This window comes from Cardiocondyla obscurior, unplaced genomic scaffold (genome assembly GCF_019399895.1).
Source record: "Cardiocondyla obscurior isolate alpha-2009 unplaced genomic scaffold, Cobs3.1 scaffold52_0_228554, whole genome shotgun sequence".
NCBI classification, from domain to species: domain Eukaryota; kingdom Metazoa; phylum Arthropoda; class Insecta; order Hymenoptera; family Formicidae; genus Cardiocondyla; species Cardiocondyla obscurior.
In genome coordinates, this window is record NW_027228799.1 from 91,622 (window position 1) to 163,710 (window position 72,089).

Sequence of the window (72,089 nt, forward strand, 5' to 3'; positions counted from 1 at the left end):
ATCTGTATAAAAGGATTTATTAATATAAAAAAAAAATATGCTATAAAAAATGAACGCCGTTGGGATAGGGAGTATAATAGATATATTTGGATGGGCCTCCATGAAGGTGGTGATGTTTTCGGGCTGCGCCGCTTATTTGATATGGAGGAGGACATCACCTTTGCGCCGGAAAGTTGGAATTAGGTAAAAATAAATAAATATGTATATTTTTAAATATATTATAATTGTATTTTTTAATTTATAATTATATATATTTTTCAGCCCCCAAAAACCTGATTTAAATTAAGATTAAGATTAAGATTAAGATTAAGATTACGATTAAAATTAAAAATATATGTTTTTAAGTATTTTATATATATATATATATATATATATATATATATATATATATATATATATATATATGTTTTAAATATTTTATATATTTTATATATTTTATATATATTTGTTAAAATAAAAAAAACATAATTTTACATAAAAAATAATTTTTATTTTAATCTTTATAACTCCTCATGACACAACCACTAATTAAATATTTTAAGGTGCTACACTTCATCACCATCCGCTAACATAAATTTTTTTTATTAAAATTTTTTATTAAAACTTTTTACAACTTTTGATGCTCCAGTTAAATATTTTTAAATACATTTTGTAAAGCGCAATGCGTAAGATGATTATTAATAGGATCTAAAATATTTTGTAAGATTCGGCATCTTCATTATCTGCGTCTAAGGTTTCAATGATGTGGTCTTCTCTAACATCGCCGTCGAGCATATCAGCCATGTACGTTTTTCGTATCCTTTGATATAAGATGCTACACTTCATCGCCATCCTCGTTAACATAAATTTTTTAATCTTTATAATTCCTTTTGACGCTGCGACCACCAGTTAAATATTTTAAATACATTCTGTAAAGCGCAATGCGTAAGATGATTTCCGCATCGCACGGTATTAATAGTATCTAAAATATTTAAAGATTCAATATCTTCATAATCAGCGTCTAAGGTTTCAATGGTGTAATCTTTTCTAACATCATCGTCGAGCATATCAGCCAACCATGCACATTTCTCATATCCTTTGACGTATATAAGACGTGACACTTCATCACCGTCTACACCTGTTACAGCTGTTGTAATTAATTGTTTTGCCATGTTGTATGGCACAGTTCCTTCTTCCCATGACAATGTATGATGATATTTTATTGTCCAAGAAATGCATGATTTTTCAGATTGTGCCAAAAAATTCCATGGCACTGGATTTTTAAAGATGTAATGAGTTAGAACAGTACCCTTTCTTAGCACTGCAACTTCTTTTACAATAAATCGCCGCCCAATATTAAAACCTTGAAGATCAACAAACGTTGGCGCAATCATGATGAACGCGTGTTTGAAACAATAATGATGTGTAGATAAAATTGTTTCTTTATATATGATAAAAACTGCTGATATAGCAATTTTTATAAGACCTTGCGCACAACGTTAGACAGTGGACTATATTCAACTATGCGATCGTGTAAAATAAGACAATATGCGGTTGTATTTGCAGGAACATTTTCCTTGCAATCAAATTCTAATCGCACGTCTACAGTGGCGCTTTTGATTGACTCGTTCTGTCGAGAGCAATCGATAACAACAAATGGTCCATATGATAGAAATGCTGCTACATTGCAAAAAGCCTCATAAGAACTGTTGCCATAATAAGCTTTACGAAAACGTATATACATATCATAAAGAATGGCGTATCTTTTTTTGTCAAAATCTAAATTCAGATCATCATATGGATAATATTCAGAGTTGAGAAAAAGTTTCACATTCGTTAATTTACAATCATCAAAAATGGTTGATTTTTTAGACATAACGTTTTTGCGATCGGTTTGCAGAGCAAAGATAACGTATCGAGGTTTTCCAAGTTGCGTTGCAGCCTTGACGGCCCAAGAATGTTTTGTAGTACTCTGCAAAAGAGGATATTCATACAAATCCCATGAGCGAAAAGTCATGCTTAAATATCGCCCACTATCCAAAGTTCGCAGCATGGATAATTTATTGACCTCATTTAATATGACATGAGACATTCGCCACTGTATTTTATGCAATTCAATTTCTGGCTCTAATTTCGAATCTCCTATAATGGAATTATTATCATTGCGAGCGCGTATTAAAATTAATTCATGGCGAGCGTTGACAACCACTCGTTTATAATCTTCACAGAAACCTAACAATATACTGAGGGGTACACAAAAATTAAAGAATCCTTCTGACGTAGTTGATGTTTCACTCCATCCAGCATTTTGCAGCATCACAGCATTATCAGATGTTAGCGATATATAATTTTTAAGAGTGCTAGTTATTCCAACGTTTCTGTTGCGATCAATTTCTACACCATTGAGTTCATAACGGATTTCATCGAACATAAATGCTACACAATTATTTCCTAGCGCAGCTGTTAACTTATCGTCAGGTTTTTTATTTTTATTTTTCCCTCAATATAGAGAAAACTGTCACATGGCAACGTATACAAATCCTGTTGTTGTATTGGTATCCGTATTTCATCACTATATCCAAACGTTGTGTTAGCATATGGGTTGTACGTATGAGTTTCAATTTTAACAATACTATTGTCAAAGATCGGCTTATCATCAATAATCAATATATCAGCCATTTTTAGATGTTGCACACACAATGAAACCCAATGATTTTAAAAATTCTACGTTTGATGTAGTAAGTTTTTTCTTCAATAATTGAACCCCTTTGGTGGAAGCTGTGTATTTAGTTTGTCTCACGTTCGACGTTTTATTCAAAACGAGCATCTCACACTAAAGTCGTCTCCGCACATGCAGTCTCACGGTAATTTCTTCGCCACGAAAATCAAGCAATCGTCCGTTCTGATCTACAATGCGAATCGTCAAATCAGTAACGCTTCGTACGACGACTGGAAGGTAAATGATCTGTGTTGGAGTTTCAGATATCTTATATCCAGGTGGAACCTTAGGTGAAAATTCATGTATTGTATGTACACGTTTTCCATTACTGTATGCACCCCCCGTTACACTGCATTCAATGCGAATAACATTTACATTGATAATTTGTATCGGTGCGTCCGATTCATGCCAACGTAACGGCTCGAGTATGCGATCTGATGAAAATCCTAACAACGATCCAATGTTGCATGGTTTGGTGAAATTTATTTGATAAATACACTTAATCTCGCTTTTCATCGTATTGTTATTAGCTTTAATCGTTAAAGGATAATCTTTTTCATCATTACCATATGAAATCATGTTCTTTGCAACATCATTGATATGAAGCTCGTCGAGCGTACGTTTTAGATATTCGGCAATATCGCACAGTTCATACGAGCCGTCGGGAATGGTAATACTTTCTCCATCATTATCATCATCAGCATTATCGAAATAGAATGTATTATTTGATGAGTTTACATTAGGAATTGTAAAATACGTTTCAAAATCAGCCAGCCCGAGTTCATATTCTCCATCGCTTAAATCTATAGCGGAAAGTAGCTCACCGCGAGGATACTACTTTTGCCCGATAACGTGAGCGTCAGCGACATGTTTGATACTGAGTTTACAGCGCATAATGTTTGTTCTTAAATTGTGTATCAATCGTCTGTAGAAACTGTAGACACAATTGCCCACAGTTGTTTTGATTATATCGTTGATATGGTAAGCGATTATATTCAATTTGTGTTGCATCATTCCCCAGATATCGAGCAAGTTCTTGTGGCGGTCGAAGATTACCAAAACTATCAAAATACATAGCGCGATTTCCTCTTTTCGCATATGCCACCCAGTGGGTACCTAATCCTTCAACTTTATCTAAATTCACAATACCGCTCTCGTTTTGATGTATTCCCCCAATCGGTAAAGTGTCACGCATAAAAACGCCTCTAAAATATGGAATGCGCATGTGTTTCGCTAATTGTCGCAACTGTATATCGGTAGTAGCACCTTTGGGAAGTTTCAACGTCTCATCGGCGTTTTTTTTTTCCTTTCTTATTTCCATTATTTTTTCGAACTCCACCACCACGTTTGTATGGAGCGAGATAAACACCGCGACCTTCCATGGCGTAATTGTGACGTTTCATTTCTTCAAGTTGGCGTTGTGAGGCTTTTTTATCATTTACAGCTTTTGCGATTCCTGCGGCTCCACCAGCGAGCGAACCGATAGCACCCAGTAAGGGCAGAAGCGGTATAACGCCACCACGTTTTGCTATCGGAAGTGTTCGTTTCTTCACCGTTTTCTTCTTCAGCGTATTCTTCCTCGCTACACATAAGCCCATACCAAGTTTCGTTTTTGCTTTCATAGCTGCCCATACGGTCGTGGCTGCGGCCTTTTCACCAAAACTTGAATCTTCTGCGTTAATACGTTGCAGCGCTTTATTGGCAAGAATATTGTCAGCCACGTGGCGCTCTGCGAGATTGTTGCTACGTAAGTAGGCTATATCGTGATCGCGACAAGCCGCATCCAACGGATTAATTCCACGATCTCCTCTGGCAAATCGTTCGTTTAATCGAGTTCCTGGGCCACAAAACTGGTACCCTGGTATGTGCAATTCAAACGGAAGTGCGTTAATCGCTCTGTTTAACAAGCCTCGCCCATTTTTCTCAGACATTCAATACAGTTTTTTATTAATGGCGCAGGACCGTCAACATGCGTTTCATAACTCAATAAATTATAATGTTTTAAACATCGACGGTATTGTTGAACATCTAAATCAGCCTTTAAGTGTTCAGGAAGCTTATTCCACAAATAGTCAATATGTTGCGAAAATCGTTGTAATAAGAATATTTTTGGAATATGTTGTAGTTGTTCAGCGGTTAAATCACAGATATTACAATCGTCCGACAGCAACAAAAACATAGTGAATACTGAGCGTTTAATTTTTATGCACACAACTATAAATATATCAGCATGGATGATATTGATCTCATTTAGAAGGTAGAATGCGGTTCATACAGCAAGCGCCACCAATCAAGGTGGTGAATTTCGATGACAAGTTATTATCCGAGTGTGTGTTACATAGACATGGAAACATGTTACCGAGTTCTATTCGCGCTATCATTTGTGGTCCATCAAATTGCGGCAAAACTAATGTATTAATAAGTCTGTTGGAAAGTCCGCATGGTATACGATTTGAAAACGTTTATGTATACTCGAAATCGTTGCAACAACCAAAATATCAGTATTTGAAAAAGATATTGGCACCAATAGAAGAAATTAATTATTTCACATTTTCAAATAATATTGATGTTGTTCCACCGAGCGAAGCACTTCCGAATTCTATATTTATTTTTGATGACATAGCATGTGATAAGCAGGATGCGGTAAGAGAATACTTTGCAATGGGGCGACACGCGAACGTTGACAGTTTTTATCTTTGTCAAACGTATGCGAAAATACCGAAGCATCTTATACGTGACAATACGAATTTTTTAATTCTATTTAAACAGGATGTTACAAATATGAAACATATATATAATGATCATGTTAACACTGATATGTCATTCGAAGATTTTGATAAATTGTGTCGAATATGTTGGCAACAAAAGTATGGATTTGTGGTGATTGATAAGGACAGTGCTATTTCAAACGGTCGCTATAGAAAGGGATTTAACGACTTCGTGGTATCATAATGTGATCAGTCGTTGTCGATACACCGATTGATAACTGTCAAGCTCAATATGAATAACAACAGTGAACTTAAAAATCGAGAGATAATTGCGAAGAAAATTGCTCAAACGAGCGATTCGATTCGCAAAAAGTATCATGCCATGAAGACGGGAAAAATGGAAGAAGATATCGCGTTGGAGCGACATTTTAAACCCATCGTTGAGCCTCTTAAACAGATTGTAGAAAACACCGTTGGAAACAACGAAGTTGAATCAGCCATATCAAAGAACGAATCGTATTTTCCGGAAAAAAAAGATGTGTTAACACCAAAACAAAAACGATTAATTACGGCATCTCCAATATCATTACCTGAAGAAAAAGAAGAAAGTAGATCGACACCAAAACGGAATCGATTAATAAATACATCGCTGATATCTTTATTGGGAGAAGAAGATGAAAGTAGATTGACACCAAAACAAAAACGATCAAATGCAACGTTACCGATAACAGCATCGACTCCAATTAAATCAGCGTTAAAACGATCACACACCATACCGTCCACATTAAACGAGACGCCTAAGTTCGCGCAACAACGAAATTTTTCATCAAGGGAACGTTCACACTCACATTCCATTGAAGACGTTTTCGATATCGCAGACAAACCGTTGGTAACATCTATTCGACAAAAGTTGCAAACATCAGAAGGTTGGAAGACTCTTCAAACTCATTATGGACCGTTGGGGCAAAAGTATCTAGGCGCTGTTTTGAGTGGAAAAAAATCTATTAACATCGATAGCGTTTACGGAGTTTATTTCAACGACAATGGAACGATGATTGGCAACAAGCGTGTTGATTTAGATAAAAATGATAATATATTGATAGATGGTAAAAAGTATCCTGGAACAGTGGGACTTTACGAATTGATTTTTATGAGATTTCCCGATGAGAGCAGTTATACTGATACCGATAAAGAAAATTATAAAAGTATACTCATGGCAACGAATGCACATAAACGTGACTACAATTCTCAAAATCAAGTAAAGAGTAACAAAGGTCACAAATATAAGAATATAATCGCTCCTGTGCTGAGTAAAAAAATTGGACAAGGTATACCATACGCTGTAACATTAAACAATAATAAAATCGATTATGTTCATTGGGATGATCCAAACGAGCTCGTAGATCGTCTTCGATTGCTCGAAGCCTCACGCTATGCAGGTCATAACGCTCACGACAATGAGATTTTATCAATTATTGAGGAACTTCGCGAAGTGGGGCTTATTATAAATTGAAGTATGCATACACAATTTAATCATTTGATATCGAAATGCCGATTAACAAGTTTGGAACATTGCTTAAAGATGGTGGAGGAAGTAATACTAATCAACATTATCGATATAATGCGTTAGTTAGAAATTACGTGCGTGATAACGCTCTTTGTGTAACATCCACCGATTACGACGCGCGATCACACAAAATTAAGCATGTAGCTGAACCTTTGGACGATGATGATGCTGTCAACAAACAATATGTTCAACAAAATTTACAGATTTTAAAGAATGAAATTGTGGAACTTAATAATAATGTTCAACAGAATGTGCTGAATTTAAAAGATCAACTAAATGAATTGAATAAGAAAATGGAAATACTACAGAGTAGTCTACAGGTTGTGGTAAACACGCTTCGCAATAAATTTATTCGCGGTGAACAGAATTAAACAGCTGCCGTTGCCGTTTGCTGTTCCCGTTGCCGTTGCCGTTGCCGTTGCCATTGCCGTTGCCGTTACCGTTTTCTATTGTTAATACCGTTTTCGGTGTTGCTATTGTTCATATTTATGAAAAAATTTTTTAATAGTGCGGTAAATCTCATAGCTTTAAAAATGTCAAAGAAAATAAGCTCAGAAAAACTACAATTGGTAAACGAATTGCATACACCGGCGAGAAGAAATTTTTCTCGAAGGCGTGTCATAGTGCGCGGGTATGATGACTTGTGGCAAGCTGATGTAGTCGAGATGCGCCCATACACACGTGTCAACCAAGGTTACCACTACATATTCACCGTTATCGATGTGCTGAGCAAGCATGCATGGGCTGTACCATTAAAGACAAAAAGCGGTATCGAAGTTGCAACAGCGATTGCAAAGATCTTTCGCAATAATAAAAGATGTCCGAATAATCTTCAAACTGATAAAGGAAAAGAATTTTACAACGCAAACGTACAAAAACTCTTAAAAAAACATAATATTAACCATTATTCTACATACACTGTAATGAAAGCGTCAGTTGTCGAACGATTTAATCGAACGCTTAAAAACGCTATGTGGAAAATGTTTACACTCAATGGAAATTATAAATGGCTTGATTCACTGCAGCAGCTCGTTTTGGATTATAATATGCGAAAACATCGAACTATTGGTATGCGACCTGTCGATGTTACCCCTGCAAACGCAGGCAAACTCTTGGCAACGGTCTACAGCCGCATAAAGATTGCTGCTCCAGCACGGTTTAAAACTGGTGATTCAGTACGTGTTAGCAAATTCAAAACAATATTTGAAAAAGGCTATACACCAAATTGGACTACGGAAGTATTTACAATCGTCAAAGTGCAAAAAACTAATCCTGTGACGTACTTGTTGGAGGATTCTTGTGGAAAACCTATCGCTGGAGGATTCTATGAACAGTAATTGCTTCACGTAAATAATCCTGATGTATATCTTGTTGAAAAAGTGTTACGAAAACAAGGAAATAATGTTTATGTAAAGTGGCTGGGATTTAATAATTCACATAACTCATGGATATGCAAGAATAACGTTTTATAAGAATTTTATATAATTAAAAAAATTGTTTATTTACAATATAATGTATAATGTATAATGTATAATATATAAAAAATTTTTTTACAACGGTATTTTATAATGCCCCCATGGTAATGTTTCAATAGAATCCTGTATAATATATCGTTTATCATCATATGGACTTAAAGCAGTTTTTTCTTCACGTATAGTATACACTTCGTGCAGCTTAGATCTTATACATGTTTGCTGACGCGTCATTTCTATTTCCTCCTTCAAGCATCGTGTGTAATCATCAAACGTTATCTTCTTGGCGACAACATTACTCTTAACACCTTTAATCTTTTTGTATCTTTTTACCATCTACTCGTAATGCATACATTTTTGCTCAAAGTCCAATGAATTCAGTCATGATCGCTCCATTGTTTTCATCTTTCATCAAACCTGGTACTTTTTTATTGACTTGTGGAATACCATACACATTGTCACAAGCGTAATCACTTGTATCAAATCTATTAATATCACGTTTCATAATCTCATAAACGTCTTCGCACTCTATATGATATATAAGACTGTCTGTGTCAGTATACATAATTTTACATTTATTTTGATAAAGAGGTTGCATGTACTCATGATGAAATTCATATAAACATGTTTTAGATATGTCCAGAATGCACATTCCAACATAGATCGGTTTATTAAATTTCACTTCAAGTTTACGCATTTCAATCGCTACCAGATTTTCGGCGAAAATGCTACAACTATGAAAATTCGGTTTCGAGATCAATGCCTCAGCATCAAATCTGCCCTCCCAATGTGTTACGAGCCTTACATCAACATGATTACGCACGTTCTCCATAGTTTTTCCAAATACTGCATTATTCATTAATTTATACAAGTTTTTTCAAAATCATTTTTGCAAGCGTTCTAAATTTGGTATTAAGTTCTATATAAACACGTAGCCATGGGGATTGTTTAAATTGTAATATGTGATGTATTTTTGTAAGATGCAGTCCATGATTAATACATTGCTGTAAATTGCGATAATGAATGATGTAACGCTTCTTATCATATAAGGTTGCGAGAAGCTTGTCCTGCCGCTTACCGGGTGGCTTATCGCGCGTTGGACAGAATGGCAGGTCGGCATGCGCATCATGTAAACGTTGTGAATATTCTAAATCAACCTCGAAAATATAACCATTGGGTGAGTCTAGTGGCACACTCATCACATCGAAATTAGAAACATTGTCAACCCATTGAAAATCGGCATATGGTAGCGGTTGACACATCGCCCATCCATACAAATTATTAACATTAAAATACATTAAATATGTTGATGATTTTGATGAATCATATGACTGCATATATTTATTATTGGCACATGCATATCTGCTTGAGCATTGACTTAAACCGCCGCGTATACCACGTTCAATAAACATAACCATATCAATGTCAGTAAGAAGTTTAAATTTTACACCCGTGTGTTTTAACATCGCGTCCCACGTAAAACCTGGTAAGGTGTAATAATATGCGGGATCAAGTTTGTAACTCACTATACAGCTGTCTCTAAAGTTTTCAAATATGTCAGCTAATAACAAGACATCAGTTTTTAAATACAGATCACTGTATTCTCCGAGCGTTTGAATTGAGAATCGTTGCCAGATATCTATAGCGTGTGCATAATCATTTTCGAAAACTATATCATCAGTCAATGAGCTGTAAAATGATTCACGTGGAGGCAAACATACATCTTCCAATTTTTCAATACTGTCAACATATTTATATGGAAAGACTCCTTTACGTGTTAATAAATCAAAATTTTCATTAGTTAGATTAGAAAATTCATATCGCGACACTCGCAATTTATCTTTACTTAGAAATGATGCTAACTTCTCAAAACTTGTATTTAGAAATTTAAATGAATCAATAAACCTTAATTTTATACAATTATTTCTATTATCGGTGCTGCTTTTAACATTTTTTGTAAATGATATATATTTCTCTTTCGTTATGGGAAGCAGTTCTATAGTTCCTTCATAGGCAGTTGCAATTTCTTTGATAATAAAATGTGCATCGTAACCTGATAAATTATGAAAAACTATGGGAATACAATTCGAATCCATATAATTTATATTACTGTTCGCGCCTTTTTTCACATAATGAATTTATTCGGTTTATGTTATTAGACTCGTTTCGATTCTTTCCCTAGCAACGATTAATTATTGATTTTCTCGGTTTTTTATTTACAAGTTCGGTTTTGTTTGTTAGTTGAATAGCAGATGTTGACGGAGACACATGTTTGTGAAATTAGAGTATTTGTTATTAAAGCAGAGAAATAAATTCTAAAGTTTTTAAGAGTGTCACTTTTAAAGTTGTCAATGTATTACGGGCTGTTCCCGGGAAATTAAGTGATAATACGGGCTGCTCCCGGAAAATTATTTATCAGTTATTAACAACGGAAACAGGCTGCTCCTGTAAATTGTTTGGGCTGCTCCCATTTGTGAAACAGGCTGCTCCTGTAATTTGCTCGGGCTGCTCCCGAAAAGGAATTGGGCTGCTCCCATTTGAGGAAGCAGGCTGTTCCTGCCGACTCATAATTTCCACAAGGAAGGAACAAATTTATAATTTATTCGGATTGAAACAAAGAGGTTTTGGTATCGTTACTAAGATCCAAATTTAAGATATTTTCTCCAGATCTGTGAGTAACTCAATTAACGTTTTTCTTTGTAATTTCCGGTTATAAGCATGCATGCGTTTTGTTAAGAATTTGTGTGTCAAATGTAATTCTCAATTACGGCTTTTTCCCTCCTCCCATGCTGGGGGAGGGTTTTTTATGCCAATTAAATCCTCCTTTTTCTAATTTTCAAATTTGAGTTTATTATTTGTGTTAGTTTATTTTTTCTAAACTAACTTTTCTTCTATAAGAATTTTCAGCCACCTGGTTTAAGTCTTTTACAGTCCAATTCGATTATTTACATACATTTTTTGGTCCTTCGAGCCGGATACCAGGTGGCGACGTTTGTTTTCTTTAAAAAATAATAATGAGTAATATTTGCGAAGGAGTTTTGGAAAGTTTATTTCAGTTCATTGAATTCTTTTATTGAAATCATTTGAGTTTATTACATATTGATTTAACAGTGTTGTTATGTAAATTTCTTATATATTTGTTGCACAAATTACATTTTTCCTTTCAGGGATTTCATTGTGTTGATTTTGTTTTGAATGATAATTTGAATTGTTGTGAAATAATGAATTCACATTGATTAAGATTTATATTGAGAACAAAGAAATTTTTCAAAAAAAAAAAAAAAAAACTTTAAAATTGAATATAAAATAAATTAAAAATTAAATTCTAATACAGTTTTAAAGTAAATAATAGGAAAAAAGGAAAATTAATTAAAAAATTAAAATACAATAAATAATTTGATTTGGGATTTAAATTTAAATAAATCTTGCACATTTTTTCTTTAAAAAAAGTTAAACTAAAATTAAATAAATTAAAGTTCAAATTATTATTCAAATGATTCTTTTTTGGAAAACATTTCAGAAAATAAATTGTTGATTTAAAAATTCTTCGAAATGGCTCCGATTTCGATCAAGCGTCTAGTAGGACAGCAGAAGAGGAGAGCGGATGCTTTGCATCGTATTCTCCCTTCGTTACTTCAAACACCGCGTACTTCTTTGTCAACGATACAAGTTAAAAACGCTTTGGATGATCTTAAGGGTTATTGGACGGATATTTATAATACGGATCTTGAAATTAGCGTCAGTGAACGGGCTGAAGAGGACCCGTATATTGTGGAAAATTTTATTCAAGAAATAGAAATATCTTATCGTAATATTAGAGACGAATTATATAGTTTGTTAGCCGAAATAGAAAATGTCGCGCAACCGTCAACATCTTCGGTAGAATCGGTTGCTACAAATGTGGCAAATGGGGGAAGGGGAGAAACGAGTAAATTGCCAAAATTATCGGTGGTGAAATTTTCCGGGAAAACGGAAGATTGGGATACGTTTAGCTCATATTTTATTTCGACGATTCATGAAAGGGAAAATTTATCAGATTTAGAAAAATTTCGGTATTTACTTGCGAGTTTGACGGATGATGTTAAGAAGTCGATTGCCCATCTTCCTCTTAAGGGAGATAATTATAATATAGCATGGAAAGAACTCAAAGATACTTTTGACAAGCCACGTCATCAGCTTAACATGCTAATGGATAAATTAGCAAATTTGCAACCAATAAAAACATTGTCGGCAGAGGAAATTAATAGTCGAGTCAAAGCGATGAATTTAACGTTTTTGGCAATGAAAAAGATAACGAAATCAGATACGGATCTTTTAGAGGCAATGATGTGCCATCGACTTCTTCAAATTTTAGATTCCGAAACTCATAGGCTTTGGGAGGAACATTTGGCTTTCCGTGATAATTCTCTCGATGAAAATAATTTCGGTTCAAGAAATTCTTTAGATAAATCCACGGTCTTTCCCAAAATGGCAGATTTGGTCCGTTGGCTTAATTGTCGGAGGGACGGATTAAATTCTGTGAAAGCTACAAGGAAATTTGAGAAGGAACCGAAGAAAGTGTTTCAGAAGGAGAAATTTGTGAAGGCTTATCATGCTGAAAATAAGCCACATCCTTACAATTTAGAAAGGAAATGTCCATTATGTTCACAGAAACATTTTGTGAGCTCATGCCCTGATTTCGGGAAGAAAAGTTTGAAGGAACGACGCGATGATGTACGACGTTTAAGACTTTGTTTTAATTGCTTAGGACATCATCGTATGCAATTTTGTAAATCGCCACGACGCTGCAATATTTGCAAGAAACAACACCACACACTTTTGCATCCAGAGATTGTTAAAGAAACTGCGGAAGAAGTTTCTTTGTGACTAAATGACAGCATTTTATCCGCAAATATTGATTCAAATAAAGGAGGAGTATTACTTCCAACTGCACAGATTTTAATTTCTAATAAGGAAATTAGTTTAAATTCAAGGGCATTTTTAGATCAAGGATCTCAGATATCTTTTATTACAGAAGCATTAGCACAGACGCTTTGTTTAACTCGTTCACGCGTACATGTTTCGTTGTCAGGTATCGGTGCTTTAAAAGCGGGAACGGTTCGTTCAAAATCCACGATAGTATTACGATCTTTTCAGGATTCGGAATTTTCTTTGGAAATAGAGGTTTTGATTTTGCCAAAATTGACAGGTTTGTTACCGTCAAAGGAAATAAAGGCAAAGGATATTTTGGAAAACTTTAAGAAGCCTCTTGCAGATCCTTATTTTTTCAAGCCGGCAAAGGTGGATATTCTTTTAGGAGCTTCAGAATACAGCGTTTTGATTAAGGAAGGTCTACATCGTTGGCCGGAAACAGATCTTATAGCCCAAGACACGGTTTTTGGATGGATAATTTCTGGAGTTCCTCCATTTAATTCTGCACGGCGGGCGGAGAATTTGGTTGAACATTCGGCAATTTCTATGGTATGCGCTGCAGAAGAGGAACTCCGAAATTCTTTGCAACGGCTTTGGGAATCAGAAGAGTTCAAGGAAAATTCGCATTTGTTAAATCCGGAAGAAGAGAAATGTGAGGAATTTTAAAAAAAAACACATTATCGAGACACGGACGGCCGATATGTGGTGCGACTCCCTTTCAAGTTAGATCCACCAGACGCCGTAGAAGAAATTCGTCGAATTGCTCAGCATTCGTTAACAGCTTTGAGAAGGAGACTTTTGCGGGATGCAAAATTAAATTTAAAATATCAGGAATTTCTAAAAGAATATGAAGAATTGAAACATATGGAGCGGGTTCCTCACGATGAAATCAAGAGTACTAGAGTATAGTATTTACCTCATCATGCGGTAATTACGGAGGTACCTCGATGGAAAATTAGAGTGGTTTTTGATGCTTCAAGACAGACAGCACATCAACAGAGTCTCAACAAAGCATTAATGATTGGTCCTCCTTTACAAAATGATTTGACTCTTGTTTTGTTAAATTGGCGAAGATTTCGTTTTGTTTTCACCGCAGATATTATAAAAATGTTTAGACAGATTAAAATTCATCAAGATGACAGAGATTTTTTGCGTATTTTATGGTCACCAAATGAAAGTGAAGCTCCCATGGAATATCGTCATACAACGGTAACTTACGGAACCGCTTGTGCTCCATATCTTGCGATTAAAACTCTTCAACAATTAGTTATTGATGAAGGACATCGTTTTCCTCAGGGGGCACAATGTCTTTGATCACAGACGTATGTCGACGATATTTTCGGGGGAGCAGATTGTCTTTACGAGGCACAAAGGGAACGGAAAGAATTAATTTCACTTTTAAAAACGGCCGGTATAGAGTTAGATAAATGGGCGGCAAATCATAATTCACTTTTGCCGGAGAATTTGAAGAGACAAGAAATTTCGAATACAGAAATTCCTAAGGAAACTTTTGAAACAGTGAAAACTTTGGGAATACAATGGGATCCTTTTTTAGATGCTTTTGGATTTTCGGTAAAAACTCAAGGAATTTCAATCAATATATTTACTAAACGAAATATTCTCTTCTGTCTTTCAAAACTTTATGATCCGTTGGGATGGATATCACCAGTGATAATCGCGGGAAAGATTTTTATTCAGGATCTTTGGATTGCAGGAGTGGGATGGGATGAGAAACTTGATTTTAATAAACAGCAATTTTGGAAGGGGTTTCAAAATTCCTTACAGGATTTGAATAATTTAAAAATCAACCGTTGGTTCGAAACTTCTCCAAAATCAAAGATGGAATTGCATGGATTTTGCGATGCTTCAACTCGAGCTTATGCGGCGGCAATTTATATTCGCACAGTTTCCGAAGAGGGGAAAATTAACGTTTCTTTGGTCGCTTCTAAGGCAAAAGTGTCTCCTGTAAAAACTGTGAGTATTCCAAAATTAGAATTGTGTAGGGCAGCTTTATTAGTTCGGTTATTTAATCATGTGAGGAAATTAAATTTCTTGAAAGATCTTGATGTAATTGCCTGGTCTGACAGTCAAGTAACTTTAGCTTGGATAAAGAAGCATCCAAGTCAATGGAAAACATTTATAGCAAATAGAGTTTCTTTTATACAAACTCAATTACCGGAAGCATCTTGGAAATATATTCCTACCAAACAGAACCCAGCTGATATGGCTTCAAGAGGTTTGAGTTCTTCTGAATTGCGTGATTCAAGTTTGTGGTGGCATGGCCCTCTCTGTTTATCACAATTTCAAGATTTTTCGTCAAAACAAGAAGAAGAGCAAGTTTTAACGGATGCTGATTCTCAAATACTTTCTTCTTTTGCTATTGCCACGGAACAAGGACAGGAAGAAGATGAAATTATAACACGATTTTCATCGTTACTTAGAGCAACTCGCGTTATTGCTTATTGTTTTAGATTTTTCGATAAGTGTCATTGAAATAAAAGAAAGAATTTTCTAAATTTTCTCAGTGTCTCTGAGTTAGTGAGGTCACGGAAAGCTTTAATCAAATGCACTCAGAGATCGGTCTTCTTTCAGGATATTGAGACTTTACGTGTCAAAAATAATGTGTCAAAGAGGTCATAGCTTAAAAAATTAAATCCTTATTTAGATAAAGAAGGGATTTTAAGAGTAAAAGGCAGACTCCGTCATAGTATTTTGCAATTTAATACAAAATTTCCACCCATTTTACCAAAACATTCGAATTTATCATTGATGTATGTGCATTTTGCACATCAAGAATGCTGGCATGGAGGAGTTACATTAACTTTAAGTACTCTTCGTACTCATGTTTGGATTTTAGGAGCCTCCAGTCTCGTCAAGAAAATTTTGCGGAATTGCACAAAATGTAAAAGATTTCAAACAACATCTTTAACGCAACAGATGGGAGATTTACCTTTTCAGAGTAAATTTTGAACGTCCTTTCTCAATTTCGGAGGTAGATTATGCGGGACCTTTGCAGATACGACGGAATCCTGGACGTGGACATTCTGCTAATAAAGGATACATAGCCTTATTCATTTGCCTCGCAACCAAAGCGGTTCATATAGAAGCGGTGGGAGATTTAAGTACAGAAGCCTTTCTTGGAGCATATCGACGTTTTGCAGGTCGACGAGGAGTATGTCGGATTCTTTATTCAGACAACGGTACAAATTTCAAGGGAGCAGATGTCGAGCTTAGAAAGATGTTTGAAGAATCTTCCGAGTTTTTTGGGAATACAGCGGAGAAATTAGCTTCTCAAGGAACAGAATGGAAATTTATTCCTCCAAGAACACCACATTTTGGCGGAATATGGGAGGCCGGAATTAAATCTATGAAACGACATTTAATAAAAGTGATGGGGGATCATAAGTTAACTTTTGAAGAACTAAGCACAGTTTTAGTGCAAATAGAAGCTTGCATGAATACAAGGCCGTTATGTCCTTTGTCAAATGATCCAGAAGATTTAGATGTGTTAACTCCCGCACATTTCCTCACAGGGGAAGTTTCCACTTTGATTCCAGAGGCCGAGTTAACTGACATTCCAGAAAATCGATTGAATCGATATCAGCTTCTGCAAAAAATAAGGTCGCATTATTGGAAGCGCTGGTTACAAGAATACTTGACCAATTTGCAGGAGCGAACCAAATGATTTAGAGAATCAGAAAACTTAAGGGAAGGTCAACTAGTGATTCTCAGAGAAGAGGGTTTACCTCCTGCAAAGTGGTCAATGGGAAGAATTTTGAAGATTCATCCTGGGGCAGATGGTTTAGTCAGAGTGGTTACTTTAAAGACATCAACCACTGTTTTAAAAAGATCAATCACAAGAATAATACCAATTCTTCAGGAAGAAGAAAAGGATAAGGAAGAAAGATCTTCTAACGAACAGAGAAAAGATAAATAGGAAAATGTTAAAAGGTTTTTAGAAGGAAGCCACTTTCGTCTATGACGAGGTGGGCGGTATGTTCGCGCCTTTTTTCACATAATGAATTTATTCGGTTTATGTTATTAGACTCGTTTCGATTCTTTCCCTAGCAACGATTAATTATTGATTTTCTCGGTTTTTTATTTACAAGTTCGGTTTTGTTTGTTAGTTGAATAGCAGATGTTGACGGAGACACATGTTTGTGAAATTAGAGTATTTGTTATTAAAGCAGAGAAATAAATTCTAAAGTTTTTAAGAGTGTCACTTTTAAAGTTGTCAATGTATTACGGGCTGTTCCCGGGAAATTAAGTGATAATACGGGCTGCTCCCGGAAAATTATTTATCAGTTATTAACAACGGAAACAGGCTGCTCCTGTAAATTGTTTGGGCTGCTCCCATTTGTGAAACAGGCTGCTCCTGTAATTTGCTCGGGCTGCTCCCGAAAAGGAATTGGGCTGCTCCCATTTGAGGAAGCAGGCTGTTCCTGCCGACTCATAATTTCCACAAGGAAGGAACAAATTTATAATTTATTCGGATTGAAACAAAGAGGTTTTGGTATCGTTACTAAGATCCAAATTTAAGATATTTTCTCCAGATCTGTGAGTAACTCAATTAACATTTTTCTTTGTAATTTCCGGTTATAAGCATGCATGCGTTTTGTTAAGAATTTGTGTGTCAAATGTAATTCTCAATTACGGCTTTTTCCCTCCTCCCATGCTGGGGGAGGGTTTTTTATGCCAATTAAATCCTCCTTTTTCTAATTTTCAAATTTGAGTTTATTATTTGTGTTAGTTTATTTTTTCTAAACTAACTTTTCTTCTATGAGAATTTTCAGCCACCTGGTTTAAGTCTTTTACAGTCCAATTCGATTATTTACATACAATTACAATTTGAATGTGCTGGTCCTCTATATCGACCGGTTAAGTGACAGTGATCGCGGACTCGTATGTCATCTGATACAAATGGTTTTTCACATATGTGACAATGTGTAGCTTTGTTAAAATTTTCCAACTCGTCTCGTGTAAAATCAGCCATGGGTACATTAGCTGATAAAATTGTTTTTACATTATGCGCTAAATTTTTAAGTTCCTCGGCGAACCATGCGACACAGTTATTACCGCGATGAAACTGATACATTGATAGCGACTTGTTGTATGAACAGCATACATAATACCCTATGCTAAAAACCTTATGATGTTGGTGTGCGCATGTAGATGTGGTAGAGTCAGCATTCGTTTTTTCTAGGGTACATTCCAAATCGGCATATACCACAAATGGAACTCGTTCCTTTCTAGTATAGTTGTCAAAACTTAACCATTTTTTTTCATCACATAGTAATATAATTGCGCACTCATTAATTTTTCCACAATCTACGCTGTGTACCATTAATCTTTCACTTGAACTAAAGTAATGTAAGCATCTGGAATAAAGAATATAAATGCATTAAAAATTTTTTATTGTATAAAAGAAAAAACATTTTTTACTTACATTTTATACTTACCGATCACAAAAATATTTTTTACTCTTTGTTTTACTAAGCTGTGAACTTATAAGACGTGATAAATTTTTTATCAATGAAAAATGTCCAACATCATTATCTCGCTGTGTGTACAACAAATGAATGTGTCTCTCTCGTACTTTATCTGTGAGTTGTATTGGTAGAATTTTTTTCTTCTCAATCGTATATATGTTGATGAAAATATTATTAAAATTTTCAAATTTTTTAACATGTTTCATAGTTATTGGAAACTCAATACCTTCAAGATTTAACACTGTTGCATAATGTGGATATGATATTATTCGATCAACATGTTTCTCGGCTGGGTATAGAGCGGCTACCACTGACCATGCGAAACATGCATTGTCAGCAGATTGTATATTTATCACAGCTCTTTTCATTTTAATTTCCTGTGGTAATATCACATGGCACCCAGCATGTAATGGATTGTGTTTATTTACATTTATCATCAAATTATGTATACGCGACAGTGCCCACCCGCTGTCACGTTCTTGAAATTCGTCCAAGGATGTGAGAATAGGCTCGATAATGCGTGACTCGTACCACTCTTGTAGATCACTTGAACGAAAGAGTTCACAGTTTTTTGTGCACACACTTTTATTTGCAGTTTTATTGTTAGCTACAAATTCACCATTAAATACAACATTAATTTTTATATTGTTATGTTTATGCATAACATTTTGCACATGTTTTAATACAATGTCTTGCGCATCTTCCAGAAATTTGCGAGGCTCGATATAGTTTGAATTAATTACCACACCAGTTAATATGCGGCTTTCAAAAGCTGTGTCAATTTCACTCCATCGAAGTCCTTTATTTTTTGTATTATGTCCAGCACCCACATGAATGAAACGTTGTTTTGTTAAATCTCTTAAACTTTCGATACGTGCAATACATGCAACTAGTGATTGCTTCGCACCGATTGATAATCTTGCACGTTTATTTCGCCCCTGGTCCTCCAATAATTCGATATATTCTTCACATTGCTGATTCTATGCATTAAATTCTTCTAAAGTCAATCGATCTGCTTGCGCTGTCAACTGTTGCTCTCGTCGATCCATTTTATTCTCGAGATTTCAATATGTTAAATGATAAAATGTGATGTATGCTCCACAGTTTTATATGTGGTATATGACAAACTGCTACGTTTACATTTTTAAGTAAGTTCAATGAATTCATAGCGATTATGTCAGCATTTTAAGTATTAACCTTCATAACGATGGAGAACAGATGAAACACTGGAAGCCGCCTGATAATTTTATATTTTTTTAATGTTAGCAGTTTTGCACGTGCATATTGTGATAAGTGACATACATGTGGCGTCTACAAATTTTTGCTTAGTATTTTTTTTTTCAGCACATGTGTATAGCGGCGCCTACAAATTTGCGCTTCTGATGCAATCTTCATAACATTATTACCTATATAAAATCATTGTTTTTTTCATTTAAAACTAAACGCTTGTAATCCACACCATTGCCTGAGATAACTGGCACGTGTGACGTCTACAAATCTTGCAAATCTTGCATTTCCAATGCAGTGCGATGCAGTAGGACGTGTGGTGTCCGCAAATCTTGCAATCTTTATATGATATTATTTTTATTACATTTTAATAGCTGCGCCTACAAATTTGCGCTTCTGATAAAATCTTCATAACATTATCGCCTATATAAAATCACTGTTTTTTTTCATTTAAGACTAAACGCTTGTAATCCACACCATTGCCTGAGATAACTGGCACGTACGGCGTCTGCAAATCTTGCATTTCCAATGCAGTGCAATGCAGTAGCACGTGTGGTGCCCGCAAATCTTGCATTTCTGATGCAATCTTTATGATATCATTTTTTATTTTAAGACTAATGCTTGTGATCCCCACTATTACCTACAAATGTGATCTATATAAATACCATCGGGTGACAGTTCACTAAATTTATATTTTGTGTTAAAAGAATATGGCTGATTTAAATGCTGTAAATGACAATGGAGAATTAATGGATTTATCTGATGAGGATGATATTGGATTGCCCAACGATAGTGATTATATGAGTGATCAAAGTGAAGATCTTGAAGATTGTATTTCTCGAAAAATAGATTCACCACAACTTTTCGCGCTTAATAAACGTACTAAACATTGTATGTTGTCTTTTTATTATTGCACACCTAGTGAAGCTATTGCAGTATGTGCACCATGTATGATTAATTTAGCTGAAGTGATAGGCCAATGATTGCCATTCGCAAACATGAAATTGATACTCAAAACGCATTATGTGGTAGATCATGTGGTAATTGTGGACTTCCAATGTATATGATAATTCCATGCAACATGTGTCCTGTGTGTGTTGTCTAGGAATAAAACTTACACAATTTGAAGATTTAATCCCCCCACTTAATTGATGCATTTCTTATTAGTGGTGGGGAAATATATATTGTTACGCCGAGAACGGGTCGGCGAACGTCTCCGCGTTCGCGTCTCTCACACTTACACACACTCACACTCGCGGCGCCTGAGCTCCGCGAAAGAAAGAGAGACGATTTGTAAAAATGAACAAGAACGATTTAATACAAAGCATGCAAGCAGTACAACGTCTGCACCGATTCGAAACATGGGCAGAACTGTCATTTAATTATTATCAATAATCTTCGTCCCCTAGCAACGGGGAACCGAAACCTCGGAGCGAGCCGGCAGCTTCACGCTGCTCCGTATACCGGGCGTAACACTGCCCCCCCCTTCCTCCAGATTGTCGCCCCGACAATCAGGGGGGGCCTTCGTGGCTTCCTGTTCCACCTTGGACTCCTGTCCAAGTTCTTGAACTCCACGAAGCGACGCGAAAAATCTTCCTCAGCGCGAAGATGCTTCCGTCCTTGGTCCTCAGCTCGATTCCGCTTCTCCTCTCAAAATCTTCAAACAAGGGGGGGGCATAACTTTCTATGGATCCTCCGACTCAAGGTCTCCCCAAGTTTCTGTTCCGGCATTAGCCCTTCGTCCCATGGAAAACCACAGATCAAAAACCATGGGAAGAACAGTCTTCTTAACGAAAAATCTTCCTTCATCTTGAAATGGAGCGGAACACGTTTCTCCTGAAGAAAATTCTCCTTCCTCCCCGTTTAGTCAAACTCCTCCTCAAAATAGAAAAAGAAGAAAAGCAGTATCTAAAGAAAAATCAATTTTCCCCCGAAAAAAAAACAAACACGGCCACCAAAATCAATTTAATTTTCCCTTTCAAAATACGGAGCCAACCTATCCGCATAAACGACTTTTTTCCTATGCATAGGCGACTTCTGAATACAGAACACCACCTCCCCTAACTTTTTCAAAATCAAGTAAGGTCCTTCCCAATTACTTTGTAATTTAGAAGCCTTACCTCTAACTCTACAAGGATTAAAAAACCAAACCTTCTGTCCCTCTCGGAATAAAATTTCCCTAACATTCTTATCATAAAACGCCTTAACACGAGAAGACTTAACCGCCATTTTCTTCCTGACTTGAGAATGGATTTCATCAAGCCTTTGCCTTAAACCACTAACAAACTCTCCTTGAGAAGCTGAAAACTGAGAAGATTGAGGAGGCATTCCTCGCGTCAAATCTAACGGTAACCTTAAATCCCTGCCAAAACAAAGCTCCGCCGGAGAAACCTCAGTAACCTCATGCTTCGAAAACCTATAAGCTAACAAAAACATTGAAATCCAAAAATCCCAATCTTTTTGATTTTCTGAAACAAATTTTGAAAGATATTCCAAAACTGTACGATGCTGTCGCTCCACCTGTCCATCCGATTGTGGATGTAAAGCAGTAGTCCTAGTTTTCCTAACCCCCAAACGATTCAACAACTCCTTCAAAAGACCGGACTCAAAGTTTCGTCCCTGATCTGTATGTATTTCCTCAGGAACTCCAAATCTCGAAATAATTTCTAACAAAACTTCAGCTACCGTTCTTGCCCTAATATTCCTCACCGGAAATGCTTCCACCCATTTAGAAAAACAATCTACAATTACCAAAAGAAACCTATTCCCAGAAGAAGATATAGGAAAAGGACCAAGAACGTCCATCTGTAATCTCTGAAACGGAGATCCGACATTGTAAATTTGCAAAGGAGATTTTCCTTTGCCGGAAGGTCCCTTCTTTGAACACCAAACCGAACACGAACGACACCAATCTTCTACATCTTGCTTGCAAGAAACCCAATAAAAACGCTTCCGAATTCTATCTAGAGTCTTATTGATTTGCCCAACCGAAGGAGAATCATGGGCATCAGCCACCCCTTTAATCCGTTTACGAGGAACCACTAACTGAAACAGCACCTTCCTTAAATTTGGAGCTATCCATTTCTTATAAAGAACTCCGTTCTCTAAAACGAGGGAATCCCAATATGAATTAAGAACTCTTCCCGTTATATCTGAAGAAGAAAATCCCGAACAGACGTTCCCCAGACTCTTTCGCCTGTATTAAAACATTAAGACTCGGATCCTCCCGCTGATCCTTTTCCAAAGACTAACTCCTTCTTCTTGGAAGACGGAGCCACAGTCTCACTTCTCGGGAAGCATTTTTGCTCAACCCTACAATACCGACAGTTTTCCGCATAAAAGCCGTCTCGACAACCATCAGCATTCCCATAGAAGTATCCCTTCCGTGCAATTTCGAACTGAAATTGTTGTAATCTTCGAAGCGAGCTAACTGACCCTCGAGTTCTTTAAAGACAAAAACCACCTTAAAGAATATGATCCGTGCGAATTAAAAATTTCCCAAAGAAAATGACGAAAGATTTGACTGCATCGGCTAAAAGCTCGCGTCGAGTAACACAATAATTCCTTTCAGACTTGATAAACCCGACTGAAACGCTATAACTTTCGCTCATCCTCTTGCTTCTGTGAAAGAACAGCCCCGATTCCTATCCCAGAAGCATCAGTATCTAAAATAAACTGACCTTCTTCCTTCGGGAACGCTAACACTGGAGGAGAAGTTAAGGCCCGCTTCAAGGATTCAAGCCTCCTGACAATCATTCGTCCAAGAAAATTTCACCAAATTTCCCGTCAAAAAAGGAAGTGGCTTTGCTATCGAAGAAAAACCTTTCACGAATCTCCAATAATACGAGCAAAAACCCAAGAAGCTTCTCAATTGCTACTTCGTATGAGAAACTGGCCAATCTATTACTGCTGCTACTTTCTCCTGATCAGTAACTACCCCTTCTGAAGAAACCACATGACCTAAGTACTTAACTTTCCTACTGAAAAGAACACACTTCCCTGGATTGATTTTTAAATTAAATTTTCTTAAACAAAGAAACACTTCATTAAGATTCTCCATAAGTCCTTCGAAACTTCTTCCAAAAACTATCACATCATCTAAATATACAAAACAACTCTTAGAAAGAAGCCCTTCTAAAACCCTTTCCATAAATCGTTCAAAAGTTGCCGGAGCATTTGTGAGACCAAAAGGCATGACAGTGAATTGCCAAAATCCTTTTCCTATGGAAAAGCCGTTTTCTCCTTGTCCTTTGGATCCATCCTGATTTGCCAATACCCACTCTTAAGATCAAGAGTAGCAAACCAGGAATTCCCAGCCGAACGATCTAAAATATCATCTATCCTCGGCAGAGGAAAAGAATTTTTAACCGTAACCGCATTAACTTTCCTATAATCGACGCAGAATCTAATTGTCCCATTCTTCTTATTAACTAAAACTGCTGGAGAAACCCAAGGACTTCGCGACTCCTCAATTACCCCACGGTTCTTCATGTCTTCAATAATTCCATCAACCTCATCCCTCATTCGAAAAGGAATCCGACGAGGAACCTGTCTAATCGGAAGAGCGTCCGCTACATCAATCTTATGTTTCACTAACTCGCAATTCCCTGCAACAATTTCCTCCGAAAATGTCCCTTGAAATTTTTAAAGAATAAAGAAGCTACATTTTCTTCTGCTCATCATTTAATTCCTTCAAGCTTTCTTCAAAAAGCTTCTGAGGAAAAGAAGAATTCACCCCGGAAGTCTGTTCGACTCTGGCCACCCTCAAAGAATTCCGACAAGAACCAAAAGCTTCGTCAAAAATTTGGAAACCAACCTTCCTCAGAAAATCCGCCCCGAAAAGGCAATCATCCGAAATCTCGCTACAAACATGCTCATTTCAAGAGCAAACTTTCCTACCTCCATAGAAACTTTAGCTTCCTCTAATAGAAACATTCTCCCCGTAGGATATCGAAATCTTAGCCCTCTAAGCGATTGTAAACCTGAATTCCCTTCCGAAAACCTAGAACTCAAAATAGTAATATCAGAGCCCGTGTCAACCCTGAAATTACATTCCCTACCATTAATTTTTCCTGCGAAACAAAATCACGTAAAGAATAGCCGATTCTTCTGAAAAATAACTCTCTCGGCCCCTTTACTTTAGCCGACCCCCCAAAGAGGTCGACTACCGAGTTTCCTTACGGGTAGGGCACTGATTTTGGAAGTGTCCTGGCTTCCCACAAAGCCAACACTCGAGCCCCCCTTCATCTCCCGAGAAAACTTATTCCCTTTATACTTTTAGGATTTACCGAATTTTCCCCTTTCCTTCGTTTTCCTTAACGTCCTCCCTGGACTTTTCCGAACGAAAAGAATTAAAATTCTAAAAGAACTCGCGCGCCTGAAAACCTGACACTCTCCTATCGAAAGATTCCCCGAAAATCGTCCCGATCACTTTCGATCTTTCGATCGCCTTCTTAAGTGAAGAGATTTTTTCTAATTGCAACGTTCTCTTAACCCTACCATCTAACAACGCAGAAATAAACTGAGCACAAGCGATCTTGTCCCGTATTTCATAGGGACATTCAGGATAAGCTAACTGAGATAACCGCTCTAATTCCGTCCCAAAAGAAGCAAAGTCCTCCCCTTCCTTCTGTCTCCGATTTGTAAAAAGTGAATAATAATTCTGAGATGACCGCGGTTCCCCAAAACACAACTCGAGCTTTGCTCTTAGCTCCGCGTAGCCCATGCCCTCGGAATCCTGAAAAGAACAGAGAACCGAACGCGCTCTGCCTGAAGACAAGAAACAAGGGCAACAGTTCTCGCCTCCTGTCCCCACTGCTTCGCCCGAGCGATCAAATCAAATTGAGAGAAAAACTCCCGCAATGGAACGGAACCGTCGTATGTATCTAATTTCAAATTCAACCCGGACACGGAACGCGCGTCACCCTCAACCGGAGGGACATCCGGAACGAAACTCGCGCCCCCCTCCGCCGGAAAAACACCGGAGACGCGCGAAAAATTATTAGAGGGACTTAGCCAGATTCGGCCATCCTCGTGATCGCATCATCACGCAGACGAATCTCGGCCCGCAGACTCTCCTCCCTCTGCTCCTGCTCGACCCGCAGCTGACGCATCTCCTGACGGAGCGACTCGAACGCCGCCGCCTCAGACAAAGCAGGATCCTCCTGACGGGATCGCCTCCTCTTCGCCGTATGCGTAGCCATCCCGGACGAGCGCCCAAAATGTTACGCCGGGAACGGGTCGGCGAACGTCCGCGTTCGCGTCCTCACACTCTACACACTCACACTCGCGGCTCGAGCTCCGCGAGAAAGAGAGACGATTTGTAAAAATGAACAAGAACGATTTAATACAAAGTATGCAAGCAGTACAACGTCTGCACCGATTCGAGACATGGGCAGAACTGTCATTTAATTATTATCAATAATCTTCGTCCCCTAGCAACGGGGAACCGAAACCTCGGAGCGAGCCGGCAGCTTCACGCTGCTCCGTATACCGGGCGTAACAATATATATAAAATCTCGGAACAATTATATCACATTAAATGTAACACGCGCATCAAATTGATCTGTTATTACCGTTCTTAATGTGATGGATTTTTACGTGCCAACTAATACAAATATGGAATTTAATGTGCCAGCTAATACATCACATGTGTGTAATATGAATTATTACACGCCAGCTAATGCATCTAGCACATCATGTGTAAATAATGAGTGAGTATTAATTTTTCTAACTAAAAAATTTTTTTTAATAAAAACTTTATATGGTCATTTTTTTTTGTTTTTACACTAGCTCATCTAAAGATCATGCAATCCGTATTCTATGTAAGCGATATGCATTGACGGCTACGAGTTATAAATATTTAGAAATTGGTGTTAATGTTGGAACACCTAGTTATGTGGAAATTATTATTGGCGATAATCGAGGATTGGAAATGCCGCTATCTCTCGAGGCTTGGAAATCACTCTGCGAGTATCGCGCAAACATTTTAAGTTTGCTCCACAACGATTTTAAAAATCTTCAAGACTTCGTGTACCTCGGTGCGTTGACAGCCAGACTACGCAACTTTAATGGCATGGATGTCCTGCGGTTTGAATCAGCTGGCAAATACTTAATGATGATGGAAACGACATTTCTTAAAATGATTAATCTTGATGAGTGTATTACATTAGCGTTTAATAAATTAACATCTTTTCTTAAAATAATTGATTCGAAATTTGCACGATTTGCTAGCATCGCTTCCACTGCTAAAACTCATGACGAGGTTGTAAGCGCGATACATGCTAGCGATTGCTATGATGGGAATCAAATTGTTGATTGTGAGCTGCTAGCTTTAGTATTCGGAGCGCGAAAGTAATATTATATTATATTAAAACATTTTTTATTGCCATCAAAATATACAAATAATGTTATATTTTATAATAAATATATATAATTTAAATGTTTATATTAAAAAATTTTTTATTGTTGCATTTTTTCCCCAATATCCATGAACTACTGATTGATCTCATACATATTTCTTTAAAAACTCAGAATTAAATGTAAAAAGATTTGCGTAAGTATATGTCACATTTTCGAGATACATCTTTTAAATGAAATAATTTCTTAATCTCTCATTGCGTGATAGAATGCATCTTAAGTTTCAAACGTGCTAAACGCTGTAAAAAATTCTCACGAGTATATGTCACACCTTCGGGACTGCTGTTAATAAAAAAATGCTTTCGTTTTTACTTTCTGACTGTCTGCAGTGAGCTCGTAGCTGTTGCCTGTCAGTCGCATGCTGATTTTTTCAAGTGCAACACGCATATTAAAAAATTAGATCGATAAGTGCTCATCGTTGGTACACATTCTCGCGCGCCGCGAGTTGGGGCATCGTACCCCGTTTAGTGCGGGTGGTGTGTGGTGTGGCGCACACCAAAAAAACAATTCGGCACAATTAAACTTATATTATGATAACCGCATACGCGGTGAGTGTGAACGAGGGGAAACATTAACTTTTGACAGGACCCCTCGTTCTATACCCGAAAATCCCGTGGGTGGTGAGTGCGGCTACGTCGTGGACAAAAAATTAAATCTGTGCACCCACGGGAAACGATTCGCTTTTGTCGACAGCGAATTGCCGCCGGTAAAAAAAATGCGGCAAAACTAAAAACGTAAGTTTTTAATATCAATTATTTATATTTTATATAAAAATTTGAGGAACGTGTGGGTGGGTTGACGTGAATGGTAGCTGCTAGTGCGGGGTGTTGTGAGGGAAAATAAACACGGGGGAGCGTTGGGAGGCGAGGGACGGAAAACCGCGATGAGATACGGGGAGAGGTAGCCGTGGTGGAAGAGACCGGGGGGAGGGTATGAATGGGTGACGGATACCCCCCCCCCGGTCTCTTCCCACCTACGGCTACCTCTCCCCGCGCTCCTCTCATCGCGGTTTTTTCCCCCGTCCCTTCGCCTCCCTCAACGCTCCTGGGTTAGAACTTGTGTTTATTCCCTATTGTCGAGCTACTGTCAAAATAATTAAGTTTAATAAAAATCTTCAAAAATTCACTCTTTGTAGTTAAAATTTCAATAGAAAAACTGTTCCCGTTTCTATACACGTTGTACGATTAAGTTCTCGTTCGGCACAGTGATTTCAATTAAGACAACGAGTAAAACGTGTCCAAGATGAGCTTCGTAAGTTTACAAGAACCGATTCTGAGTTTTCAACTATCACTTCAAATCTGACCAAGTTACATTTTCTGAATTAAAATTAACAAGAAAGTTATATAAATGCTTAAAAAAGGCATAATCTCTACTCACAAATGCAGAGAAATAGAAATTCTAGTCCTGTGCGTGAAGAAAACTAAATTTTGAACAAAAAGGGACATTTTTTGTTTCCGATGTTGCCAGTTTCAGATTTAATCTTGCTCTGGCAATTTTAAACATTGAACGTCGGATTAGAGACTGAACATATTAATTCGTTAAAGTACTTAGAGACAATTGATTGCTAAATAAAAGCACTGAATCAAGTAAATAACAAATTTAATTTTTAGAGTATCATTAAGATTCAGAATCTGACCAAGATACAGTTTCTCTATTAAAATTCAAATTACAGTTATATAGATGCATGGAGAATGCACAATCTCTACCCATGAACTTAGAAAAATAGCAAATTAAATCCTCTGAAGGAATATTTTTGAAATATGTTACAATGAAAGACATATATACAGGGTGTTTGTTTCCCCGGTAACTGTAGATAGATATCGGAATACAAATCGAAAAGTCAGATATCATTTAGTGAAATTCGTAACCGTTACGAGTAAGAAATTACTGAATTTTGACGAATTAGCGCGGAGCACATAATAAGTCGGGCGCGGCAGGAGAGCGGGTGGGCCTTAGAGAGAACGGGGTGAAACGCCGCGCGACAATTGTCTATCACACCACGCGTTGACTCTTCCCACCCCCACCCCACAATTGTCGCGCGGCGTTTCACCCCCGTTCTCTCCCTAAGGCCCACCCGCTCACACCTGCCGCGCCCGACTTATTATGTGCTCCGCGCTAATTCGTCAAAATTCAGTAATTTCTTACTCGGTAACGGTTACGAATTTCACTAAATGATATCTGACTTTTCGATTTGTATTCCCGATATCTATCTACAGTTACCGGGAAGGAAACCTTATTTCAAACACCCTGTATAAGGAATAAAGTACAGATCGATTACTTTGACGACAGTAGAAAAATACAAGGATTACCTTTAAGAAAACATGATAAAAAGTTCAAATGGACTATATATTGATTATTTGACACACATATTTATTATGCTTTGAAATCTGACGCACCAAAAAGTATATATAAAGAAATAGGTACAGATCGGCTTTTTTGGTGACAGTAAAAAAGTAAAACGATTATCTTTGAAAAAACAAGGTAAAAATAACAGTACGCCATATTTTATTGACATAACAAAAATGTACATTAAATAATCAATATCTAGTCCAATTAATCTTTTTACGATGTTTTCTTAAAAATAATCTTTTTATTTTTCTACTATCGTCAAAATAGCCGATCTGTACTTTTTTCCTTATATATATTTTTTAGTGCGTCATATTTCAAAAACGTGATAAATATATACGTGAAAAAATTAATGTCTAGTTCAATTCAGCTTCTGTTCCATATTTTCGCAAAAGTACCTTTTTTATTTTTCTACTGTCGTCAAAGTTGCCGATCTGTACTTTATGCCATATACAGGGTGTCTGGTTGAGTAGTGAGCACCTCTTAGTTATAGATAGAACTCGAAAATACAAATAGGAAAGTCCCGTACCATTTTGCAAATCTCTCAATCGTTATTGAGAAAAAAATTAAAATGCATAAAATGTTAGGCGTACGTAATTTTTTATTATGGGCCCACGAAAATCCACGGGCCGTGAGTCAAGTATCTTTTCAATACCGTTGGAAAATAAATGTATGGGCAGGTATTACTGGGAATAGAATTGTAAGTATTTCTTTAAATGTAAAAACTCGAGTAATAAATATTTAAAATTTATATTTTAATTAACACTTTTCAGATTGGGCCGTATTTCTTTCCTGAACGACTCAGTGGAGAAGTTTATGCTCATTTTTTGGAAGACGAATTGCCGTAATTACTGGAAGACCTGCCACTAATTACACGACAAAAAATGATATTCCAGCAGGATGGGGCTCCTCCACACTTTTCAAGACGCGCGCGAGAAGTCTTAGATAGAAATTTTACGGACAGGTGGATGGGACGGGGTGTGCCGATTTCGTGGCCAGCACGTTCTCCGGATATGAACGTGCTGGATTATTTTGTTTGGGGGTACATTAAAGCTCAGATAGAAAACGTGCGTGAGCGTACAAGAGAGGAGGTTCGCGATGCTATTGTTACGCCCGGTACACGGAGCAGCGTGAAGCTGCCGGCTCGCTCCGAAGTCTCGGTTTCCCGTTGCCAGGGGAACGAAGTTTGATTATTTACTAAATGACAGTTCTGCCCGTGCCTTGAATCGGTGCAGTCGCTGTATCTCTGCATGTTCTTATTAAACTGTTCGTTCTTTTTATAAATCGTCTCTTTCTTTCGCGGAGCTCCGGCGCCGCGAGTTAGTGTGTGTGAGTGTGTGAGAGACGCGAACGCGGAAACGTTCGCCGACTCGTTCCCGGCGTAACATTTTGGGGGCTCGTCCGGGATGGCTACGCATGCGGCGAAGAGAAGGCGATCCCGTCAGGAGGATCCTGCTTCGTCTGAGGCGGCTGCGTTCGAGTCGCTTCGCCAGGAGATGCGTCAGCTGCGGGTCGAGCAAGAACAGAGGGAGGAGAGTCTGCGAGCTGAGATTCGTCTGCGTGATGATGCGATCACGAGGATGCAAAGCCGAATATTGCAGGTGAGTCCCTCCAATAATTTTTCGCGCGTCTCCGGTGTTCTTCCGGCGGAGGGGGGCGCGAGTTTTGTTCCGGATGTCCCTCCGGTTGAGGGTGACGCGCGTTCCGTGTCCGGGTTGAATCTAAAGTTAGATACATATGACGGTTCCGTTCCGTTGCGGGAGTTCTTTTCTCAATTTGATTTAATCGCTCGGGCGAAGCAGTGGGGACAGGAGGCGAGAACTGTTGCCCTTGTTTCTTGTCTTCGGGGTAGAGCGCGTTCGGTTCTCTGTTCTTTTCAAGATTCCGAGGGCATGGGTTACGCGGAGCTAAGAGCAAAGCTCGAGTTGTATTTCGGGGAGCCGCGGTCTTCTCAGAATTATTATTCGCTTTTTACAAATCGGAAACAGAAGGAGGGGGAAGATTTTGCTTCTTTTAAGACGGAATTAGAGCGATTGTCTCAATTAGCTTATCCAGAATGTCCCTATGAGGTACGGGACAAGATCGCTTGTGCTCAGTTTATTTCTGCGTTGTTAGATGGTAGGGTTAAGAGAACGTTGCAGTTAGAAGGAATTTCTTCACTTAAGAAGGCGATTGAGAGATCGAAAGTGATCGGGACGATTTTCGGGGAATCTTTTGATAGGAGAGTGTCAGGTTTTCAGGGACGCGCGAGTTCTTTTAAAAATTTTAATTCTTTTCGTTCGGAAAAGTCCAGGGGGACGTTAAGGAAAACGAAGGAAAGGGGAAAGTTCGGTAAATTCTAGGAAGTATAAAGGGAGTAAGTTTTCTCGGGAGACGAAGGGGGGGCTCGAGGAGAGTGTTGGCTTTGCGGGAAGCCAGGACACTTCCAAAATCAGTGCCCTACCCGTAAGGGAAACTCGGAATAGTCGACCTCTTCGGGGGGGGGTCGGCTAAAGTAAAGGGGGCCCCGAGAGAGTTGTTTTCCAGAAGAATCAACTATTCTTCACGTGATTTTTGTTTTGCAGGGAAAATTAATGGTAGGGAATGTAATTTCAGGGTTGACACGGGCTCTGATATTACTATTTTGAGTTCTAGGTTTTTCGGAAAGGGGAATTTAGTTTTGCAATCGCTTAGAGAGGGGCTAAGTTTTCGATATCCTACAGGGGAGGATGTTTCCATTAGAGGAGAAGCTAAAGTTTCTATGGAGGTAGGAAAGTTTGCTCTTGAAATGAGCATGTTTGTAGCAGAGATTTCGGATGATTGCCTTCTCGGGGCAGATTTTCTGGGGAAGGTTGGTTTTTCTAAAATTTTTGACGAAGCTTTTGGTTCTTGTCGGCATTCTTTGAGGGTGGCCAGAGTCGAACAGACTTCCGGGGTGAATTCTTCTTTTCCTCAGAAGCTTTTTGAAGAAAGCTTGAAGGAATTAAATGATGAGCAGAAGAATGTAGCTTCTTTATTCTTTAAAAAATTTCAAGGGACATTTTCGGAGGAAATTGTTGCAGGGAATTGCGAGTTAGTGAGACATAAGATTGATGTAGCGGACGCTCTTCCGATTAGACAGGTTCCTCGTCGGATTCTTTTTCGAATGAGGGATGAGGTTGATGGGATTTTTGAAGACATGAAGAACCGTGGGGTAATTGAGGAGTCGCGAAGTCCTTGGGTTTCTCCAGCAGTTTTAGTTAAAAAGAAGGATGGAACAATTAGATTCTGCGTCGATTATAGGAAAGTTAATGCGGTTACGGTAAAAGATTCTTTTCCTCTGCCAAGAATAGATGATATTTTAGATCGTTTGGCTGGGAATTCCTGGTTTGCTACTCTTGATCTTAAGAGTGGGTATTGGCAAATCAGGATGGATCCAAGGGACAAGGAGAAAACAGCTTTTTCCATAGGAAAAGGGCTTTGGCAATTCACTGTCATGCCTTTTGGTCTCACGAATGCTCCGGCAACTTTTGAACGATTTATGGAAAGGGTTTTAGAAGGGCTTCTTTCTAAGAGTTGTTTTGTGTATTTGGATGACGTGATAGTTTTTGGAAGAAGTTTCGAAGGACTTATGGAGAATCTTAATGAGGTGTTTCTTCGTTTAAGAAAATTCAATTTGAAAATCAATCCAGGGAAGTGTGTTATTTTCAGTAGGAAAGTTAAATACTTAGGTCATGTGGTTTCTTCAGAAGGGGTAGCTACTGATCAGGAGAAAGTAGCAGCAGTAATAGATTGGCCAGTTCCTCATACGAAGAAGCAATTGAGAAGCTTCTTAGGTTTTTGCTCGTATTATAGGAGATTTGTGAAAGGTTTTTCTTCGATAGCGAAGCCACTTCATTATTTGACGGGAAATTTGGTGAAATTTTCTTGGACGAATGATTGTCAGGAGGCTTTTGAATCCTTGAAGCGAGCCTTAACTTCTCCTCCAGTGTTAGCGTTTCCGAAGGAAGAAGGTCAGTTTATTTTAGATACTGATGCTTCTGGAATAGGAATCGGGGCTGTTCTTTCACAGAGGCAAGGGGATGAGGAGAAGGTTATAGCGTATTTCAGTCGGGTTTTATCGAAGTCTGAAAGGAATTATTGTGTTACTCGACGCAAGCTTTTAGCTATTGTAAATGCAGTCAAATCTTTTCGTCATTTTCTTTTAGGAGGGAAATTTTTAATTCGTACGGATCATATTTCTTTAAGGTGGCTCTTGTCTTTTAAGGAACTCGAGGGTCAGTTAGCTCGCTGGGTAGAAAGATTACAGCAATTTCAGTTCAAAATTGCTTATAGGAAGGGGACTTCTCATGGGAATGCCGATGGTTTATCGAGACGGCTTTGTGAAGCGGAAAACTGTCGGTATTGTTTTAGGGTTGAGCAAAAAAGTCTTCCCGAAGGAGGGGAGACTGTGGCTTGAATAGTCTTCCAAGAAGAGGAGTTAGATCTTTGGAAGAGGGATCAGCAGGAGGATCCGAGTCTTAATGTTTTAATACAGGCGAAAGAGTCTGGGGAACGTCTTTCCCGTTCGGAATTTTCTTCTTCAGATACAACGGGAAGAGTTCTTAATTCTTATTGGGATTCCCTCGTTTTAGAGAACGGAGTTCTTTATAAGAAATGGATAGCTCCAAATTTAAGGAAGGTGCTGTTGCAATTAGTGGTTCCTCGTAAACGGATTAAGGGGGTTCTGGCTGATGCTCATGATTCTCCTTCGGTTGGGCACTTTGGAATTTGTGGCGGCCGAGATGACAATTCGGTAAATTGGCACTCGGCGCACCACGACATAGGCAGCCCGGCATGCAGGAACGTATGCCGGAAGGCCCGGAAGCTTGGTGGGAGAAAAAGCTCCGGGCCCGGCTGATAACAGCCGCGGCCGCCAGGCGTCGCGAGAGATAAGAGTTTTCGCGATAGTCAGATGCGATAAGGACCGCTATATAAGCGGCACCGATGGAGCTTGCGATATCGCCTTATCCGATAAGGAGATCGCTTTTTGAATACGATCGATAGTGCTCGTATAGACGCACACTTCACAGTACGAGAAGTAGTGCTCTGCCGACGCACATCGAACGAAGACGAAGCAGTAGTCGTTGCCACGAAGCAGAGCATAGCCGTATGCCTTTACCACCGTTAACGAAGAGCCAGAGTCCGGAGACGGGGACTCCACAAAAGCGGACTAGAAGAAGCCGACGAAAGAAGCGGGCCACGCTGACGCCGGAGATAGTGCCGGATAGTCCTCCGTCGCCACCAGTCGAAGAGGCCAGAACACCGAAAGTCTTGTCAATCGAAGTCTTTCCGCCGCAGCAGCCGCTGGCGGGAATCCTGAGGCCTCCAGGACTTAAGAAGCCTCCACGTCATACTCACTTCCAATTCTTGGAGTGGAAGCCTCAGCTCGCCAACTTTACGCCTCCACGACTAACGAGGCCTCCAAGAATTTATCTGGCACCGGGCGACATACGTGTCTGGAGATACACTAGTCCCCGGTGGAATCAAGTCGAGCCATTACTCTCGCCTATCCCACCAACACCACCGGTGCGGATAGAGCGAGGAGTTCAGTGTGGACCCAGCACCACAGAGCGGGCCATACAACACGCTCCTGTGGTCACGGATAGTGGAGTCCAGTGTGATCCCTGGGCTACCACTTCATCCTCGGAAGCTGAGCCGCCAATACTACCTGGCGATGAAAAGTGGGGTCCGATAAAGGTGACGCTCACCGCCCCACACATCTCATACCGCGAAAGGCGGTTATAAACGTTATAAAGCGTTATTTTGTAAAAGCACCAGTGGGTGCGATTTAAACGAACTCAAACAGAATGTATATAATCTTGTAAATATATTTGTACATATCGAGAAAGAAAGTGTTTATCTCTAACCAGTGTTCTATCCTGTCAGCGAACTAAAAATACCTAAAGAATCAATAAGACTCTAGATAGAATTCGAAAGCGTTTTTATTGGGTTTCTTGCAAGCAAAATGTAGAAGATTGGTGTCGTTCATGTTCGGTTTGTTGTTCAAAAAAGGGACCTTCCGGCAAAGGAAAATCTCCTTTGCAGATTTACAATGTCGGATCTCCGTTTCAGAGATTACAGATGGATGTTCTTGATCCTTTTCCTATATCTTCTTCTGGGAATAGGTTTCTTTTAGTAATTGTAGATTGTTTTTCTAAATGGGTGGAAGCATTTCCGGTGAGGAATATTAGGGCAAGAACGGTAGCTGAAGTTTTTGTTAGGGAAATTATTTCAAGATTTGGAGTTCCTGAGGAAATACATACAGATCAGGGACGAAACTTTGAGTCCGGTCTTTGAAAAAGTTGTTGAATCTTTGGGGGTTAGGAAAACTAGGACTACTGCTTTACATCCACAATCGGATGGGCAGGTGGAGCGACAGCATCGTACGGTTTTGGAATATCTTTCAAAATTTGTTTCAGAAAATCAAAAGAATTGGGATCGTTGGATTTCAATGTTTTTGTTAGCTTATAGGTCTTCGAAGCATGAGGTCACTGAGGTTTCTCCGGCGGAGCTTTGTTTTGGAAGGGATTTGAGGTTACCGTTAGATTTGACGCGGGGAATGCCTCCTCAGTCTTCTCAGTTTTCAGCTTCTCAAGGAGAGTTTGTTAGGGGTTTAAGACAAAGGCTTGATGAAATCCATTCTCAAGTCAGGAGAAAGATGGCGGTTAAATCCTCTCGTGTTAAGGCGTTTTATGACAAGAATGTTAGAGATGTTTTATTCCAAGAGGGACAGAAAGTTTGGTTTTTTAATCCTTGTAGAGTTAGAGGTAAGGCTCCTAAATTGCAAAGTAATTGGGAAGGACCTTACTTGATTTTGAAAAAGTTAGGGGAGGTGGTGTTCTGTATTCAGAAGTCGCCTAAACATAGAAAAAAAGTCGTCCATGCGGATAGGTTGGCTCCGTATTTTGAAAAGGAAATTAAATAGATTTTGGGGGCCGTGTTTTTTTTTTTTGGGGGGGGAGAAAATTGATTTTTCTTTGGAAACTGCTTTTCTTCTTTTTCTCTTTTGAGGAGGAGTTTAGCTGGACGGGGAGGAAGGAGAATTTTCTTCAGGGGAAACGTGTTCCGCTCCGTTTCAAGATGAAGGAAGATGTTTCGTTAAGAAGACTGTTCTTCCCATGGTTTTTGATCTGTGGTTTTCCATGGGACGAAGGGCTAATGCCGGAACAGGAACTTGGGGAGACCTTGAGTCGGAGGGTCCACAGAAAGTTATGCCCCCCCCTTGTTTGAAGATTTTAAGAGGAGTAGCGGAATCGGGCTGGGAACCAAGGACGGAAGCATCTTCGCGGTGAGGAAGATTCTTCGCGTCGCTTCGTGGAGTTCAAGAACTTGGACAGGAGTCCAAGGTGGAACAGGAAGCCACGGAGGCTCCCCCTGATTGTCGGGGCGACAATCTGGAGGAAGGGGGGGGGGCAGTGTTACGCCCGGTACACGGAGCAGCGTGAAGCTGCCGGCTCGCTCCGAAGTCTCGGTTCCCCGTTGCCAGGGGAACGAAGTTTGATTATTTACTAAATGACAGTTCTGTCCGTGCCTTGAATCGGTGCAGTCGCTGTATCTCTGCATGTTCTTATTAAACTGTTCGTTCTTTTTATAAATCGTCTCTTTCTTTCGCGGAGCTCCGGCGCCGCGAGTTAGTGTGTGTGAGTGTGTGAGAGACGCGAACGCGGAAACGTTCGCCGACTCGTTCCCGGAGTAACACTATTATAGCGGCCTTCGGTACAATCACGCCGAAAGTAGCGTAAAATGCAACACAACAATTTGTTCGGAGGGCCGACCTTTACTTACAAGCACAAGGTCGGCACTTCGAGCAATTGTTGGGTTGAATTTTTGCGGTGGATTAGGCCTTTTGGGGAAACCACGTAAAAAAAAAACGCGCCGAGCTATCTACCTCACCTAAAAGTGGTGTGGAAACGATAGCGGTTCAAATAATTATAAAAAAATTAAAAACGTTTGACTCGGAAAAAATTGATCTCGATCGCGCTTAGTCGTTTGATTTTGCTTGCCCGTTGTCGTCTCGTTTCGCTCGCGCATTGCCGCCTCGCCTCACTCGCGTATCGTTGCCTCGCTTCGCTCATGTATCATCGCCTCGCTTCGCTCATGTATCGTCGCTTTGTCTCACTCGCGTATCGTCGCCTCGCTTCATTCTTTGCGCGCTAACTCCGCCCATTCTCTTCAGAATACTCGCCGGTGTTTGTCTCTCGCTCGCACAGCTCGCAGTTTCCTTGTCCCTCTTACTTATTAATATTTTATTAATTTTCTCGAAAACGAATAAGAATTTTACAAATTGCTATTAAGCTTTTCGATTTTTCTCAACATGTTCTACCTACCATTAAAAATAAAATACACTGGTCTGGGACACCCTCTATATACAGGGTGTCCAAAATATTATTAGCAATATTAAAACTGTGGGTAAAGAATCAGATTTGGAGACAAAAAGTCCTTTACGAATTTGTGAAATTCGTAACCATTATTGAAAAAAAAATTAATTTGTCTAGCGCAAGAGCGACAAAAAAGCTGCGCGTGAGTGAGCGCGACAGGCGAGTAGCTAAAAATGGTGCCGTCGTCTGTTGCGCTTACTCACGCGTGGCTTCCTTGTCGCTCTTGCGCTAGACAATTTAATTTTTTTCTCAATAGCAGTTGAGAATTTTACAAAATGTTAAAGAACTTTTTTATTTATCTTTCTAAGACCTACCTATCTGTATAAGATTTTACACATGGGCTGAGACACCCTGTATATACAGGGTGTCCATATGCGGAAATTTTCAGTAGATATTAGAATATATTTAGAAAATTTTGACACTATTTTGTCGATTTCGCGATTGTAACATTTATACGAATTTTTATAACCTAGCGAATAGCGCGCTTTAAAAGCCACGCCATCTGCTCCAGTTTTCGCCGCTTATTGGCCGATCCCCTTCGGTGGACCGAGCGAAGATGAGAGACGGCGATAAGTTATGCAGGCTAGTCGCCGTCTCTTATCTTCGCTCGGTCCACCGAAGGGGGGATCGGCCAATCGCTAAGCGGCGAAAAAACTGAAGCAGAGTCGGTGTTATTAGGCGTGGACCGCTTCTAAAAGCGCGCTTTTATTCGCTAAGTTATAAAAATTCGTATAAATGTTACAATCGCGAATTTGATAAAATGGTGTTAAAATTTTCTAAATATATTCCTAATATCTACCTATACCCGAGAGATTTTCCGCATTTCGCGGGACACCCTGTATAGACAGGGTGTCCCAGACATAACGAAAGATACTGGGAGGATAAATAGAACTAATTGAGACAAGTAGAAAAGTCCTGTACCATTTTGCAAAATTTTCAATCGTTATTTAGAAAAAAATAAAAGTATAAGAGTGTAAGGGCGCTACGCGTGAGTGAACGTGACAAGCGACGGCGCCATTCCTAGCCATTCGTCTGTCGCGCTCACTCACGCGTAGCTTCTTTGTCGCTCTTACGCCTATACAATTTATACATTTTAATTTTTTTCTCAATAACGGTTGAGAATTTTGCAAAATGGTACAGGACTTTTTTACTTGTCTCAATCAATTCTATCTATCCTCCCAATATCCTTCGTTATGTCTGAGACACCCTGTATATGTATCAATCGCTTCGTTTTTACACATAAATACACAAAGTGTTTCATTACAAATCATATGTCGGCTGCAAAAACAATTACAAGAATTTTGTAACATTACCAAGAGTATTTCTGATTTCTATTTTGCTAATTTAATTGCCATGTAATTTTCTTGCTCCGTGTTAGCTCTGCAACATGAAATGTTAAACTTTATTTCAATCAATACGTCGGGTGATTCAACAAAATTATAAATAACATTACTTGTTAACATGTTACAAACGTTATTCTTATGATTTCTGCTTTCTGCTTTACTGTTCAATGCCAATGCAAAGTTCATTTGCTTCGTTTTGGCACTGTGACTGACAACGTGTTGCACACACATTTATTAATATAATGTGAAACAACTAATTTGTTATTGAGACCACTTACATATTGGTTTTTTTGGTGTGTCTTTTTTTTAAATCAGTTTCCAGGGTTTTTTTTTAACTTGAAATATTTATTTTGTTAGTTCTTATGTTATTTTTGTTTTTGCTTAACGTACAACATTGCATGTATGTGTATGAAAATTGCTGAATGTTTCGGAAATGTTGGAGCAATATTATAGAAACATCACTACCACTGTTGTTTATCATTTATGAATGTCTAACGTTTAATAATTGTGTTACGTCAAGAAAATAATTATTTTGTTAGATTGGAATTTGGGGGAAATCCTTAAGAAAGTGGTTTGTGGGTAAGATACAGATTTGACGTACCACCGAATTTTGTGTGGAATTCTAGATTTGAAGACCACACAATTTACGCACAAAAAGAATTAGAAAAGTATTTTTTTAAAAGGAGAATAGCACGTAGATGGTTCCTTTTTAGAAAAAGGAATTCAATCCTTCTTCTCTGGGACAGAACCGGCAGTGGTGTTTCGCAATTAATGGATATTCAGGTTTCTGAAAGAATTAGTTTAAAATTTCAAGTACATAAAAAAACAAAGTTTTTAATTAATTAACTACATTCAACAAATAAAAATAGATTTAATGACTCAAAAGAAAAAATTATAAAATAAGAGAACAAAATTGGTCTTAACATTAGGTAAATTTTAAACATCTTAAATATGAAATCGTGCGCGCGCGCGCGCGCGCGCGCGTGTGTGTGTGTGTGTGTGTGTGTGCGCGCGCGTGCGTGTGTGTGTAACTATTGATTTTATTCGAGGGTGATCTTCTTAATCTCGCACACCCTAACAGTAGTACGCGGAAATGCTAAATCTATCAGTCTCATAGGGGCCAGGAAAAAAAGTTTCCACCCCCGGATAGAAAATTAAGAAATTTGAGTCAGGAGGAGAGCGACTCGCCTGCCTCCTGATCTCTTCAAGATCAAAATGGCCGGGGCCGATAGAGAAAGCCCCTTCCGGAACAGGATCTGTCCACGGAGTACAAGCTCTTCGAAGGAGCTCCAGGAGAGGGTCTATAACTTCCCTTGGTTCTGGGTGCTCCTCGAGAACCTCGATACTCGGGATGGGTGACGGAGAATGATCTCGGAAGTCTACCTCCGGGAGAGAGATTGAATCATCCTCACCCAGAGAGTCGACCTCCTCAGGAACAAAAGGAAAAGGAGGCGGAGAGAGAGGAGAGGAACAGGCCCTGAACTCACCTGCGGGAAAACGTGAGTCGAAGATGAGAGATAAGCTCGGTGTAAAAGATGGAGTCGTGAAGCGGAATTGGTTTGATCCTAGCTCCATGCACCGATCGGAGAAGTTCGACACGTCGTGATTATCGTTCGGTGGATTATAACAATAAAGTGGCTCAAGGTCTCCGTGGATGGGTGATGGTGGAGGAGCGCTCGGTGGCGGGGACCACGGCCTTTCTTTTTGACGCGGAGGAGTCAAAAATACTTCTTCACTCGGGGCCGCCGCAAACAAGTATTGGATGAAGAACCTTCGGACTAATTTCCGAAAGTTCCTAATTTGCTTATTTTGCCGCGCCCGGCTCATCTTTAAAGTTTTTCTATTCGATGATTCCATTAGAATATATTGTTACACATGACGGCGTAACTCGGACAGCGGCCTCTCACTCTCTCACACACGTTCCCCGCTGCAGCGCTCTCACTCTCTCTCACACTCCGCGTCACTCCCGCCGTAAGGAAAAACTCAGACTTTACAAAAGAAGCGGATTTAATAAATTAACCTCTCGACATACATCGCCCGTCAACGTCACGGGTAAGACTGACAATTCTCTTTTTAAACAACAAGGTGTCTCCTAGCAACGGGTGACAGCTAACTACAAACTCGCGGAATGTTCACGTTAAAACTCTTCATGCCGAACGTCGCCGAGCTCGGACTTCGCGCCGCTCCAAGACAGCGAGCTTCGCGCCGTTCTCTATACCGGGCGTAACAATATGAATGAATTTAATTTAATATGAAATGAAATTAATTAATTTTTAAATAAAGAAAGGATCGAGAGAGACTCGTCGTTCTTATCCATTCGGAATTCTGGGTTCGCCCAACCATGGATCTTCGCAGCTATCGGACACAAGGAAAGCCACACGATTTTTTAAGTTTTAGGCAGTCGCCAATTTGTTAGCAAAATTTCGCATAGTGAACCACTGAAAGTCGCCATTTCATCGACAGCATGTCGTAGCCTATAGTCGGCAGCAATTAACCTTGTGAAACGATTTACCGCAAAGTCTAGTGGACTTATTTGATACCCCGAAATCCCGACACGGACGGTCCAAATCTTGACACGAACGATCTTTTCTCACCTTATTTAGATATATTAAATAAAGCACTTGAAATCATTAAATATTTAGCGGAATCAAGAATACGTCAAAAATGATAGTTAACTGTTGAGACTTACTTTTTAGAAAATCTTCTTCTGATTCTTCTTAGAAATTTTCTCTGGACTTACAGCCAGACATGATTTGTTTAAAGTAAACTTTTGCATTAGAAGTCTGGAGAGCGAGAGAGCGTGCTTCGCCAAAACACAAGATTTAATAAGCTCGAAAAAAGGGAGGACTGTTACCGAATTTTTATTTTTCAGAAACTCAAAACCTTTATTTGCCGAGTCTGTTCCTCCACTTTCCCTGTTTTACAATTATTGGGTACTCGCGCTTCATCCCTTCTTTGTTTCTTAAATTTCTAAGTTTTTGCCCTTAATTTCTAGATTTTGGTAAGGAGTTCCCGATATCCATTGGTTTTTGAATTAAATGTTTACAAGAGACTCCGCCTTAGCGAGTCATCCCTTCCGAACATTCCAGAATATTGTTAACATTTTTAGAAAAAACGGTTAGAGAATTTTATTACAGGCATCTCACATTTTGTTGCCTGAATTTTTATGACTTTCATCCGTACGACACATTCTTGCAATTGTGGGCCTCTCGCACTTTTGGTTTTTCTAAAGCTTGGAATCCACGGCGTAATTACAACTCGGAAAGTTACTTTTTCTTCATAAATCCTTTTACTTACGGTCATACGTTTGATGAAAGTTGAAAATATTTATGGACCTTGTTTGATTTTTTTGTGTCGCGTCCAGATAAGTTTCTATTGTCTGGTTTTCGTTGGCGCCAAGTTTACAATTTGTTATATGTTTTTCTTTGTTCTTTCCTTTTTTTTCAAACGTATGGTAATACCGGATATTTCTAGTTATAAAATTGTCTTTCTGGAAGGTTCTAAAGTTTTCTCTTTGTGCTTCAATGGAGTACGGTATACCTCCTCTTAACTAAATTCTCTAATATGTGTCGAAAAAAAGGGAGATGTAACAATTGCTTCTATTAGCTTATACCTATTTGGTTTTATACACTTTTTTCTGCTTTTACAACTTTTTCATAAATGAAAGTGCATCACTAGTACTTAGCTATTCTGTAATAGTATAAAGAACTCTTACAGTTACAGTTACAGATAAAATTCAACAAACATAAAGCAAAACATTTTTAGACGTTTTTACATTTACACATATCCCAAATAATGTACTGTCAATTTGTAAATCGTTGCAGCTGATACTTCACCTTACCGTACTACAGTAACAAAAGTTTGTAGCAAGTGCTAGGCGCAAAGGACATAAAGAAGAATGCCTAAAATAAAGAAATTTAAAGATTTATCGCGCAGGCAACAAAATCGTCGGTTATGTCTTATCAGACAAAGAGAAGAGCTTGTGGCATCTGTTAATAATAATCGTACTACCGTGCAAGAGTCACTTACACAATATAATGTTGAAGAAGAAATTGATAATGTGATTTATGAATGTGTTAGAAGTAACACAAAACCGGTTGTAGCGGTCGACGCATTTGTGAACGCAACATAATGCGTCGTCTGCTACAGTATAGGTTAACTTTATAACCTATTGACTATGACAGCTTGAGCTGTCATCGAAGGGAGTTTGCCTCCACTCCGCTAGGTGGATTGAAGGCAAATTCAATTCTCGACAGTAAAAATGGCCAGCCAACTGGTCATATACCGGACCAGTTGGCCGGTCAAGGCTGCTAATGATCCACTCTGGTAACAGTGGTCAGAGGCCAAAAAGTGTTTTAACCTGCCGAGGTGTGCGCCTAACATACGGAAGCACCCAAGGCAAAAGTGTTGTAATCCAATGAGCGAGATCTCTTATAAAAGAGTGCGGAGAGGGAAGAGAGCAAAGAGGATAATAACTCCAGCCTTCTTACCATCATCCCCGGAGAGCGAGAAGGAGAATCGTCCCAGGATCCTAAGTATCGAGGACTTCCGAGGGAAAGTTAGGATCTTACCGAAAAGAGGACTAGACGAAGGAGAACAATTCTTCCCCTGGAGACTCATCCCTATAGACATCCCGAGGACTCGACAGGAGGCAGAGACAGCTACAGCCAAGGCCGAAAATCAAGACAAGGCAACCACAGCTGAGGCAGCAGTCCAGGCTGAAACACCAAAGGCTGAAGCAGAGATACAGACCGAGACCTTCAGGAGAAGCAAAGCAACGCAGACAGAAGGAGCAGAGATCAGTAAAGCAACGCAGACAGAAGGGGCAGAGATCAGCAAAGCAACGCAGACAGAAGGAGCAGAGTTCAGCGAAACAACACAGAGAGCAGAGATCTTCCCGATCAAGTACCCCGGAGACGACAAGTGGGGACCGATCCTGGTCACACTTACTAAGCCACATCTTAGCTACCGAGAACGCCGACAAGACTAAAGTCTTCGGCATTTTGAATAGGCGCCCAGCCAAAAGGGCGCCGCTTAGAGAATTACAAAATTAAATATTGTTAAATAATTGTAAGATTAATAAAATTTATGTTGAAAAATATTTGGAGATCAACTGATTCTACCATACCGGTTAATGAAGGAAATACATATTTCAGCAGTACAGACGAATGTACACAGGAATCAACGTTTAATAATAATTTAAGTACAGCAAAGTCTGGATTAAAAGAAAATTTACAATCATGGGCAATTGAGTATAATGTCACTCACAGGTCACTAACATCATTGTTGAACATTGTTGAAAATATTGAAAGAAGGAGGTCATCATGAATTGCCTAGTGATGCCAGAACACTGTTACAAACGTCCAAACAAACAATTGTAATGGAATGTGATAATGGACATTATTACCATTACGGTTTAGAAAACGCATTGCAAGACAAATTGCAATGTTGTACAAATTTGCGCAATATTAATGAAATTCAGATTAATATTAATATTAATGGACTTCTTCTAGCAAAAAATTCACAAAACCAGCTATGGCCAATACTCGGTGTAATTTTTAATATTAATGACACAGATCCATTTCTCATTGGTGCCTATTATGGCAATAAAAAATCTGCAAAAGCGTCAACATTTTTACAACAATTTTGTGACGAATATGAAAATTTTCACAAAAATGGCTTTGTGTTTAATAACAAAACATATCGTGTAACAAAAAGAGCAGTAATTTGCGATGCTCCAGCAAAATCTTTCGTAACTGGCACGAAAGGTCATAATGCTTACTTTGATTGCGGAAAATGTTTTTGTGAAGGAAGTTACACTAACTATAGAATGGTCTTTGACGAACATGATGCCATATTACAAACAGACGAAAATTTCCACAACCGAGCTAATGAAGAGCATCATATTACCGTTTCGCCTTTTGAGAAATTAACTGGATTGAATATGATTAATAATTTTACCTTAGACTACATGCATCTTGTATGTCTAAAGGTAATGAAAAAATTGATACAATTGTGGACGAAGGGGAAAATAGTCTTCCGCTTATGTGCGATGGATATAGATGCACTATTCATAGACATGATAACATTCAACAAGTACATTCCAGTAGAATTTGTGTGACACGCACGTGGAATTAATGAAATGGACCGGTGGAAGGCTACGGAATTTAGATTGTTCCTCTTGTATCTTGGGCCTATAATTTAAAAAAAAAAATTTGAACAAGAATTATTACACACACTTTTGCGTATTACATACTGCAATTAGAATATTGAGTCACCCAGAGGATTGTTTGTATAATAATACTTATGCAAACAAGTTATTAACATGTTTTGTTAAAAACTTTACAATATTATATGGTGACAGTGCAACGGTGTATAATGTGCACAACTTAATACATCTTTCTCAAGATGTTAGAACGTACGGATGCTTAGACACATTCAGTGTATTCCCATTTGAAAATTACTTACATTCATTAAAGAAGAAGTTACGTAAGTCAGAAAAACCTCTCTCTCAACTAAACAACAGAATACATGAATGTAAGTTACGTTCTAAGAGAAAAAGTGAGAACATAAAGGAACTACTCCTCTTAAAACCAAACGTAAGAAGTTTATCTCTAAATTGTGAACGATCATGCAAAACAATTCAATTTAAAAACTTTATGTTAAGAACCAAGTCTCCAAATAACTGTTGCTACTTGAAAGATGGATCCGTTGTTTGCATTAAATATATTGGATTCCACAACGACAGTCCAGTTATTTTGGGCAATAGATACATAGACTTACAGCCCATTTCAGGATATCCATGTAACTCGCAAGACATGGATATACATACCAGTAACAGTCAGGTTTCAGATTTAGAGGTAATACCTGTGAGTGATATAAAGATAAAAGAAGTTAATATTTTGTTTGATGGAGCACATTTTGTAATGCCTTTATTACATTAGTAATGGCATTACAAAGATTTGTATTATGTACAATAAAGTACGTACCGAAGCAAAAATCTTAAATGTTGCAACGTATCAGTGTACATTCTCAATTTTAAATAATGTTATTACAAATTTTGTTTCAGATGTATAATATTATTTTTTATAACGACTGGTGTTCAGTTGTCCCCAGTATGTAGGTGCACAAAATAAACAAAATGTTTTCTTGGCCTCCAAAGGACATTAATGCTACAGTGGCAATAGCCAAGGGAATTGCTCCCGATGAAAAGTGGTCCACTTTGCAATATCGCCGCATTACAGGGTCTTATGGTAAATATAACAAAAATTATGAATGATATTATATGTCAAAATAAATGAAAAGAATAATAAATATCACTATGTATACTGCTATTAATGTAATTACTTTTCCAACAGGAACATACAAGATGGCCCGCAAAGCGGAAAAAAAGGCGGTTTATATTACAACATCTGAAGACGAAGTAAGAATGCAAAAAATGTGCAATGCGACGCCGCAAATAGAAAAAAGATCAATAAAAAAATCTTTATTTTATGATGAAATACAAAATGACGATGAAAATATGAGTAAGTAATAATGTATTGTCCATGTAATATTTCTTAACATCATGTGACACGCATTCCTGTAGTATTGTTCGAAAGATAAAAACGATGTACATAATATATATGTTTAACAGGACCTAAAAAGAAACAAAAGAGGATGTCTATATTAGGAAAACCGCCATGTTCGTACAAAACTCAGAACAGTTCATGTAAGAAATCTTCCAATTTGAATTACGATATATATAATAATTATCAAGTTGAGTGCCAGTGCCTCGCTGTTGAACGTACATTATTTTGTTGTACCATTCGCCACTGTCTCATCAAAAAACAGAAAATAATAATTTATTCAAATATTACAATAAGTCAACGATGATACATTGGCGTGGTAAATTACAATAATGTCGTAGTCACCGGTGAGGCATTGGTAGATAACGTCTGAATAAGGAAAAAAATTTGTCAACGCAAATTATTAATATACTGTATATTACTTTTTCAGTATTTCATTTAATGTAATTATTTTTTTAGAAAAAATTTCAGTATCAACTGTAGGCTTGGAGGAAAATGATAACATTGAGTCTGACGTAGACAATAATTTGCATTTTAGTGATGTCGAAAACCTATTCAATACAAACATTGACGTCGAAAATGATACAAAAGCAATAAACATTGAACCTTTGAATAATAATGAAGACATCCGAAATGTAGAAGATGCACACAGATATGCAGAAGAAGATATTAGTAATAATACTAATACAATATTGGAGGACATGCAATATCCCATGAATCATACTTGTTGCAGTAAGTATTATGAAATACTTTGTATTTATACTTTAATGTTTTTACGTGCTTGTAACAAAAAACGTAACAAAATGTAACAAAAAGTAACAATATATTTTCAAATAATCTCTTGATCTTTATAGAAGCGTGCCGTACAATCCTAGATGTTCTGCTCAAAAAATTGGACACAATAATAAATTTATTACGTAATAACGAAGGGAACTATCAATAGGTGCCAAATAATGAGAATAATAACGATTATTTGTTATTACCACCATTCCCTTTAACCAATGTGGACGCATTTTTGTAATTCAATAATGATATGCACAGAGATGTTTAAATACGTAAACAATTCGTAAGTTATACCTTTTCACTTAATTATTACACATCGGTTATCAGTAACTATTAACTGTAGTGCGCTAATTATAAGTGCAAATATGTTAGTGCTTCGGTTAGCAATGTAACTGCACAAGTTAAGATATACAGGGTGTCCCAAAGTCATGTAGACAAACTTTGGAACTAGGTAGATCTCATTATTTTAAGAAGAAAAGTTTTTTACCATTTTTTATTCCGAGTAATATTAAGCGAGATAATAATTATTAAAAATTATGTCTTTTAAGCAGAACTTACTGCCCCTTACACCGCGCGGAGACGCTCTATCCATCGGTAGTCCCCAATCCTTGCGTTCTCGATCATCCCTTCATCAGCGAGTCATCCCTTCCGAACATTCCAGAATATTGTTAACATTTTTAGAAAAAACGGTTAGAGAATTTTATTACAGGCATCTCACATTTTGTTGCCTGAATTTTTATGACTTTCATCCGTACGACACATTCTTGCAATTGTGGGCCTCTCGCACTTTTGGTTTTTCTAAAGCTTGGAATCCACGGCGTAATTACAACTCGGAAAGTTACTTTTTCTTCATAAATCCTTTTACTTACGGTCATACGTTTGATGAAAGTTGAAAATATTTATGGACCTTGTTTGATTTTTTTGTGTCGCGTCCAGATAAGTTTCTATTGTCTGGTTTTCGTTGGCGCCAAGTTTACAATTTGTTATATGTTTTTCTTTGTTCTTTCCTTTTTTTTCAAACGTATGGTAATACCGGATATTTCTAGTTATAAAATTGTCTTTCTGGAAGGTTCTAAAGTTTTCTCTTTGTGCTTCAATGGAGTACGGTATACCTCCTCTTAACTAAATTCTCTAATATGTGTCGAAAAAAAGGGAGATGTAACAATTGCTTCTATTAGCTTATACCTATTTGGTTTTATACACTTTTTTCTGCTTTTACAACTTTTTCATAAATGAAAGTGCATCACTAGTACTTAGCTATTCTGTAATAGTATAAAGAACTCTTACAGTTACAGTTACAGATAAAATTCAACAAACATAAAGCAAAACATTTTTAGACGTTTTTACATTTACACATATCCCAAATAATGTACTGTCAATTTGTAAATCGTTGCAGCTGATACTTCACCTTACCGTACTACAGTAACAAAAGTTTGTAGCAAGTGCTAGGCGCAAAGGACATAAAGAAGAATGCCTAAAATAAAGAAATTTAAAGATTTATCGCGCAGGCAACAAAATCGTCGGTTATGTCTTATCAGACAAAGAGAAGAGCTTGTGGCATCTGTTAATAATAATCGTACTACCGTGCAAGAGTCACTTACACAATATAATGTTGAAGAAGAAATTGATAATGTGATTTATGAATGTGTTAGAAGTAACACAAAACCGGTTGTAGCGGTCGACGCATTTGTGAACGCAACATAATGCGTCGTCTGCTACAGTATAGGTTAACTTTATAACCTATTGACTATGACAGCTTGAGCTGTCATCGAAGGGAGTTTGCCTCCACTCCGCTAGGTGGATTGAAGGCAAATTCAATTCTCGACAGTAAAAATGGCCAGCCAACTGGTCATATACCGGACCAGTTGGCCGGTCAAGGCTGCTAATGATCCACTCTGGTAACAGTGGTCAGAGGCCAAAAAGTGTTTTAACCTGCCGAGGTGTGCGCCTAACATACGGAAGCACCCAAGGCAAAAGTGTTGTAATCCAATGAGCGAGATCTCTTATAAAAGAGTGCGGAGAGGGAAGAGAGCAAAGAGGATAATAACTCCAGCCTTCTTACCATCATCCCCGGAGAGCGAGAAGGAGAATCGTCCCAGGATCCTAAGTATCGAGGACTTCCGAGGGAAAGTTAGGATCTTACCGAAAAGAGGACTAGACGAAGGAGAACAATTCTTCCCCTGGAGACTCATCCCTATAGACATCCCGAGGACTCGACAGGAGGCAGAGACAGCTACAGCCAAGGCCGAAAATCAAGACAAGGCAACCACAGCTGAGGCAGCAGTCCAGGCTGAAACACCAAAGGCTGAAGCAGAGATACAGACCGAGACCTTCAGGAGAAGCAAAGCAACGCAGACAGAAGGAGCAGAGATCAGTAAAGCAACGCAGACAGAAGGGGCAGAGATCAGCAAAGCAACGCAGACAGAAGGAGCAGAGTTCAGCGAAACAACACAGAGAGCAGAGATCTTCCCGATCAAGTACCCCGGAGACGACAAGTGGGGACCGATCCTGGTCACACTTACTAAGCCACATCTTAGCTACCGAGAACGCCGACAAGACTAAAGTCTTCGGCATTTTGAATAGGCGCCCAGCCAAAAGGGCGCCGCTTAGAGAATTACAAAATTAAATATTGTTAAATAATTGTAAGATTAATAAAATTTATGTTGAAAAATATTTGGAGATCAACTGATTCTACCATACCGGTTAATGAAGGAAATACATATTTCAGCAGTACAGACGAATGTACACAGGAATCAACGTTTAATAATAATTTAAGTACAGCAAAGTCTGGATTAAAAGAAAATTTACAATCATGGGCAATTGAGTATAATGTCACTCACAGGTCACTAACATCATTGTTGAACATTGTTGAAAATATTGAAAGAAGGAGGTCATCATGAATTGCCTAGTGATGCCAGAACACTGTTACAAACGTCCAAACAAACAATTGTAATGGAATGTGATAATGGACATTATTACCATTACGGTTTAGAAAACGCATTGCAAGACAAATTGCAATGTTGTACAAATTTGCGCAATATTAATGAAATTCAGATTAATATTAATATTAATGGACTTCTTCTAGCAAAAAATTCACAAAACCAGCTATGGCCAATACTCGGTGTAATTTTTAATATTAATGACACAGATCCATTTCTCATTGGTGCCTATTATGGCAATAAAAAATCTGCAAAAGCGTCAACATTTTTACAACAATTTTGTGACGAATATGAAAATTTTCACAAAAATGGCTTTGTGTTTAATAACAAAACATATCGTGTAACAAAAAGAGCAGTAATTTGCGATGCTCCAGCAAAATCTTTCGTAACTGGCACGAAAGGTCATAATGCTTACTTTGATTGCGGAAAATGTTTTTGTGAAGGAAGTTACACTAACTATAGAATGGTCTTTGACGAACATGATGCCATATTACAAACAGACGAAAATTTCCACAACCGAGCTAATGAAGAGCATCATATTACCGTTTCGCCTTTTGAGAAATTAACTGGATTGAATATGATTAATAATTTTACCTTAGACTACATGCATCTTGTATGTCTAAAGGTAATGAAAAAATTGATACAATTGTGGACGAAGGGGAAAATAGTCTTCCGCTTATGTGCGATGGATATAGATGCACTATTCATAGACATGATAACATTCAACAAGTACATTCCAGTAGAATTTGTGTGACACGCACGTGGAATTAATGAAATGGACCGGTGGAAGGCTACGGAATTTAGATTGTTCCTCTTGTATCTTGGGCCTATAATTTAAAAAAAAAAATTTGAACAAGAATTATTACACACACTTTTGCGTATTACATACTGCAATTAGAATATTGAGTCACCCAGAGGATTGTTTGTATAATAATACTTATGCAAACAAGTTATTAACATGTTTTGTTAAAAACTTTACAATATTATATGGTGACAGTGCAACGGTGTATAATGTGCACAACTTAATACATCTTTCTCAAGATGTTAGAACGTACGGATGCTTAGACACATTCAGTGTATTCCCATTTGAAAATTACTTACATTCATTAAAGAAGAAGTTACGTAAGTCAGAAAAACCTCTCTCTCAACTAAACAACAGAATACATGAATGTAAGTTACGTTCTAAGAGAAAAAGTGAGAACATAAAGGAACTACTCCTCTTAAAACCAAACGTAAGAAGTTTATCTCTAAATTGTGAACGATCATGCAAAACAATTCAATTTAAAAACTTTATGTTAAGAACCAAGTCTCCAAATAACTGTTGCTACTTGAAAGATGGATCCGTTGTTTGCATTAAATATATTGGATTCCACAACGACAGTCCAGTTATTTTGGGCAATAGATACATAGACTTACAGCCCATTTCAGGATATCCATGTAACTCGCAAGACATGGATATACATACCAGTAACAGTCAGGTTTCAGATTTAGAGGTAATACCTGTGAGTGATATAAAGATAAAAGAAGTTAATATTTTGTTTGATGGAGCACATTTTGTAATGCCTTTATTACATTAGTAATGGCATTACAAAGATTTGTATTATGTACAATAAAGTACGTACCGAAGCAAAAATCTTAAATGTTGCAACGTATCAGTGTACATTCTCAATTTTAAATAATGTTATTACAAATTTTGTTTCAGATGTATAATATTATTTTTTATAACGACTGGTGTTCAGTTGTCCCCAGTATGTAGGTGCACAAAATAAACAAAATGTTTTCTTGGCCTCCAAAGGACATTAATGCTACAGTGGCAATAGCCAAGGGAATTGCTCCCGATGAAAAGTGGTCCACTTTGCAATATCGCCGCATTACAGGGTCTTATGGTAAATATAACAAAAATTATGAATGATATTATATGTCAAAATAAATGAAAAGAATAATAAATATCACTATGTATACTGCTATTAATGTAATTACTTTTCCAACAGGAACATACAAGATGGCCCGCAAAGCGGAAAAAAAGGCGGTTTATATTACAACATCTGAAGACGAAGTAAGAATGCAAAAAATGTGCAATGCGACGCCGCAAATAGAAAAAAGATCAATAAAAAAATCTTTATTTTATGATGAAATACAAAATGACGATGAAAATATGAGTAAGTAATAATGTATTGTCCATGTAATATTTCTTAACATCATGTGACACGCATTCCTGTAGTATTGTTCGAAAGATAAAAACGATGTACATAATATATATGTTTAACAGGACCTAAAAAGAAACAAAAGAGGATGTCTATATTAGGAAAACCGCCATGTTCGTACAAAACTCAGAACAGTTCATGTAAGAAATCTTCCAATTTGAATTACGATATATATAATAATTATCAAGTTGAGTGCCAGTGCCTCGCTGTTGAACGTACATTATTTTGTTGTACCATTCGCCACTGTCTCATCAAAAAACAGAAAATAATAATTTATTCAAATATTACAATAAGTCAACGATGATACATTGGCGTGGTAAATTACAATAATGTCGTAGTCACCGGTGAGGCATTGGTAGATAACGTCTGAATAAGGAAAAAAATTTGTCAACGCAAATTATTAATATACTGTATATTACTTTTTCAGTATTTCATTTAATGTAATTATTTTTTTAGAAAAAATTTCAGTATCAACTGTAGGCTTGGAGGAAAATGATAACATTGAGTCTGACGTAGACAATAATTTGCATTTTAGTGATGTCGAAAACCTATTCAATACAAACATTGACGTCGAAAATGATACAAAAGCAATAAACATTGAACCTTTGAATAATAATGAAGACATCCGAAATGTAGAAGATGCACACAGATATGCAGAAGAAGATATTAGTAATAATACTAATACAATATTGGAGGACATGCAATATCCCATGAATCATACTTGTTGCAGTAAGTATTATGAAATACTTTGTATTTATACTTTAATGTTTTTACGTGCTTGTAACAAAAAACGTAACAAAATGTAACAAAAAGTAACAATATATTTTCAAATAATCTCTTGATCTTTATAGAAGCGTGCCGTACAATCCTAGATGTTCTGCTCAAAAAATTGGACACAATAATAAATTTATTACGTAATAACGAAGGGAACTATCAATAGGTGCCAAATAATGAGAATAATAACGATTATTTGTTATTACCACCATTCCCTTTAACCAATGTGGACGCATTTTTGTAATTCAATAATGATATGCACAGAGATGTTTAAATACGTAAACAATTCGTAAGTTATACCTTTTCACTTAATTATTACACATCGGTTATCAGTAACTATTAACTGTAGTGCGCTAATTATAAGTGCAAATATGTTAGTGCTTCGGTTAGCAATGTAACTGCACAAGTTAAGATATACAGGGTGTCCCAAAGTCATGTAGACAAACTTTGGAACTAGGTAGATCTCATTATTTTAAGAAGAAAAGTTTTTTACCATTTTTTATTCCGAGTAATATTAAGCGAGATAATAATTATTAAAAATTATGTCTTTTAAGCAGAACTTACTGCCCCTTACACCGCGCGGAGACGCTCTATCCATCGGTAGTCCCCAATCCTTGCGTTCTCGATCATCCCTTCATCAGCGAGTCATCCCTTCCGAACATTCCAGAATATTGTTAACATTTTTAGAAAAAACGGTTAGAGAATTTTATTACAGGCATCTCACATTTTGTTGCCTGAATTTTTATGACTTTCATCCGTACGACACATTCTTGCAATTGTGGGCCTCTCGCACTTTTGGTTTTTCTAAAGCTTGGAATCCACGGCGTAATTACAACTCGGAAAGTTACTTTTTCTTCATAAATCCTTTTACTTACGGTCATACGTTTGATGAAAGTTGAAAATATTTATGGACCTTGTTTGATTTTTTTGTGTCGCGTCCAGATAAGTTTCTATTGTCTGGTTTTCGTTGGCGCCAAGTTTACAATTTGTTATATGTTTTTCTTTGTTCTTTCCTTTTTTTTCAAACGTATGGTAATACCGGATATTTCTAGTTATAAAATTGTCTTTCTGGAAGGTTCTAAAGTTTTCTCTTTGTGCTTCAATGGAGTACGGTATACCTCCTCTTAACTAAATTCTCTAATATGTGTCGAAAAAAAGGGAGATGTAACAATTGCTTCTATTAGCTTATACCTATTTGGTTTTATACACTTTTTCTGCTTTTACAACTTTTCATAAATGAAAGTGCATCACTAGTACTTAGCTATTCTGTAATAGTATAAAGAACTCTTACAGTTACAGTTACAGATAAAATTCAACAAACATAAAGCAAAACATTTTTAGACGTTTTTACATTTACACATATCCCAAATAATGTACTGTCAATTTGTAAATCGTTGCAGCTGATACTTCACCTTACCGTACTACAGTAACAAAAGTTTGTAGCAAGTGCTAGGCGCAAAGGACATAAAGAAGAATGCCTAAAATAAAGAAATTTAAAGATTTATCGCGCAGGCAACAAAATCGTCGGTTATGTCTTATCAGACAAAGAGAAGAGCTTGTGGCATCTGTTAATAATAATCGTACTACCGTGCAAGAGTCACTTACACAATATAATGTTGAAGAAGAAATTGATAATGTGATTTATGAATGTGTTAGAAGTAACACAAAACCGGTTGTAGCGGTCGACGCATTTGTGAACGCAACATAATGCGTCGTCTGCTACAGTATAGGTTAACTTTATAACCTATTGACTATGACAGCTTGAGCTGTCATCGAAGGGAGTTTGCCTCCACTCCGCTAGGTGGATTGAAGGCAAATTCAATTCTCGACAGTAAAAATGGCCAGCCAACTGGTCATATACCGGACCAGTTGGCCGGTCAAGGCTGCTAATGATCCACTCTGGTAACAGTGGTCAGAGGCCAAAAAGTGTTTTAACCTGCCGAGGTGTGCGCCTAACATACGGAAGCACCCAAGGCAAAAGTGTTGTAATCCAATGAGCGAGATCTCTTATAAAAGAGTGCGGAGAGGGAAGAGAGCAAAGAGGATAATAACTCCAGCCTTCTTACCATCATCCCCGGAGAGCGAGAAGGAGAATCGTCCCAGGATCCTAAGTATCGAGGACTTCCGAGGGAAAGTTAGGATCTTACCGAAAAGAGGACTAGACGAAGGAGAACAATTCTTCCCCTGGAGACTCATCCCTATAGACATCCCGAGGACTCGACAGGAGGCAGAGACAGCTACAGCCAAGGCCGAAAATCAAGACAAGGCAACCACAGCTGAGGCAGCAGTCCAGGCTGAAACACCAAAGGCTGAAGCAGAGATACAGACCGAGACCTTCAGGAGAAGCAAAGCAACGCAGACAGAAGGAGCAGAGATCAGTAAAGCAACGCAGACAGAAGGGGCAGAGATCAGCAAAGCAACGCAGACAGAAGGAGCAGAGTTCAGCGAAACAACACAGAGAGCAGAGATCTTCCCGATCAAGTACCCCGGAGACGACAAGTGGGGACCGATCCTGGTCACACTTACTAAGCCACATCTTAGCTACCGAGAACGCCGACAAGACTAAAGTCTTCGGCATTTTGAATAGGCGCCCAGCCAAAAGGGCGCCGCTTAGAGAATTACAAAATTAAATATTGTTAAATAATTGTAAGATTAATAAAATTTATGTTGAAAAATATTTGGAGATCAACTGATTCTACCATACCGGTTAATGAAGGAAATACATATTTCAGCAGTACAGACGAATGTACACAGGAATCAACGTTTAATAATAATTTAAGTACAGCAAAGTCTGGATTAAAAGAAAATTTACAATCATGGGCAATTGAGTATAATGTCACTCACAGGTCACTAACATCATTGTTGAACATTGTTGAAAATATTGAAAGAAGGAGGTCATCATGAATTGCCTAGTGATGCCAGAACACTGTTACAAACGTCCAAACAAACAATTGTAATGGAATGTGATAATGGACATTATTACCATTACGGTTTAGAAAACGCATTGCAAGACAAATTGCAATGTTGTACAAATTTGCGCAATATTAATGAAATTCAGATTAATATTAATATTAATGGACTTCTTCTAGCAAAAAATTCACAAAACCAGCTATGGCCAATACTCGGTGTAATTTTTAATATTAATGACACAGATCCATTTCTCATTGGTGCCTATTATGGCAATAAAAAATCTGCAAAAGCGTCAACATTTTTACAACAATTTTGTGACGAATATGAAAATTTTCACAAAAATGGCTTTGTGTTTAATAACAAAACATATCGTGTAACAAAAAGAGCAGTAATTTGCGATGCTCCAGCAAAATCTTTCGTAACTGGCACGAAAGGTCATAATGCTTACTTTGATTGCGGAAAATGTTTTTGTGAAGGAAGTTACACTAACTATAGAATGGTCTTTGACGAACATGATGCCATATTACAAACAGACGAAAATTTCCACAACCGAGCTAATGAAGAGCATCATATTACCGTTTCGCCTTTTGAGAAATTAACTGGATTGAATATGATTAATAATTTTACCTTAGACTACATGCATCTTGTATGTCTAAAGGTAATGAAAAAATTGATACAATTGTGGACGAAGGGGAAAATAGTCTTCCGCTTATGTGCGATGGATATAGATGCACTATTCATAGACATGATAACATTCAACAAGTACATTCCAGTAGAATTTGTGTGACACGCACGTGGAATTAATGAAATGGACCGGTGGAAGGCTACGGAATTTAGATTGTTCCTCTTGTATCTTGGGCCTATAATTTAAAAAAAAAAATTTGAACAAGAATTATTACACACACTTTTGCGTATTACATACTGCAATTAGAATATTGAGTCACCCAGAGGATTGTTTGTATAATAATACTTATGCAAACAAGTTATTAACATGTTTTGTTAAAAACTTTACAATATTATATGGTGACAGTGCAACGGTGTATAATGTGCACAACTTAATACATCTTTCTCAAGATGTTAGAACGTACGGATGCTTAGACACATTCAGTGTATTCCCATTTGAAAATTACTTACATTCATTAAAGAAGAAGTTACGTAAGTCAGAAAAACCTCTCTCTCAACTAAACAACAGAATACATGAATGTAAGTTACGTTCTAAGAGAAAAAGTGAGAACATAAAGGAACTACTCCTCTTAAAACCAAACGTAAGAAGTTTATCTCTAAATTGTGAACGATCATGCAAAACAATTCAATTTAAAAACTTTATGTTAAGAACCAAGTCTCCAAATAACTGTTGCTACTTGAAAGATGGATCCGTTGTTTGCATTAAATATATTGGATTCCACAACGACAGTCCAGTTATTTTGGGCAATAGATACATAGACTTACAGCCCATTTCAGGATATCCATGTAACTCGCAAGACATGGATATACATACCAGTAACAGTCAGGTTTCAGATTTAGAGGTAATACCTGTGAGTGATATAAAGATAAAAGAAGTTAATATTTTGTTTGATGGAGCACATTTTGTAATGCCTTTATTACATTAGTAATGGCATTACAAAGATTTGTATTATGTACAATAAAGTACGTACCGAAGCAAAAATCTTAAATGTTGCAACGTATCAGTGTACATTCTCAATTTTAAATAATGTTATTACAAATTTTGTTTCAGATGTATAATATTATTTTTTATAACGACTGGTGTTCAGTTGTCCCCAGTATGTAGGTGCACAAAATAAACAAAATGTTTTCTTGGCCTCCAAAGGACATTAATGCTACAGTGGCAATAGCCAAGGGAATTGCTCCCGATGAAAAGTGGTCCACTTTGCAATATCGCCGCATTACAGGGTCTTATGGTAAATATAACAAAAATTATGAATGATATTATATGTCAAAATAAATGAAAAGAATAATAAATATCACTATGTATACTGCTATTAATGTAATTACTTTTCCAACAGGAACATACAAGATGGCCCGCAAAGCGGAAAAAAAGGCGGTTTATATTACAACATCTGAAGACGAAGTAAGAATGCAAAAAATGTGCAATGCGACGCCGCAAATAGAAAAAAGATCAATAAAAAAATCTTTATTTTATGATGAAATACAAAATGACGATGAAAATATGAGTAAGTAATAATGTATTGTCCATGTAATATTTCTTAACATCATGTGACACGCATTCCTGTAGTATTGTTCGAAAGATAAAAACGATGTACATAATATATATGTTTAACAGGACCTAAAAAGAAACAAAAGAGGATGTCTATATTAGGAAAACCGCCATGTTCGTACAAAACTCAGAACAGTTCATGTAAGAAATCTTCCAATTTGAATTACGATATATATAATAATTATCAAGTTGAGTGCCAGTGCCTCGCTGTTGAACGTACATTATTTTGTTGTACCATTCGCCACTGTCTCATCAAAAAACAGAAAATAATAATTTATTCAAATATTACAATAAGTCAACGATGATACATTGGCGTGGTAAATTACAATAATGTCGTAGTCACCGGTGAGGCATTGGTAGATAACGTCTGAATAAGGAAAAAAATTTGTCAACGCAAATTATTAATATACTGTATATTACTTTTTCAGTATTTCATTTAATGTAATTATTTTTTTAGAAAAAATTTCAGTATCAACTGTAGGCTTGGAGGAAAATGATAACATTGAGTCTGACGTAGACAATAATTTGCATTTTAGTGATGTCGAAAACCTATTCAATACAAACATTGACGTCGAAAATGATACAAAAGCAATAAACATTGAACCTTTGAATAATAATGAAGACATCCGAAATGTAGAAGATGCACACAGATATGCAGAAGAAGATATTAGTAATAATACTAATACAATATTGGAGGACATGCAATATCCCATGAATCATACTTGTTGCAGTAAGTATTATGAAATACTTTGTATTTATACTTTAATGTTTTTACGTGCTTGTAACAAAAAACGTAACAAAATGTAACAAAAAGTAACAATATATTTTCAAATAATCTCTTGATCTTTATAGAAGCGTGCCGTACAATCCTAGATGTTCTGCTCAAAAAATTGGACACAATAATAAATTTATTACGTAATAACGAAGGGAACTATCAATAGGTGCCAAATAATGAGAATAATAACGATTATTTGTTATTACCACCATTCCCTTTAACCAATGTGGACGCATTTTTGTAATTCAATAATGATATGCACAGAGATGTTTAAATACGTAAACAATTCGTAAGTTATACCTTTTCACTTAATTATTACACATCGGTTATCAGTAACTATTAACTGTAGTGCGCTAATTATAAGTGCAAATATGTTAGTGCTTCGGTTAGCAATGTAACTGCACAAGTTAAGATATACAGGGTGTCCCAAAGTCATGTAGACAAACTTTGGAACTAGGTAGATCTCATTATTTTAAGAAGAAAAGTTTTTTACCATTTTTTATTCCGAGTAATATTAAGCGAGATAATAATTATTAAAAATTATGTCTTTTAAGCAGAACTTACTGCCCCTTACACCGCGCGGAGACGCTCTATCCATCGGTAGTCCCCAATCCTTGCGTTCTCGATCATCCCTTCATCAGCGAGTCATCCCTTCCGAACATTCCAGAATATTGTTAACATTTTTAGAAAAAACGGTTAGAGAATTTTATTACAGGCATCTCACATTTTGTTGCCTGAATTTTTATGACTTTCATCCGTACGACACATTCTTGCAATTGTGGGCCTCTCGCACTTTTGGTTTTTCTAAAGCTTGGAATCCACGGCGTAATTACAACTCGGAAAGTTACTTTTTCTTCATAAATCCTTTTACTTACGGTCATACGTTTGATGAAAGTTGAAAATATTTATGGACCTTGTTTGATTTTTTTGTGTCGCGTCCAGATAAGTTTCTATTGTCTGGTTTTCGTTGGCGCCAAGTTTACAATTTGTTATATGTTTTTCTTTGTTCTTTCCTTTTTTTTCAAACGTATGGTAATACCGGATATTTCTAGTTATAAAATTGTCTTTCTGGAAGGTTCTAAAGTTTTCTCTTTGTGCTTCAATGGAGTACGGTATACCTCCTCTTAACTAAATTCTCTAATATGTGTCGAAAAAAAGGGAGATGTAACAATTGCTTCTATTAGCTTATACCTATTTGGTTTTATACACTTTTTTCTGCTTTTACAACTTTTTCATAAATGAAAGTGCATCACTAGTACTTAGCTATTCTGTAATAGTATAAAGAACTCTTACAGTTACAGTTACAGATAAAATTCAACAAACATAAAGCAAAACATTTTTAGACGTTTTTACATTTACACATATCCCAAATAATGTACTGTCAATTTGTAAATCGTTGCAGCTGATACTTCACCTTACCGTACTACAGTAACAAAAGTTTGTAGCAAGTGCTAGGCGCAAAGGACATAAAGAAGAATGCCTAAAATAAAGAAATTTAAAGATTTATCGCGCAGGCAACAAAATCGTCGGTTATGTCTTATCAGACAAAGAGAAGAGCTTGTGGCATCTGTTAATAATAATCGTACTACCGTGCAAGAGTCACTTACACAATATAATGTTGAAGAAGAAATTGATAATGTGATTTATGAATGTGTTAGAAGTAACACAAAACCGGTTGTAGCGGTCGACGCATTTGTGAACGCAACATAATGCGTCGTCTGCTACAGTATAGGTTAACTTTATAACCTATTGACTATGACAGCTTGAGCTGTCATCGAAGGGAGTTTGCCTCCACTCCGCTAGGTGGATTGAAGGCAAATTCAATTCTCGACAGTAAAAATGGCCAGCCAACTGGTCATATACCGGACCAGTTGGCCGGTCAAGGCTGCTAATGATCCACTCTGGTAACAGTGGTCAGAGGCCAAAAAGTGTTTTAACCTGCCGAGGTGTGCGCCTAACATACGGAAGCACCCAAGGCAAAAGTGTTGTAATCCAATGAGCGAGATCTCTTATAAAAGAGTGCGGAGAGGGAAGAGAGCAAAGAGGATAATAACTCCAGCCTTCTTACCATCATCCCCGGAGAGCGAGAAGGAGAATCGTCCCAGGATCCTAAGTATCGAGGACTTCCGAGGGAAAGTTAGGATCTTACCGAAAAGAGGACTAGACGAAGGAGAACAATTCTTCCCCTGGAGACTCATCCCTATAGACATCCCGAGGACTCGACAGGAGGCAGAGACAGCTACAGCCAAGGCCGAAAATCAAGACAAGGCAACCACAGCTGAGGCAGCAGTCCAGGCTGAAACACCAAAGGCTGAAGCAGAGATACAGACCGAGACCTTCAGGAGAAGCAAAGCAACGCAGACAGAAGGAGCAGAGATCAGTAAAGCAACGCAGACAGAAGGGGCAGAGATCAGCAAAGCAACGCAGACAGAAGGAGCAGAGTTCAGCGAAACAACACAGAGAGCAGAGATCTTCCCGATCAAGTACCCCGGAGACGACAAGTGGGGACCGATCCTGGTCACACTTACTAAGCCACATCTTAGCTACCGAGAACGCCGACAAGACTAAAGTCTTCGGCATTTTGAATAGGCGCCCAGCCAAAAGGGCGCCGCTTAGAGAATTACAAAATTAAATATTGTTAAATAATTGTAAGATTAATAAAATTTATGTTGAAAAATATTTGGAGATCAACTGATTCTACCATACCGGTTAATGAAGGAAATACATATTTCAGCAGTACAGACGAATGTACACAGGAATCAACGTTTAATAATAATTTAAGTACAGCAAAGTCTGGATTAAAAGAAAATTTACAATCATGGGCAATTGAGTATAATGTCACTCACAGGTCACTAACATCATTGTTGAACATTGTTGAAAATATTGAAAGAAGGAGGTCATCATGAATTGCCTAGTGATGCCAGAACACTGTTACAAACGTCCAAACAAACAATTGTAATGGAATGTGATAATGGACATTATTACCATTACGGTTTAGAAAACGCATTGCAAGACAAATTGCAATGTTGTACAAATTTGCGCAATATTAATGAAATTCAGATTAATATTAATATTAATGGACTTCTTCTAGCAAAAAATTCACAAAACCAGCTATGGCCAATACTCGGTGTAATTTTTAATATTAATGACACAGATCCATTTCTCATTGGTGCCTATTATGGCAATAAAAAATCTGCAAAAGCGTCAACATTTTTACAACAATTTTGTGACGAATATGAAAATTTTCACAAAAATGGCTTTGTGTTTAATAACAAAACATATCGTGTAACAAAAAGAGCAGTAATTTGCGATGCTCCAGCAAAATCTTTCGTAACTGGCACGAAAGGTCATAATGCTTACTTTGATTGCGGAAAATGTTTTTGTGAAGGAAGTTACACTAACTATAGAATGGTCTTTGACGAACATGATGCCATATTACAAACAGACGAAAATTTCCACAACCGAGCTAATGAAGAGCATCATATTACCGTTTCGCCTTTTGAGAAATTAACTGGATTGAATATGATTAATAATTTTACCTTAGACTACATGCATCTTGTATGTCTAAAGGTAATGAAAAAATTGATACAATTGTGGACGAAGGGGAAAATAGTCTTCCGCTTATGTGCGATGGATATAGATGCACTATTCATAGACATGATAACATTCAACAAGTACATTCCAGTAGAATTTGTGTGACACGCACGTGGAATTAATGAAATGGACCGGTGGAAGGCTACGGAATTTAGATTGTTCCTCTTGTATCTTGGGCCTATAATTTAAAAAAAAAAATTTGAACAAGAATTATTACACACACTTTTGCGTATTACATACTGCAATTAGAATATTGAGTCACCCAGAGGATTGTTTGTATAATAATACTTATGCAAACAAGTTATTAACATGTTTTGTTAAAAACTTTACAATATTATATGGTGACAGTGCAACGGTGTATAATGTGCACAACTTAATACATCTTTCTCAAGATGTTAGAACGTACGGATGCTTAGACACATTCAGTGTATTCCCATTTGAAAATTACTTACATTCATTAAAGAAGAAGTTACGTAAGTCAGAAAAACCTCTCTCTCAACTAAACAACAGAATACATGAATGTAAGTTACGTTCTAAGAGAAAAAGTGAGAACATAAAGGAACTACTCCTCTTAAAACCAAACGTAAGAAGTTTATCTCTAAATTGTGAACGATCATGCAAAACAATTCAATTTAAAAACTTTATGTTAAGAACCAAGTCTCCAAATAACTGTTGCTACTTGAAAGATGGATCCGTTGTTTGCATTAAATATATTGGATTCCACAACGACAGTCCAGTTATTTTGGGCAATAGATACATAGACTTACAGCCCATTTCAGGATATCCATGTAACTCGCAAGACATGGATATACATACCAGTAACAGTCAGGTTTCAGATTTAGAGGTAATACCTGTGAGTGATATAAAGATAAAAGAAGTTAATATTTTGTTTGATGGAGCACATTTTGTAATGCCTTTATTACATTAGTAATGGCATTACAAAGATTTGTATTATGTACAATAAAGTACGTACCGAAGCAAAAATCTTAAATGTTGCAACGTATCAGTGTACATTCTCAATTTTAAATAATGTTATTACAAATTTTGTTTCAGATGTATAATATTATTTTTTATAACGACTGGTGTTCAGTTGTCCCCAGTATGTAGGTGCACAAAATAAACAAAATGTTTTCTTGGCCTCCAAAGGACATTAATGCTACAGTGGCAATAGCCAAGGGAATTGCTCCCGATGAAAAGTGGTCCACTTTGCAATATCGCCGCATTACAGGGTCTTATGGTAAATATAACAAAAATTATGAATGATATTATATGTCAAAATAAATGAAAAGAATAATAAATATCACTATGTATACTGCTATTAATGTAATTACTTTTCCAACAGGAACATACAAGATGGCCCGCAAAGCGGAAAAAAAGGCGGTTTATATTACAACATCTGAAGACGAAGTAAGAATGCAAAAAATGTGCAATGCGACGCCGCAAATAGAAAAAAGATCAATAAAAAAATCTTTATTTTATGATGAAATACAAAATGACGATGAAAATATGAGTAAGTAATAATGTATTGTCCATGTAATATTTCTTAACATCATGTGACACGCATTCCTGTAGTATTGTTCGAAAGATAAAAACGATGTACATAATATATATGTTTAACAGGACCTAAAAAGAAACAAAAGAGGATGTCTATATTAGGAAAACCGCCATGTTCGTACAAAACTCAGAACAGTTCATGTAAGAAATCTTCCAATTTGAATTACGATATATATAATAATTATCAAGTTGAGTGCCAGTGCCTCGCTGTTGAACGTACATTATTTTGTTGTACCATTCGCCACTGTCTCATCAAAAAACAGAAAATAATAATTTATTCAAATATTACAATAAGTCAACGATGATACATTGGCGTGGTAAATTACAATAATGTCGTAGTCACCGGTGAGGCATTGGTAGATAACGTCTGAATAAGGAAAAAAATTTGTCAACGCAAATTATTAATATACTGTATATTACTTTTTCAGTATTTCATTTAATGTAATTATTTTTTTAGAAAAAATTTCAGTATCAACTGTAGGCTTGGAGGAAAATGATAACATTGAGTCTGACGTAGACAATAATTTGCATTTTAGTGATGTCGAAAACCTATTCAATACAAACATTGACGTCGAAAATGATACAAAAGCAATAAACATTGAACCTTTGAATAATAATGAAGACATCCGAAATGTAGAAGATGCACACAGATATGCAGAAGAAGATATTAGTAATAATACTAATACAATATTGGAGGACATGCAATATCCCATGAATCATACTTGTTGCAGTAAGTATTATGAAATACTTTGTATTTATACTTTAATGTTTTTACGTGCTTGTAACAAAAAACGTAACAAAATGTAACAAAAAGTAACAATATATTTTCAAATAATCTCTTGATCTTTATAGAAGCGTGCCGTACAATCCTAGATGTTCTGCTCAAAAAATTGGACACAATAATAAATTTATTACGTAATAACGAAGGGAACTATCAATAGGTGCCAAATAATGAGAATAATAACGATTATTTGTTATTACCACCATTCCCTTTAACCAATGTGGACGCATTTTTGTAATTCAATAATGATATGCACAGAGATGTTTAAATACGTAAACAATTCGTAAGTTATACCTTTTCACTTAATTATTACACATCGGTTATCAGTAACTATTAACTGTAGTGCGCTAATTATAAGTGCAAATATGTTAGTGCTTCGGTTAGCAATGTAACTGCACAAGTTAAGATATACAGGGTGTCCCAAAGTCATGTAGACAAACTTTGGAACTAGGTAGATCTCATTATTTTAAGAAGAAAAGTTTTTTACCATTTTTTATTCCGAGTAATATTAAGCGAGATAATAATTATTAAAAATTATGTCTTTTAAGCAGAACTTACTGCCCCTTACACCGCGCGGAGACGCTCTATCCATCGGTAGTCCCCAATCCTTGCGTTCTCGATCATCCCTTCATCAGCGAGTCATCCCTTCCGAACATTCCAGAATATTGTTAACATTTTTAGAAAAAACGGTTAGAGAATTTTATTACAGGCATCTCACATTTTGTTGCCTGAATTTTTATGACTTTCATCCGTACGACACATTCTTGCAATTGTGGGCCTCTCGCACTTTTGGTTTTTCTAAAGCTTGGAATCCACGGCGTAATTACAACTCGGAAAGTTACTTTTTCTTCATAAATCCTTTTACTTACGGTCATACGTTTGATGAAAGTTGAAAATATTTATGGACCTTGTTTGATTTTTTTGTGTCGCGTCCAGATAAGTTTCTATTGTCTGGTTTTCGTTGGCGCCAAGTTTACAATTTGTTATATGTTTTTCTTTGTTCTTTCCTTTTTTTTCAAACGTATGGTAATACCGGATATTTCTAGTTATAAAATTGTCTTTCTGGAAGGTTCTAAAGTTTTCTCTTTGTGCTTCAATGGAGTACGGTATACCTCCTCTTAACTAAATTCTCTAATATGTGTCGAAAAAAAGGGAGATGTAACAATTGCTTCTATTAGCTTATACCTATTTGGTTTTATACACTTTTTTCTGCTTTTACAACTTTTTCATAAATGAAAGTGCATCACTAGTACTTAGCTATTCTGTAATAGTATAAAGAACTCTTACAGTTACAGTTACAGATAAAATTCAACAAACATAAAGCAAAACATTTTTAGACGTTTTTACATTTACACATATCCCAAATAATGTACTGTCAATTTGTAAATCGTTGCAGCTGATACTTCACCTTACCGTACTACAGTAACAAAAGTTTGTAGCAAGTGCTAGGCGCAAAGGACATAAAGAAGAATGCCTAAAATAAAGAAATTTAAAGATTTATCGCGCAGGCAACAAAATCGTCGGTTATGTCTTATCAGACAAAGAGAAGAGCTTGTGGCATCTGTTAATAATAATCGTACTACCGTGCAAGAGTCACTTACACAATATAATGTTGAAGAAGAAATTGATAATGTGATTTATGAATGTGTTAGAAGTAACACAAAACCGGTTGTAGCGGTCGACGCATTTGTGAACGCAACATAATGCGTCGTCTGCTACAGTATAGGTTAACTTTATAACCTATTGACTATGACAGCTTGAGCTGTCATCGAAGGGAGTTTGCCTCCACTCCGCTAGGTGGATTGAAGGCAAATTCAATTCTCGACAGTAAAAATGGCCAGCCAACTGGTCATATACCGGACCAGTTGGCCGGTCAAGGCTGCTAATGATCCACTCTGGTAACAGTGGTCAGAGGCCAAAAAGTGTTTTAACCTGCCGAGGTGTGCGCCTAACATACGGAAGCACCCAAGGCAAAAGTGTTGTAATCCAATGAGCGAGATCTCTTATAAAAGAGTGCGGAGAGGGAAGAGAGCAAAGAGGATAATAACTCCAGCCTTCTTACCATCATCCCCGGAGAGCGAGAAGGAGAATCGTCCCAGGATCCTAAGTATCGAGGACTTCCGAGGGAAAGTTAGGATCTTACCGAAAAGAGGACTAGACGAAGGAGAACAATTCTTCCCCTGGAGACTCATCCCTATAGACATCCCGAGGACTCGACAGGAGGCAGAGACAGCTACAGCCAAGGCCGAAAATCAAGACAAGGCAACCACAGCTGAGGCAGCAGTCCAGGCTGAAACACCAAAGGCTGAAGCAGAGATACAGACCGAGACCTTCAGGAGAAGCAAAGCAACGCAGACAGAAGGAGCAGAGATCAGTAAAGCAACGCAGACAGAAGGGGCAGAGATCAGCAAAGCAACGCAGACAGAAGGAGCAGAGTTCAGCGAAACAACACAGAGAGCAGAGATCTTCCCGATCAAGTACCCCGGAGACGACAAGTGGGGACCGATCCTGGTCACACTTACTAAGCCACATCTTAGCTACCGAGAACGCCGACAAGACTAAAGTCTTCGGCATTTTGAATAGGCGCCCAGCCAAAAGGGCGCCGCTTAGAGAATTACAAAATTAAATATTGTTAAATAATTGTAAGATTAATAAAATTTATGTTGAAAAATATTTGGAGATCAACTGATTCTACCATACCGGTTAATGAAGGAAATACATATTTCAGCAGTACAGACGAATGTACACAGGAATCAACGTTTAATAATAATTTAAGTACAGCAAAGTCTGGATTAAAAGAAAATTTACAATCATGGGCAATTGAGTATAATGTCACTCACAGGTCACTAACATCATTGTTGAACATTGTTGAAAATATTGAAAGAAGGAGGTCATCATGAATTGCCTAGTGATGCCAGAACACTGTTACAAACGTCCAAACAAACAATTGTAATGGAATGTGATAATGGACATTATTACCATTACGGTTTAGAAAACGCATTGCAAGACAAATTGCAATGTTGTACAAATTTGCGCAATATTAATGAAATTCAGATTAATATTAATATTAATGGACTTCTTCTAGCAAAAAATTCACAAAACCAGCTATGGCCAATACTCGGTGTAATTTTTAATATTAATGACACAGATCCATTTCTCATTGGTGCCTATTATGGCAATAAAAAATCTGCAAAAGCGTCAACATTTTTACAACAATTTTGTGACGAATATGAAAATTTTCACAAAAATGGCTTTGTGTTTAATAACAAAACATATCGTGTAACAAAAAGAGCAGTAATTTGCGATGCTCCAGCAAAATCTTTCGTAACTGGCACGAAAGGTCATAATGCTTACTTTGATTGCGGAAAATGTTTTTGTGAAGGAAGTTACACTAACTATAGAATGGTCTTTGACGAACATGATGCCATATTACAAACAGACGAAAATTTCCACAACCGAGCTAATGAAGAGCATCATATTACCGTTTCGCCTTTTGAGAAATTAACTGGATTGAATATGATTAATAATTTTACCTTAGACTACATGCATCTTGTATGTCTAAAGGTAATGAAAAAATTGATACAATTGTGGACGAAGGGGAAAATAGTCTTCCGCTTATGTGCGATGGATATAGATGCACTATTCATAGACATGATAACATTCAACAAGTACATTCCAGTAGAATTTGTGTGACACGCACGTGGAATTAATGAAATGGACCGGTGGAAGGCTACGGAATTTAGATTGTTCCTCTTGTATCTTGGGCCTATAATTTAAAAAAAAAAATTTGAACAAGAATTATTACACACACTTTTGCGTATTACATACTGCAATTAGAATATTGAGTCACCCAGAGGATTGTTTGTATAATAATACTTATGCAAACAAGTTATTAACATGTTTTGTTAAAAACTTTACAATATTATATGGTGACAGTGCAACGGTGTATAATGTGCACAACTTAATACATCTTTCTCAAGATGTTAGAACGTACGGATGCTTAGACACATTCAGTGTATTCCCATTTGAAAATTACTTACATTCATTAAAGAAGAAGTTACGTAAGTCAGAAAAACCTCTCTCTCAACTAAACAACAGAATACATGAATGTAAGTTACGTTCTAAGAGAAAAAGTGAGAACATAAAGGAACTACTCCTCTTAAAACCAAACGTAAGAAGTTTATCTCTAAATTGTGAACGATCATGCAAAACAATTCAATTTAAAAACTTTATGTTAAGAACCAAGTCTCCAAATAACTGTTGCTACTTGAAAGATGGATCCGTTGTTTGCATTAAATATATTGGATTCCACAACGACAGTCCAGTTATTTTGGGCAATAGATACATAGACTTACAGCCCATTTCAGGATATCCATGTAACTCGCAAGACATGGATATACATACCAGTAACAGTCAGGTTTCAGATTTAGAGGTAATACCTGTGAGTGATATAAAGATAAAAGAAGTTAATATTTTGTTTGATGGAGCACATTTTGTAATGCCTTTATTACATTAGTAATGGCATTACAAAGATTTGTATTATGTACAATAAAGTACGTACCGAAGCAAAAATCTTAAATGTTGCAACGTATCAGTGTACATTCTCAATTTTAAATAATGTTATTACAAATTTTGTTTCAGATGTATAATATTATTTTTTATAACGACTGGTGTTCAGTTGTCCCCAGTATGTAGGTGCACAAAATAAACAAAATGTTTTCTTGGCCTCCAAAGGACATTAATGCTACAGTGGCAATAGCCAAGGGAATTGCTCCCGATGAAAAGTGGTCCACTTTGCAATATCGCCGCATTACAGGGTCTTATGGTAAATATAACAAAAATTATGAATGATATTATATGTCAAAATAAATGAAAAGAATAATAAATATCACTATGTATACTGCTATTAATGTAATTACTTTTCCAACAGGAACATACAAGATGGCCCGCAAAGCGGAAAAAAAGGCGGTTTATATTACAACATCTGAAGACGAAGTAAGAATGCAAAAAATGTGCAATGCGACGCCGCAAATAGAAAAAAGATCAATAAAAAAATCTTTATTTTATGATGAAATACAAAATGACGATGAAAATATGAGTAAGTAATAATGTATTGTCCATGTAATATTTCTTAACATCATGTGACACGCATTCCTGTAGTATTGTTCGAAAGATAAAAACGATGTACATAATATATATGTTTAACAGGACCTAAAAAGAAACAAAAGAGGATGTCTATATTAGGAAAACCGCCATGTTCGTACAAAACTCAGAACAGTTCATGTAAGAAATCTTCCAATTTGAATTACGATATATATAATAATTATCAAGTTGAGTGCCAGTGCCTCGCTGTTGAACGTACATTATTTTGTTGTACCATTCGCCACTGTCTCATCAAAAAACAGAAAATAATAATTTATTCAAATATTACAATAAGTCAACGATGATACATTGGCGTGGTAAATTACAATAATGTCGTAGTCACCGGTGAGGCATTGGTAGATAACGTCTGAATAAGGAAAAAAATTTGTCAACGCAAATTATTAATATACTGTATATTACTTTTTCAGTATTTCATTTAATGTAATTATTTTTTTAGAAAAAATTTCAGTATCAACTGTAGGCTTGGAGGAAAATGATAACATTGAGTCTGACGTAGACAATAATTTGCATTTTAGTGATGTCGAAAACCTATTCAATACAAACATTGACGTCGAAAATGATACAAAAGCAATAAACATTGAACCTTTGAATAATAATGAAGACATCCGAAATGTAGAAGATGCACACAGATATGCAGAAGAAGATATTAGTAATAATACTAATACAATATTGGAGGACATGCAATATCCCATGAATCATACTTGTTGCAGTAAGTATTATGAAATACTTTGTATTTATACTTTAATGTTTTTACGTGCTTGTAACAAAAAACGTAACAAAATGTAACAAAAAGTAACAATATATTTTCAAATAATCTCTTGATCTTTATAGAAGCGTGCCGTACAATCCTAGATGTTCTGCTCAAAAAATTGGACACAATAATAAATTTATTACGTAATAACGAAGGGAACTATCAATAGGTGCCAAATAATGAGAATAATAACGATTATTTGTTATTACCACCATTCCCTTTAACCAATGTGGACGCATTTTTGTAATTCAATAATGATATGCACAGAGATGTTTAAATACGTAAACAATTCGTAAGTTATACCTTTTCACTTAATTATTACACATCGGTTATCAGTAACTATTAACTGTAGTGCGCTAATTATAAGTGCAAATATGTTAGTGCTTCGGTTAGCAATGTAACTGCACAAGTTAAGATATACAGGGTGTCCCAAAGTCATGTAGACAAACTTTGGAACTAGGTAGATCTCATTATTTTAAGAAGAAAAGTTTTTTACCAT

At 37.2% G+C, this 72,089-nt stretch overlaps 5 protein-coding genes across 5 annotated transcripts; 3 read left to right on the top strand and 2 right to left on the bottom strand.

Annotated features, from left to right (window-relative positions):
- Window positions 1-4,624: 4,624 nt before the first annotated feature.
- Window positions 4,625-8,755, top strand: LOC139112812 (uncharacterized). The gene has a single exon (XM_070673841.1). The coding sequence runs from the start codon at window positions 5,699-5,701 to the stop codon at window positions 6,917-6,919; it is 1,221 nt and encodes a 406-aa protein (XP_070529942.1). The 5' UTR covers window positions 4,625-5,698; the 3' UTR covers window positions 6,920-8,755.
- A 51-nt stretch (window positions 8,756-8,806) lies between these two features.
- LOC139112808 (uncharacterized) lies at window positions 8,807-10,541 on the bottom strand. Its single transcript, XM_070673837.1, has 2 exons — window positions 9,446-10,541; window positions 8,807-9,291 (listed from the first exon to the last, which is right to left on the bottom strand). Exons 1-2 carry the CDS (start codon window positions 10,539-10,541, stop codon window positions 8,807-8,809), a joined length of 1,581 nt encoding a protein of 526 aa, XP_070529938.1.
- Window positions 10,542-11,997: 1,456 nt separating this feature from the next.
- Window positions 11,998-14,022, top strand: LOC139112809 (uncharacterized). Its single transcript, XM_070673838.1, has 2 exons — window positions 11,998-13,307; window positions 13,419-14,022. The coding sequence occupies exons 1-2, from the start codon at window positions 11,998-12,000 to the stop codon at window positions 14,020-14,022; spliced, it is 1,914 nt and encodes a 637-aa protein (XP_070529939.1).
- Window positions 14,023-14,463: 441 nt separating this feature from the next.
- Window positions 14,464-17,293, top strand: LOC139112810 (uncharacterized). The gene is made up of 4 exons (XM_070673839.1): window positions 14,464-14,565; window positions 14,677-15,807; window positions 16,373-16,977; window positions 17,047-17,293. The coding sequence occupies exons 1-4, from the start codon at window positions 14,464-14,466 to the stop codon at window positions 17,291-17,293; spliced, it is 2,085 nt and encodes a 694-aa protein (XP_070529940.1).
- Window positions 17,294-18,779: 1,486 nt separating this feature from the next.
- Window positions 18,780-21,473, bottom strand: LOC139112814 (uncharacterized). Its single transcript, XM_070673842.1, has one exon. It carries the CDS (start codon window positions 19,505-19,507, stop codon window positions 18,812-18,814), a length of 696 nt encoding a protein of 231 aa, XP_070529943.1. The 5' UTR covers window positions 19,508-21,473; the 3' UTR covers window positions 18,780-18,811.
- Between the last annotated feature and the right edge of the window lie 50,616 nt (window positions 21,474-72,089).

What these genes read in the sequence shown, in the direction of transcription:
- LOC139112814 (XM_070673842.1), bottom strand. Translation starts at nt 19,507, where the DNA reads ATGCATAAACATAACAATATAAAAATTAATGTTGTATTTAATGGTGAA.
- LOC139112810 (XM_070673839.1), top strand. Translation starts at nt 14,464, where the DNA reads ATGTTTAGACAGATTAAAATTCATCAAGATGACAGAGATTTTTTGCGT. An exon ending in TGGAATATCGTCATACAACG is followed by an intron (nt 14,566 to 14,676) that starts GTAACTTACGGA and finishes CTTTGATCACAG; the next exon opens with ACGTATGTCGACGATATTTT. An exon ending in CAGCTTCTGCAAAAAATAAG is followed by an intron (nt 16,978 to 17,046) that starts GTCGCATTATTG and finishes CAAATGATTTAG; the next exon opens with AGAATCAGAAAACTTAAGGG.
- LOC139112808 (XM_070673837.1), bottom strand. Translation starts at nt 10,541, where the DNA reads ATGGATTCGAATTGTATTCCCATAGTTTTTCATAATTTATCAGGTTAC. An exon ending in TTATCGCAATTTACAGCAAT is followed by an intron (nt 9,292 to 9,445) that starts GTATTAATCATG and finishes TGAATAATGCAG; the next exon opens with TATTTGGAAAAACTATGGAG.
- LOC139112809 (XM_070673838.1), top strand. Translation starts at nt 11,998, where the DNA reads ATGGCTCCGATTTCGATCAAGCGTCTAGTAGGACAGCAGAAGAGGAGA. An exon ending in ACTGCGGAAGAAGTTTCTTT is followed by an intron (nt 13,308 to 13,418) that starts GTGACTAAATGA and finishes TTTAAATTCAAG; the next exon opens with GGCATTTTTAGATCAAGGAT.
- LOC139112812 (XM_070673841.1), top strand. Translation starts at nt 5,699, where the DNA reads ATGAATAACAACAGTGAACTTAAAAATCGAGAGATAATTGCGAAGAAA.